The sequence below is a fragment of the Coffea arabica genome, chromosome 4c (assembly GCF_036785885.1).
Source record: "Coffea arabica cultivar ET-39 chromosome 4c, Coffea Arabica ET-39 HiFi, whole genome shotgun sequence".
Classification (NCBI taxonomy): Eukaryota; Viridiplantae; Streptophyta; class Magnoliopsida; order Gentianales; family Rubiaceae; genus Coffea; species Coffea arabica.
This window is the reverse complement of record NC_092316.1, coordinates 36,743,447-36,815,535: the sequence shown is the minus strand read 5'-3', so window position 1 is coordinate 36,815,535 and position 72,089 is coordinate 36,743,447. Positions and strand designations below refer to the sequence as shown.

General features: G+C 37.6%; 1 protein-coding gene across 1 annotated transcript; it reads left to right on the top strand.

Annotated features, from left to right (window-relative positions):
- The first annotated feature begins 41,327 nt into the window (after positions 1 to 41,327).
- LOC113739148 (B3 domain-containing protein At3g17010-like) lies at positions 41,328 to 53,615 on the top strand. The gene is made up of 5 exons (XM_027266392.2): positions 41,328 to 41,396; positions 50,905 to 51,220; positions 51,327 to 51,490; positions 52,998 to 53,265; positions 53,518 to 53,615. The coding sequence occupies exons 1-5, from the start codon at positions 41,328 to 41,330 to the stop codon at positions 53,613 to 53,615; spliced, it is 915 nt and encodes a 304-aa protein (XP_027122193.2).
- The last annotated feature ends 18,474 nt before the right edge of the window (positions 53,616 to 72,089 follow it).

Genomic DNA, 72,089 nt, shown 5'->3' with positions numbered 1-72,089 from the left:
TTCCAGGAATTCCATCCACCGTCGTTGCCTCATATTTAGTTCCTTCTGAGAGAAAAGGTACCTAAGACTTTTGTGATCCGAATACACTTCGAAGGTCACCCCATATAGGTAATGCCTCCACTTTTTCAGTGCAAAGACAACTGCGGCTAGTTCCAGATCGTGAGTCGGGTAGTTCTGCTCGTGAAGCTTCAATTTCCTAGAGGCGAAAGAAATCACATTCCGATTCTGCATCAATACGCACCCCAGGCCTTCTCACGACGCGTCGGCATACACCGCAAACCCGTCCACCCCATTTGGCAAAACTAGCACTGGAGCCATGGTCAATCTTCTCTTTAGTTCCTGAAAACTTGTTTCGCATCGGGCGTTCCAGATAAATTGACCATGCTTCTTCGTCAGGTCAGTTAAAGGTCCGGCTAATTTGGAGAAATCTTTAATGAACCTTCGGTAGTACCCAGCTAGCCCTAGAAAACTGCGAATTTCCGTGGTGTTTTCTGGCCTCTTCCAATTGGTCACGGCCTCTACCTTCGCCGGATCCACTGAAATGCCTTCGTGGGAGATCACATGCCCTAAGAATGCCACTTTCTCCAACCAGAACTCGCATTTACTAAACTTGGCGTACAACTTATGTTCCCTTACAGTCTGCAACACCACACTCAAATACTCCTCATGCTCCTCGCATGTCTTAGAGTAGACCAAAATGTCGTCAATGAACACAACGACAAATCGGTCCAGATAGGGTTTAAAAACCCTATGCATTAGGTCCATGAAGGCGGCGGGAGCATTAGTCAGTCCAAAGGGCATAACGGCGAACTCGTAATGCCCGTATCTTGAGTTGAAAGCAGTTTTCGGAATGTTCTCCTTCCTTATTAACAACTGATAATATCCTTGTCGGAGGTCCAACTTCGAGAAGACCACTGCTCCTTGCAGTTGGTCAAACAACTCATCGATGTGGGGCAGTGGATATTTATTCTTGATTGTAACATTGTTCAGCCCCCGGTAGTCAATACACATCCTCAAGGTTCCGTCTTTTTTCTTCACAAATAGGACAGGAGCTCCCCAAGGAGACCCACTCTCGTGAATGAATTCCCGCTCCAAAAGATCTTGCAATTGCAACTTAAGCTCCTTAAGTTCTGCAAGCGCCATTCGGTAAGGGGTTTTCGAGATAGGTGCGGTTCCAGGCAACAGGTCTATTCGAAATTCTATCGCTCTTTCCGGAGGTAAGGCTACTAACTCATCAGGGAATACATCCGGAAATTCCCTTACTATGGCCACATCTTCCACTTTTAACTTATCCATAGGGGTATTAATCAAAAAGGCCAAAAATCCTTGCGCCCCTCTACTTATCAGTTTCCTAGCTCGGATGCCCGAAATTAAAGCAGATGAGGCTAACCTACCCCTTATATCCAATCTTAAGGTTGCCTCGCCAGGAATGCGAAATTCTACTATTTTCATTTTACAATCCAGTTGGGCGTTATATTTTGCTAGCCAGTCCATACCCAGAATCACATCGTACCCCTTAATGGACAAGCTAATCAGGTCTCCTAAAAATCTCCTTTCACCTACCCATACATCACAATCCTTATAAAGCATACTAGTCACCAAACGTTGATTCCCCGTAGGTGTACTAACTTCTAGGTCATATGGTAAACTAGCAGGTTTTATATCGATGTCACACATGAAATCAGGGTTAACAAACGAATGAGTGGCACCAGGATCAATTAAAACTTTGACAAAGCGGTGGAAAATAGAGATCGTACCTTCCACCACCTCTGAAGACTCTGGGACCTGATGGGGCTCTAAGGAATACACCCTAGCTGGAACTTTAGGTTTAGACCCGTCTCCCTTTGCTGGTCCAGCATTGGTCCTCGGCAATGGTTGGTTCCCCTTGCCGTCTTGTTTCAGGACCGGGCAAGTAGCCAATTGGTGGTCCGCGCTTCCACATCGCAGACATTTACCCTGTTTCCTCCAGCAATTATCTTCGGTGTGGTTTGCTTTCCCACAGTGCCCACAGGGACCGCGAGGTGCTGAAGTCGAGCCACTCGGAGCATTTCCCCTTTGTCCTCGTCCAGCTTGACCACCCCTGAATGGAGTCCCTCTACCAGAACCAAAATGTCGACCACCACCCGTTCCTCGTCCAAATTTAGAGGGAGTACTCTTCTCACCCTGTCCGGAAGTACTCCCAGGAAAGCCACGCTTCTTCGCCTGGAAGTTCCGGACTTGCAACCGTGCACTTTCAACTCGCTGGGCCTTTTCCACAGCCTCGCTAAACGCAGTGATTTGAGCCGCCGCGAGGTCTTTCTGAATCTCAACATTCAAACCCTGAATAAAACGCCTAATCCGTCTTTGCTCAGTCATGATTAACTCAGGTGCAAACTTGGACAGGCGGGTGAATTGACTCTCATATTCCGCCACAGTTTGAACCCCTTGGCGGAGCCTAATAAACTCGTCCTCCTTCCTCTCCTGGACTAGAGGAGGGAAAAACTTCGCATTAAACTCTCTAATGAAGTTCACCCAAGTCCTGGGTGTCTGCTCCCTTTCCCATTTCTGTCTAATTACGTTCCACCAGGAACGGGCTGCCCCCTCAAGTTGAAATACGGCAAAAGTCACCTGCCGTTCATCAGGGTAGTGTAAGGCAGCGAATATGTCAACCATCTTTTCAAGCCATTTCTCAGCAACGTCAGGGTCGGGTCCCCCAACAAACTTTGACGGGGAAAACTTTTGAAAGCGTTCAAGAGCTCTATCTTCGATCTCGATGTGGTTACCAGGGTTCCCGAGGTTAGGGTTTGGGTTCTGGCCCTGTTGTTGCACTACTTGTGCTAGTAGGTTTGTCATTTGCTGCATAGCAGCAGCTATTTGCACATTGGGATCGGCTTGTGGTTCAAGATCGGGTCCAGTCGAGGTTTCCCCCGTACCCCTAACCGGTGTGGGTTGCCTAGATCCGCGCCCACGTCCCCGACCACTTCGTGTACCTTCCATAAGTTCTACTTGGTCTAGGCAAGAATACTAAACCAAAGTAGTAACAAGGCATGTAAGTAACACTTAAACTTTCACAATAACACATATTTGTACATTCCAAACATGAACACAAACATAGATATATACAAGCCAAACAAGATCAAGCCACATACATATATACAATCAGTCAAGTCAAGTACGGCCAAGGCACGTACTAACATAAACGATCCCCCTGAGGATTGGCCTATCAAAAGAGATTTACAAGTAGCTAACCCTACATCCAAAACGGTTAGCTAAGGCGCTATCCCTATCCCTATATACATACAAAACCACCAACTATCCCAAAAGAAACCTAGAAGTCAAGACCTAGTCAGTTGCCGGGGTCTAGGACCCAGGCGACGGGGTAGACTCCTCCCCCGCCTCATCCCCCGCATACGAAGCCTCATCGCTAGACTCCTCAAGACCATCGTCACACAGATTAAGGATCGCCTCAGCGCGACCCCTGACTTTGCGAGCTCGCGCTCTCGTGCCTCCCTCAGTTGGTCGCATAGGTCATCAACTCTGTCCTCGACCTCGAGCACGTCATATTCTAGTTCCTTGATACGTGCCGCCTGCTTCTCGTTGGTTGCCCTAACCTGAGTCAACTCAACTTCCAACGTAGCAACCACAGCTTCCAGCTTAGTGTTATCATCCGCTAGCTCCTTACGCTCCTTCGCCACCGCCAATACTAGTGCGTTCGGATAGGCATACTTCTCTTTACACGCGCACCGTCGGAGACGGTCAGACGGGCTCCAACGAATAACGGCCCCTCCTGGCCGTATCTGATATGGGATCACGGGGAGTGCTCTGCGAGGTCTCACTCCCGAAGGACTAGCACTAGGGTCACCCTGTCCGGCCATCCTACACCACAAGAACAATTAACCATAATTATTAGCTTACAGGCCATAAACAACAAATCCTCAAATCAAGCAGTCCTATAACACCCAGGCTAGTTCAAACCTAGGCTCTGATACCACCTGTGACAGCCCCACCTTCCCCTAAGGTGAACCAAAGGGGTTAGCGGACTGCCTGCCCAGCTCTCGCCAGGACTAACGGATCAGTTTACGTCGATCTAATACGGTCCAGAACATACCCACGCGCGCGATCAAGTCAAAATCACAAAATAAATAAAATGAAAACGCGCCGATAATGAACAATGCCGGACACACCAGAATCCGGAGTTCAACCATACATCAATCCAACATATACATACATTGAAATTCAACATTTACAACCAAATTGGCATGCCAGAACTAGTTATCATGGTTATACAATGTTCGATTTGCCAATCAAAAGATGAACCCAATACACATTAGGGTTTCATGCGAAGAGTTATTCAAAATAGACATATACATGGCTCAATTTGGCAACCATCAAGTATGATCTTCCAAAAATGATCATTTTCCTGCAAGGAAAACAAATGGAACGGAGTGAGCTAAAGCTCAGTGAGTTACTACCACAATAGCAACTAAGGTCACATAAGCATAACCATTCAGTTCAAGTATGCAAATAAGAAGTAAATCAAATCAGTGAAAGGATACGGACGGCTCTCAAGAGCCCATTTCCTTGCTTATTTCCTTGATCCAACCTCATTGACCCTCCGTCAATGTTAAAAGTACCAAACCGTAGACATCACTTTACTTGCATTCCTTCCACCCAACATACCCCAACCGGGCCCGCACTCCATTCAGTATCTTTTGGTAATACTCGAGTTTATCGGAATCGAGAGTCTCATTACTACAAGATTCCCCAGTACAGTCCACGTGGCACGTCAATTTTCACGACCAAACCCTCGCCGGCTCGATCCAATTGACCACCTAACGGGGTTGAACTCAGTGATATAGTAAGGCCGTTGGATATTCATCCAAACAACACCAAATCAGTTTTCCATGACAGTAATTCAATGTCTCATATAGCATGTGCAGTATTTCAGTAAAACAGTAAGCAGTCATGAATGAAATCACAAGGGGGTGAGGGCGGTCAAGTACACCCTCACCTCAATCACTTCCAATAGCCAAATAAGCCTTCAAGACATCAATTTCACATATAACAAAGCCACATTGTAACATTTAAGTGAGTAGTATACTCACCACTCAAGAAAGTGATATTTCATGCACCGTGATCAAAAGTGCGTCGTGAACCACCGTCACGCCCTAGAACACGTAAACAAATGCAATGAGACTCGATAACGAGTCATATAGCAATGCCAATCATAACCCCCAATAGGGTTTATATGCATAAATAAGCATCATTGGTAACCAGAAATTAAGAAATGGCTTTAGCTTAAGCCTTAACAAAGCAACCGTATTTGACCTCAATATGCGGTAATGGCACCAAATTCACTACGGTTATCGGATGGGGGTGTAAGACCCACCGTTTCGAAGCTAAGAAACAGGGCTACAACAATGTAGAAGGCTACTCAGTCCAAATCCTAGCACAACTAGGTCAAATATGCAAAATACAAAACCAGAATTACCAAAACAGGTTTGCAAATCACATAATGCTGTAATGAGTCCAACTCAGTCTATACAAGTCCAAATGCATTGATTCCAAAGGCATATGCTAGCTAAGACATCTCTCTATATTTCATCAGAAGACACCAACATCCAAATCCAAAGTAATTCCAGTCAAAATAGCCAAATACAAACGCAGTTCTGCCATCCTAATCAACCCATAACAGCCACAGTAAAATTGACATATCTCACTCTACACTAATCTAAATGACCTGAAATTTTACAGGCATCTCAAACACATCAATACCTACAACTTTCATGTTTTAAGCAAAGTCCAATTCAGCCTCTAACCCTATGATCCAAAACCGGACAGAATAAGGGATGATAAAACCCTAACTTTCCACAATTCAATCCAAACCCAAAATTGGTTGTAATTATCACTAATTCACACCTACTAGAGTCATTCCCCCTCATTATCAACCATCATAGATGACCACAACATCACATTCATATTAAACCAGAAAATTCCTCAAAAATATAAAAACTTCACCAAATCACTCCAAATCAAGAAATAAATCACAAATATCATCACTTTAGCCACTACTAAGCATAACTTAAGCATCATTAGGTGTAGGAGTATGTTCAATCATCACTTACCTAGTATACAAGAGAAGAGGAGTTGTAGACCACCTTAGCTCTTCCAAAAACTTCACCAAACTCACCACTAACACCAAATGGAAAGGTTGTATGGAGTAGAAACTAGTTTAGGCAATTGGTTTGGATGATTTGAGCTAGTTGAAAGCTTGAAGTTTGAAGAAGTTTTCTTCCTTCTTGGCAAGAGAGAGGGCCGGCTATGGAGGAGGTAAGAAATGGTAATTTTTGTGCAATTTTTAAGATATTTAACCATTTTGGTCAAAAGTCAAAAACATGAATAGTAAATCATAAAGTATAACCAATAAGAGAGTGACACTTGTCACCTCTTAAATGCATTCTTATCTTTCTTTTTGCTCTCCCATCAATCAAATCCCACTCTCTACTTATCTCTTAACACCCGATAAATTTCACACAGTATCCGAAACTTAACCTTATTGGCCGAATTTTTTCGAACTTTTCGCGCTTGTGGGTCCCACGTCCAATATATATTCTTAATTTTCTAAAAACTCTCCAATACTAGAAAAATTATCTAAAAACTATAATTATTCATAAAATCCACCAAAAAAATATTCCTAAGCCAGAAAATGCAGAAAACATGCAATTAAGGGGGAAAACCCTAGGAAAAATATTAGGGAAATACGGGTTCTGTGACGCCCCACATCTCCCTAAGGCGGACCAAAGGGTATCCGCGGACGCCTGCCCAGCTCACGCCAGGACTCAAGCAATTTCATTCAATTTAAAATCGAACTAAACACTTCGATGAGATCAACACGAATACAATAATGCGGAAGCGTTCAAGCTTAACAAGTCACTTAATGTATCACCAGTACATCGGGTAGTCATGAAACGACTTAAATTCAAAGTACACATCAGGGCCCAAACTTTTCAAGTTTACAATTTCCACGAGTACAACCCAAACCAGGGCCTAGTCAAAATATATAACAGGAGTCTTAACAAAATTACAACGGATGGTTTCTCCATATCTCTCCAAGAATCGGTCCTGTTAAGGAAAACAAAACTATAGGGTGAGCTAAACGCTCGTGAGGCCAAGAACACACATGCAAGCACTTAGTCAAATAACAATCCCAGATTTAATAAATAAAGCCATGTCTTTTCAATAATCAATCAATCAAACAGGAAAAGTAATCAGAAACAATTCAAGGATATAGTAGCTCTCAGGAGCTAAGTTCCACTCGATCTGCCGTTGTCATTCGTATACCTTCCCGCATTGACCCTCCTGTCAACCGGGTCGGTATTTCCATTTCCGTAGATCACCACTTACTTCCCTCCGTCCACCGTACACCCCAAGGGCCCACAATGGCCAATATTGGGCGATACTCAACGAGTATGCCAAGCAAGACCTCTTATTAGGTCGAGCTTATTTGTATCTCATGGCTCGTCCAAATCCCCGACCAAGCCCATTGCTGGTTCGAGTCTAAGGACGGCCTATGAGTTTGGGCGTCCCCCATTCATTTGAAAGTCGAGGAGGTTCACTCCAACGACATAAGCATTCATGACATAACATTGCATTTCATTCATTCATTCAATACATTTCATTCATTCATTTGAAATCAGAACGAGTGCGATAAAGTACGCACCCGCCCTTATTTTTAAAACTTTCCACAAATCCCACAATAAGCAAGTATCAAAATTCACACACTTGACACTCACCGAGCAATTCAATAAGAATTATTTTCCGGAAGTTCAAGTGTCCACGGTGAGATCCTCTTGAAGGTCTCCTTGCGCGCCTGGCAATTTAATAGTGGATAATCACACAATTAACCCACTTAACAAGAAAGATTGTACACTAGTACAATCTAAGAATTATTTTGCAAAAAGGAACCTCAATTACACGTAAATCGAGGTTCAACTTGCCTTTTATTAGGTACAATATTATTTGAGTTTTTATCTTGAAAATCGTAAGCAAAACGTTTAAGAATATCAAAAGAATAAAGAGTTCTTGAAAAACTCTATTTCTTTGAAGTTGGAAAATTTTTCAGTTTTACGATAAATCTTTGAAAAATCATAACTAGCTCGGCATAAGTCGAGAATTGGAAAACTTTATACCGTTGGAAACCTCTTAGAGAGTACTATAAGTTCCTAGAAGACACTTTTCCATGAATCAAAGTGAAAAGTGGTCAAAATTGAGCTTGAAGATGCTGGGTTGGTTCACAAGGCAGAATGAAGTTGGATTTTGGCCAACTTTGAAAATTCGGCACGATTCGCACGTTGCAAACCGGCCTCTGAAATTTTCAGCTCAATTAGTGTTGCAAGTGAAGTGTAGGAAAAAACAAGCGGATCAAAAATCGGAGTTTCGAGCACCGAGATACGGTAGCCCGAAGTTGAGCAAATTCAAGACTGGATGAGAATTTTCCAGATTTGAACCTCTAACTTTAGTAATTCAATTGGGTATCGAAACGAACTTGAATCGGCACCAAAATTGGCAGTGTTTCAATACTATATGGAAGGTATCTCTCTATCGAATTTCGGGGAAAAATACCTTCGGCAAGGTCGTTAATTAGCCAACCAAAGTTCAAGAAAAATCCTAAGGCAATCTGCCTTGGACTTTCATTTTCCAAATTTCCAACCGTTTAACTAAGAAAGTTATCTAACCATGGTTCGTTTGTGAAATAAGGGTCTAAGATATACCCATGATACCTTTGGTAAGTGTTTAATATCAAAAACATCAACTAACAAGTTCACTCCAAGATTTTGTTCCAAACCAGTCCAAACATTAGGGTTTTCCAAAACAGAGCAGTCCACTTGTTTCAGTCACAAATCAGTCAATATAGCTCGAAATCGAGCATGGCTTACGCCGTTGGAAAATTCATTCATAGGACTAAAATATCACAGAAGAAATCATTTCCAAATTCGGCACCCAACTGGTTCAAATTCGGGCATCAAGTTGCTGCCTGACCACTTCATTCCAGACGAACAGAGCAACAGGACAGCGAACTTAAAACTTTTGGTTCGGCCTTCTCACAAAGAATCAGAACGTGAATTTTACACCAAATTAAAGCTAGGAATGTCTAGTTTCAAACGCCACTGACGGCACATGATTTCGACATCCGAGGACAGAGTTATAGCCAAAGTACTACTGCTGGTCAGAGCATACGCGAATCAGTTTTCCAGATTTGCTGGTTTCTAAAAAAAATTCATTTGCCCATTCAAACCTCATTATTTTTCAATGAAATTTTTCACACATCTAATACATCCTACAAACATCCAATTCAAGCCATTAAACCATTAAAAATTGGCCTGGAAATGGCCGAACATGGCAGGGCAAAATCGGAAAGTTTAGCTTCTTACACCCAATGAAGTTCCTACTAATTACCCACCACTAATGCATCATTATAACCACTAAACCAACAATATAATCACCATCAATCATCAAATCAGCAACAACAACCCAAGTGTGGGAATTCCAAGAGCCCACAATCACATTTTTTTACACCATAATCAAGTAACAAGTGCATGCATGAGCTTAATCTTGTCATATAATCTCCAAAAGATAAGAATCCAAGGGTTGATCATTACCTACTCCTTTGGTTTGCAAGGTCAGAATTTTCGGCCCTCTTGAAGCTCCAAGAAACCGTGAAAGCTCCCCTCCTCCTTAGCTAGATATAGTCTCCAAGTGGTTTGCTAAGTGGTCTCCAAGTTTGGTGTGATTTGGATGAATTTTAGTGCATGAATTGAAGATGAAAAATGAAGAACAAAGGAGAGCTCTTCTCCTCTCTTGTTGCTCGGCCAAGTGAAGTGAGGAGAGAAGGGGTTTTGGTTCAATTGTGGCTTCCTAAGGAAGACTCATTGTGTGGTGCAAGATACCTCTCAAAGTCAACTTAAAATAGTGTAATTAGGATGCGTTTGGACTCGATTTTTCTCGCGCGTTTGGTTCACTAGTGCACTAAACCTCCAATGCATATATATTCATGTAAATATTATTCACTCTTAGTTGTCCCGAAATAAGGGTCTAAAGTCCCTCAAATGAAGTCGCGCGTGTGAAAACGCGTACCGTCAGTTTTACCGCTATAACGCGAAACTTTCGAAAAATTCTTATAACGATTGCACTACTAACTATCACTTGAATATTTATTCATAAAATTACCTATTTTAGGACCCTAGTACAAGTCTCCAATATTCCAAGCTTATTGTGCTACTACGCGGATAAAAATCTCCAAGTACTATTCACTATTTTTACTAAACGCGCTCTAGGAAATTAATTTTCGAAACGAATCATTCTAAAAATATAACGAAGATATACTACCACTTATTTAGGTCTAATAAGACTAGAAAATATTCCTTGGAATTAAAACCCAATTAAATAATTTATTAAGCCATAAATTAGGCATAAAATAATAGTTTTTGCGAGTCCTCACATCCTCTCCCCCTTAAGAAAATTTCGTCCTCGAAATTTACCTTGGTCGATGAACAAGTCTGGATACTTCTCCCTGATTGTCTCTTCAACTTCCCATGTTGCTTCCTCTACTCCATGGTTCTTCCATAAAACTTTTACTAGTGGTATCTGCTTGTTCCTCAATTCCTTCACCTTTCGATCCAGAAGTTTTACCGGTCTCTCCTCATAGGTCAGGGTTTCATCAATCTCAATATTCTCCGGTTGTAAAACATGAGAGGGGTCTGGATGATACTTCTTAAGCATGGACACATGAAACACGTTATGGATACGAGATAAACTCGGTGGTAATTCCAGCTTATAGGCTACATTCCCAACTCGCTGAATAATCTTATAAGGCCCTACAAACCTTGGTTGTAGTTTCTTCCCTTTTCCGGACATCAAACTTGCTTTTAAAGGCGTAATCTTGAGAAATACCATATCTCCAACAGTGAACTCCAAATCCTTCCTCCGATTGTCGGCATAACTTTTTTGTCTACTCTGAGCGGTTTGAATTCTTTGCCGTACCAATTTCACCTTTTCATTAGCCTCCTCAATCCAAGATACAGTAGTCGTGTCTAAGATTTTCCGTTCACCTACTTCATCCCAACAAATTGGGGATCTACACTTCCGACCATAAAGTGCCTCATACGGAGCCATTTGAATAGAAGAGTGGAAACTATTGTTATAGGCAAATTCCACTAAAGTCAAGAACTTACTCCAATTCTTTCCAAAGTCCAGTACACAAGTCCTCAACATGTCCTCAAGAGTTTGAATTGTTCTTTCAGATTGTCCATCAGTCTGGGGATGATAGGTGGTACTAAAGTTCAACTTAGTCCCCAACACTTCTTGCATCTTTTGCCAAAACCTCGAAACAAATCTTGGATCCCTATCTGACACAATACTCACAGGTATACCATGTAGTCTGATGATCTCATCCAAGTACAACTTGGCCAGCTTTTCTAACGGGTATTTCATGTTAATCGGTAGGAAATGAGCCGATTTAGTCAATCTATCTACTATCACCCAAATGGCATCATGGCCACTCTGTGTCCTTGGTAAGCCTGATACAAAATCCATGGTAATATTTTCCCATTTCCACTCAGGTATTTCTAGAGGTTGCAAAGGCCCAGATGGTTTCTGATGTTCGGCTTTAACCTGTTGACAAACCAAGCATGTCTGAACAAATTGGGCAATTTCCTTCTTCATATTTTTCCACCAATATAGACTTTTCAAGTCTTGGTACATTTTATTCCCTCCTGAGAAATTATATGCCCTAGGAAAATCGCTTCTTTTAGCCAGAATTCACATTTGCTAAACTTAGCATATAACTAATGTTCCCTCAAGATTTGTAAAACAATTCTTAAATGTTTCTCATGGTCATTCACATTCTTAGAATACACCAAAATATCATCAATGAAGATCACCACAAATTGGTCCAAGTAAGGCTTAAAAACCCTATGCATTAAATCCATGAAAGCGGCAGGTGCATTGGTTAACCCAAAAGGCATCACTGCAAACTCGAAGTGCCCATACCTCGAGTTAAAAGCAGTCTTAGGTATGTCCTTCTCCAAAATCCTCAATTGATAGTAACCTTACCTTAGATCCAACTTTGAAAATACTACCGCCCCTTGCAGTTGGTCAAACAGTTCATCAATGTGGGGTAGTGGGTATTTATTCTTAACCGTAACATCATTTAAACCTCGATAATCTATACATAACCTCAAACTCCCATCTTTCTTCTTTACAAACAAAACTGGGGCTCCCCACGGAGAATCACTCTCTCGTATAAAACCCCGTTCCAACAAATCCTGTAATTGTAACTTCAATTCCTTTAATTCAGCTGGAGCCATCCGATATGGTGTCCTTGAGATAGGTGCTGTTCCCGGAGCTAAATCAATTTTAAAAGCTATTTCCCGTTCCGGAGGTAGAGACTCCAATTCTTCAGGAAAAACATCAGAAAATTCTTTTACTACCGGTGTGTCCTCCAGATTCACCTTATCGTTAGGGGTATTAATAAGAAAAGCCAAATACCCTTGAGCTCCCTTATTTAACAATTTTCTAGCCCGAATTCCCGAAATAAGTGCAGACGAGGCTAACTTACCCCTTACATCCAGCAAAGCATGGCTTATTTAATAATCACTTATCAGGTTCAAGTACTACATATCACACCAATCCAACCTATCAAATAGTCATGGTCCAATAGGGAATTAATCGCGTAATCAGATAAAACAGGCAAAAGGCTTGAAGTCGGACGTAAAGTCCCAGACATTTGGAAGAAATTCAGGATATAGCGAAGCTTCAAATCGAAAGTTCATCCCTGGTGGTGCTGGACAACACAACAAGCAATGCCCCACCAGAGAGGTTCAGTTCAACTGCCACAGAAGAGTAGTAGCCGGTCTACAACCACACCAGTACGAATAAGTTCAAGAGTAGGGTCAAAGCAGAGCCAAATACTTCAGGTTCATGGTGTATGAGTACGAACAAAAGTATAAGTTCAAGTCCAAGTGCAAGTTCAAGTTCAAATTCAAGGGTCATGAGTACGAGTAAGAACACACTGGCCTAACCTCTGTCCAGCAATTCACATTCTTAAACAGTCACAAAATTCCAGTCCACATTCCATATATTCAGTCAAATTAGGTCCATTGAGGATACGCAAGAGCACACTAGCCTAAACAGGTTCAAGTCTCAAGTAAGCTCAGTCTAATCGGTTTCAGGCAGTTCGAGTTCTCTTACCAACCCACTGCAATACTTTCGGAGTTCAAACTTCCTAAGATTGAAATATTGGCACAGAACCAATCATAACATATGTTGCGCACAAGAAAATCTCACCAAGTTTCCGGTTAGGTTAATCCATTATACACTAGTAGATCGGATCTTCGGGTTTATGTTCGATTCATATTCAGTACTAGGGACCTATTAAATTATATGAAACTGTCTATCAATTTGTCTCACAAGTACAGGGTTGTCTAAGCCCTCGGTCACGGTCCCCTTTTCTCATTCCTGCTACCCTACTTAAGAAAAGTCTATAAGCACAGGAAAAGGCATAACTAAGCATAAAGAGCATAACGCGTATACAAGTTGCAAAAACATTTAAAATCAGGTCATGATTCATTACATGTATCAAAAGTTATAGCACGGTTAGAAGTTACAAAACAAGACCAATATGTCCAATATTGCACAAAGGCAATTAAGTGCCACAAAAATATAGAAGTACATACAAGCAGGATACAAAAGGCCTCACAGCGTGCACTACCCCTTTCTAAGTCCATAGTTAAACCAAAGGGGTCCAGACATCACTAATTTCAATCAGATCACACGCCTTTACGAAATTAGATCCAATAAAGCCATAACGCAAGCTAAAACCAAGATTATCCATTCGGAGTTCAAAATCTTTAATAACCAGCCACCAGTCGGAACACCATCATCTCCAAAAATAACCAGTCTTAGGGTTTTGTAATTAAAGTCTCAAGTTCCAAGTTCAAACCCAAGAATAAGTACAACTTGCTACGTTACGTGTCAAATGGAAACCAAATCAATTCACACTAACTTGTACTCTTGAATGCAATTGCTCTATATCTCAAAGTTGCCTCAGTCCGTACATTTAAAATTGGCTCACTCTTCTTGAAAGTCAAAAATTTTAAAACATAAGAAGAGTATTTCAAGTAATCAGAAATCTTATCAAGTTCAGGATTCACATTATTAAACATAAACTTGCCATTCTTTCGAAAACTCAGGATATATATATATATTTTTCTTCGTGTAAAGCATGGACAAATTTAAGTGTGAGATTACACCAATATACAATCAAGGGGGAAAACTTAGTTTAGAAAATGTAAATCTTGTATTAACCCATCATATACAAAGTTCAACAACTCATTAGTTATTCACAAATTTTCAAATTTGAAATTCAAGTAAAACTCACCTTTTTACCAAAATCGGAAAATTACCCATATTTAAAGCATATATATCTTATTTCCACTCATCGCTTACAAATAAAACTAGTACATCCTAGTTTTTCTTTAAATTTTCAAAGCAGAATTTCTTTAGAAGATATGTGGGCGGAAAATGCATTTTATTCCTTTGTACTTTTATCTTGGTTCAAAATCATCACACATGGAGTTTGACTATCAAATCTCGGTCTCTTATCCTCCATAGCCAGTACTAATAATTATCTCAATTCTTTCCACACTTACAAATATAATGATAATTCAAATTCATCCAATCTTTCACTTCAAATCTCTCATCCCATCTCTTCCTTCAATATAACATCACCTAATTCCTCAGTTTCTTCTGCAAGTCCCAAATAAGAACTCCCGAATAATCAATTTCTTTAACCCCTAAGATACAATAGATACTTGTTCACATAATATCCAAATTAATCCCACAGTCAAGCATCCTAAACTTTAAGCCTAGGATACGCTACAGAGATCTGAAGCCTAAGCTCTGATACCAACTGTGACGCCCCACATCTCCCTAAGGCGGACCAAAGGGTATCCGCGGACGCCTGCCCAGCTCACGCCAGGACTCAAGCAATTCCATTCAATTTAAAATCGAACTAAACACTTCGATGAGATCAACACGAATACAATAATGCGGAAGCGTTCAAGCTTAACAAGTCACTTAATGTATCACCAGTACATCGGGTAGTCATGAAACGACTTAAATTCAAAGTACACATCAGGGCCCAAACTTTTCAAGTTTACAATTTCCACGAGTACAACCCAAACCAGGGCCTAGTCAAAATATATAACAGGAGTCTTAACAAAATTACAACGGATGGTTTCTCCATATCTCTCCAAGAATCGATCCTGTTAAGGAAAACAAAACTATAGGGTGAGCTAAACGCTCGTGAGGCCAAGAACACACATGCAAGCACTTAGTCAAATAACAATCCCAGATTTAATAAATAAAGCCATGTCTTTTCAATAATCAATCAATCAAACAGGAAAAGTAATCAGAAACAATTCAAGGATATAGTAGCTCTCAGGAGCTAAGTTCCACTCGATCTGCCGTTGTCATTCGTATACCTTCCCGCATTGACCCTCCTGTCAACCGGGTCGGTATTTCCATTTCCGTAGATCACCACTTACTTCCCTCCGTCCACCGTACACCCCAAGGGCCCACAATGGCCAATATTGGGCGATACTCAACGAGTATGCCAAGCAAGACCTCTTATTAGGTCGAGCTTATTTGTATCTCATGGCTCGTCCAAATCCCCGACCAAGCCCATTGCTGGCTCGAGTCTAAGGACGGCCTATGAGTTTGGGCGTCCCCCATTCATTTGAAAGTCGAGGAGGTTCACTCCAACGACATAAGCATTCATGACATAACATTGCATTTCATTCATTCATTCAATACATTTCATTCATTCATTCAATACATTTCATTCATTCATTTGAAATCAGAACGAGTGCGATAAAGTACGCACCCGCCCTTATTTTTAAAACTTTCCACAAATCCCACAATAAGCAAGTATCAAAATTCACACACTTGACACTCACCGAGCAATTCAATAAGAATTATTTTCCGGAAGTTCAAGTGTCCACGGTGAGATCCTCTTGAAGGTCTCCTTGCGCGCCTGGCAATTTAATAGTGGATAATCACACAATTAACCCACTTAACAAGAAAGATTGTACACTAGTACAATCTAAGAATTATTTTGCAAAAAGGAACCTCAATTACACGTAAATCGAGGTTCAACTTGCCTTTTATTAGGTACAATATTATTTGAGTTTTTATCTTGAAAATCGTAAGCAAAACGTTTAAGAATATCAAAAGAATAAAGAGTTCTTGAAAAACTCTATTTCTTTGAAGTTGGAAAATTTTTCAGTTTTACGATAAATCTTTGAAAAATCATAACTAGCTCGGCATAAGTCGAGAATTGGAAAACTTTATACCGTTGGAAACCTCTTAGAGAGTACTATAAGTTCCTAGAAGACACTTTTCCATGAATCAAAGTGAAAAGTGGTCAAAATTGAGCTTGAAGATGCTGGGTTGGTTCACAAGGCAGAATGAAGTTGGATTTTGGCCAACTTTGAAAATTCGGCACGATTCGCACGTTGCAAACCGGCCTCTGAAATTTTCAGCTCAATTAGTGTTGCAAGTGAAGTGTAGGACAAAACAAGCGGATCAAAAATCGGAGTTTCGAGCACCGAGATACGGTAGCCCGAAGTTGAGCAAATTCAAGACTGGATGAGAATTTTCCAGATTAGAACCTCTAACTTTAGTAATTCAATTGGGTATCGAAACGAACTTGAATCGGCACCAAAATTGGCAGTGTTTCAATACTATATGGAAGGTATCTCTCTATCGAATTTCGGGGAAAAATACCTTCGGCAAGGTCGTTAATTAGCCAACCAAAGTTCAAGAAAAATCCTAAGGCAATCTGCCTTGGACTTTCATTTTCCAAATTTCCAACCGTTTAACCAAGAAAGTTATCTAACCATGGTTCGTTTGTGAAATAAGGGTCTAAGATATACCCATAATACCTTTGGTAAGTGTTTAATATCAAAAACATCAACTAACAAGTTCACTCCAAGATTTTGTTCCAAACCAGTCCAAACATTAGGGTTTTCCAAAACAGAGCAGTCCACTTGTTTCAGTCACAAATCAGTCAATATAGCTCGAAATCGAGCATGGCTTACGCCGTTGGAAAATTCATTCATAGGACTAAAATATCACAGAAGAAATCATTTCCAAATTCGGCACCCAACTGGTTCAAATTCGGGCATCAATTTGCTGCCTGACCACTTCATTCCAGACGAACAGAGCAACAGGACAGCGAACTTAAAACTTTTGGTTCGGCCTTCTCACAAAGAATCAGAACGTGCATTTTACACCAAATTAAAGCTAGGAATGTCTAGTTTCAAACGCCACCGACGGCATATGATTTCGACATCCGAGGACAGAGTTATAGCCAAAGTACTACTGCTGGTCAGAGCATACGCGAATCAGTTTTCCAGATTTGCTGGTTTCTAAAAAAAATTCATTTGCCCATTCAAACCTCATTATTTTTCAATGAAATTTTTCACACATCTAATACATCCTACAAACATCCAATTCAAGCCATTAAACCATTAAAAATTGGCCTGGAAATGGCCGAACATGGCAGGGCAAAATCGGAAAGTTTAGCTTCTTACACCCAATGAAGTTCCTACTAATTACCCACCACTAATGCATCATTATAACCACTAAACCAACAATATAATCACCATCAATCATCAAATCAGCAACAACAACCCAAGTGTGGGAATTCCAAGAGCCCACAATCACATTTTTTTACACCATAATCAAGTAACAAGTGCATGCATGAGCTTAATCTTGTCATATAATCTCCAAAAGATAAGAATCCAAGGGTTGATCATTACCTACTCCTTTGGTTTGCAAGGTCAGAATTTTCGGCCCTCTTGAAGCTCCAAGAAACCGTGAAAGCTCCCCTCCTCCTTAGCTAGATATAGTCTCCAAGTGGTTTGCTAAGTGGTCTCCAAGTTTGGTGTGATTTGGATGAATTTTAGTGCATGAATTGAAGATGAAAAATGAAGAACAAAGGAGAGCTCTTCTCCTCTCTTGTTGCTCGGCCAAGTGAAGTGAGGAGAGAAGGGGTTTTGGTTCAATTGTGGCTTCCTAAGGAAGACTCATTGTGTGGTGCAAGATACCTCTCAAAGTCAACTTAAAATAGTGTAATTAGGATGCGTTTGGACTCGATTTTTCTCGCGCGTTTGGTTCACTAGTGCACTAAACCTCCAATGCATATATATTCATGTAAATATTATTCACTCTTAGTTGTCCCGAAATAAGGGTCTAAAGTCCCTCAAATGAAGTCGCGCGTGTGAAAACGCGTACCGTCAGTTTTACCGCTATAACGCGAAACTTTCGAAAAATTCTTATAACGATTGCACTACTAACTATCACTTGAATATTTATTCATAAAATTACCTATTTTAGGACCCTAGTACAAGTCTCCAATATTCCAAGCTTATTGTGCTACTACGCGGATAAAAATCTCCAAGTACTATTCACTATTTTTACTAAACGCGCTCTAGGAAATTAATTTTCGAAACGAATCATTCTAAAAATATAACGAAGATATACTACCACTTATTTAGGTCTAATAAGACTAGAAAATATTCCTTGGAATTAAAACCCAATTAAATAATTTATTAAGCCATAAATTAGGCATAAAATAATAGTTTTTGCGAGTCCTCACATCCTCTCCCCCTTAAGAAAATTTCGTCCTCGAAATTTACCTTGGTCGATGAACAAGTCTGGATACTTCTCCCTGATTGTCTCTTCAACTTCCCATGTTGCTTCCTCTACTCCATGGTTCTTCCATAAAACTTTTACTAGTGGTATCTGCTTGTTCCTCAATTCCTTCACCTTTCGATCCAGAAGTTTTACCGGTCTCTCCTCATAGGTCAGGGTTTCATCAATCTCAATATTCTCCGGTTGTAAAACATGAGAGGGGTCTGGATGATACTTCTTAAGCATGGACACATGAAACACGTTATGGATACGAGATAAACTCGGTGGTAATTCCAGCTTATAGGCTACATTCCCAACTCGCTGAATAATCTTATAAGGCCCTACAAACCTTGGTTGTAGTTTCTTCCCTTTTCCGGACATCAAACTTGCTTTTAAAGGCGTAATCTTGAGAAATACCATATCTCCAACAGTGAACTCCAAATCCTTCCTCCGATTGTCGGCATAACTTTTTTGTCTACTCTGAGCGGTTTGAATTCTTTGCCGTACCAATTTCACCTTTTCATTAGCCTCCTCAATCCAAGATACAGTAGTCGTGTCTAAGATTTTCCGTTCACCTACTTCATCCCAACAAATTGGGGATCTACACTTCCGACCATAAAGTGCCTCATACGGAGCCATTTGAATAGAAGAGTGGAAACTATTGTTATAGGCAAATTCCACTAAAGTCAAGAACTTACTCCAATTCTTTCCAAAGTCCAGTACACAAGTCCTCAACATGTCCTCAAGAGTTTGAATTGTTCTTTCAGATTGTCCATCAGTCTGGGGATGATAGGTGGTACTAAAGTTCAACTTAGTCCCCAACACTTCTTGCATCTTTTGCCAAAACCTCGAAACAAATCTTGGATCCCTATCTGACACAATACTCACAGGTATACCATGTAGTCTGATGATCTCATCCAAGTACAACTTGGCCAGCTTTTCTAACGAGTATTTCATGTTAATCGGTAGGAAATGAGCCGATTTAGTCAATCTATCTACTATCACCCAAATGGCATCATGGCCACTCTGTGTCCTTGGTAAGCCTGATACAAAATCCATGGTAATATTTTCCCATTTCCACTCAGGTATTTCTAGAGGTTGCAAAGGCCCAGATGGTTTCTGATGTTCGGCTTTAACCTGTTGACAAACCAAGCATGTCTGAACAAATTGGGCAATTTCCTTCTTCATATTTTTCCACCAATATAGACTTTTCAAGTCTTGGTACATTTTATTCCCTCCTGAGAAATTATATGCCCTAGGAAAATCACTTCTTTTAGCCAGAATTCACATTTGCTAAACTTAGCATATAACTAATGTTCCCTCAAGATTTGTAAAACAATTCTTAAATGTTTCTCATGGTCATTCACATTCTTAGAATACACCAAAATATCATCAATGAAGATCACCACAAATTGGTCCAAGTAAGGCTTAAAAACCCTATGCATTAAATCCATGAAAGCGGCAGGTGCATTGGTTAACCCAAAAGGCATCACTGCAAACTCGAAGTGCCCATACCTCGAGTTAAAAGCAGTCTTAGGTATGTCCTTCTCCAAAATCCTCAATTGATAGTAACCTTACCTTAGATCCAACTTTGAAAATACTACCGCCCCTTGCAGTTGGTCAAACAGTTCATCAATGTGGGGTAGTGGGTATTTATTCTTAACCGTAACATCATTTAAACCTCGATAATCTATACATAACCTCAAACTCCCATCTTTCTTCTTTACAAACAAAACTGGGGCTCCCCACGGAGAATCACTCTCTCGTATAAAACCCCGTTCCAACAAATCCTGTAATTGTAACTTCAATTCCTTTAATTCAGCTGGAGCCATCCGATATGGTGTCCTTGAGATAGGTGCTGTTCCCGGAGCTAAATCAATTTTAAAAGCTATTTCCCGTTCCGGAGGTAGAGACTCCAATTCTTCAGGAAAAACATCAGAAAATTCTTTTACTACCGGTGTGTCCTCCAAATTCACCTTATCGTTAGGGGTATTAATAAGAAAAGCCAAATACCCTTGAGCTCCCTTATTTAACAATTTTCTAGCCCGAATTCCCGAAATAAGTGCAGACGAGGCTAACTTACCCCTTACATCCAGCAAAGCATGGCTTATTTAATAATCACTTATCAGGTTCAAGTACTACATATCACACCAATCCAACCTATCAAATAGTCATGGTCCAATAGGGAATTAATCGCGTAATCAGATAAAACAGGCAAAAGGCTTGAAGTCGGACGTAAAGTCCCAGACATTTGGAAGAAATTCAGGATATAGCGAAGCTTCAAATCGAAAGTTCATCCCTGGTGGTGCTGGACAACACAACAAGCAATGCCCCACCAGAGAGGTTCAGTTCAACTGCCACAGAAGAGTAGTAGCCGGTCTACAACCACACCAGTACGAATAAGTTCAAGAGTAGGGTCAAAGCAGAGCCAAATACTTCAGGTTCATGGTGTATGAGTACGAACAAAAGTATAAGTTCAAGTCCAAGTGCAAGTTCAAGTTCAAATTCAAGGGTCATGAGTACGAGTAAGAACACACTGGCCTAACCTCTGTCCAGCAATTCACATTCTTAAACAGTCACAAAATTCCAGTCCACATTCCATATATTCAGTCAAATTAGGTCCATTGAGGATACGCAAGAGCACACTAGCCTAAACAGGTTCAAGTCTCAAGTAAGCTCAGTCTAATCGGTTTCAGGCAGTTCGAGTTCTCTTACCAACCCACTGCAATACTTTCGGAGTTCAAACTTCCTAAGATTGAAATATTGGCACAGAACCAATCATAACATATGTTGCGCACAAGAAAATCTCACCAAGTTTCCGGTTAGGTTAATCCATTATACACTAGTAGATCGGATCTTCGGGTTTATGTTCGATTCATATTCAGTACTAGGGACCTATTAAATTATATGAAACTGTCTATCAATTTGTCTCACAAGTACAGGGTTGTCTAAGCCCTCGGTCACGGTCCCCTTTTCTCATTCCTGCTACCCTACTTAAGAAAAGTCTATAAGCACAGGAAAAGGCATAACTAAGCATAAAGAGCATAACGCGTATACAAGTTGCAAAAACATTTAAAATCAGGTCATGATTCATTACATGTATCAAAAGTTATAGCACGGTTAGAAGTTACAAAACAAGACCAATATGTCCAATATTGCACAAAGGCAATTAAGTGCCACAAAAATATAGAAGTACATACAAGCAGGATACAAAAGGCCTCACAGCGTGCACTACCCCTTTCTAAGTCCATAGTTAAACCAAAGGGGTCCAGACATCACTAATTTCAATCAGATCACACGCCTTTACGAAATTAGATCCAATAAAGCCATAACGCAAGCTAAAACCAAGATTATCCATTCGGAGTTCAAAATCTTTAATAACCAGCCACCAGTCGGAACACCATCATCTCCAAAAATAACCAGTCTTAGGGTTTTGTAATTAAAGTCTCAAGTTCCAAGTTCAAACCCAAGAATAAGTACAACTTGCTACGTTACGTGTCAAATGGAAACCAAATCAATTCACACTAACTTGTACTCTTGAATGCAATTGCTCTATATCTCAAAGTTGCCTCAGTCCGTACATTTAAAATTGGCTCACTCTTCTTGAAAGTCAAAAATTTTAAAACATAAGAAGAGTATTTCAAGTAATCAGAAATCTTATCAAGTTCAGGATTCACATTATTAAACATAAACTTGCCATTCTTTCGAAAACTCAGGATATATATATATATTTTTCTTCGTGTAAAGCATGGACAAATTTAAGTGTGAGATTACACCAATATACAATCAAGGGGGAAAACTTAGTTTAGAAAATGTAAATCTTGTATTAACCCATCATATACAAAGTTCAACAACTCATTAGTTATTCACAAATTTTCAAATTTGAAATTCAAGTAAAACTCACCTTTTTACCAAAATCGGAAAATTACCCATATTTAAAGCATATATATCTTATTTCCACTCATCGCTTACAAATAAAACTAGTACATCCTAGTTTTTCTTTAAATTTTCAAAGCAGAATTTCTTTAGAAGATATGTGGGCGGAAAATGCATTTTATTCCTTTGTACTTTTATCTTGGTTCAAAATCATCACACATGGAGTTTGACTATCAAATCTCGGTCTCTTATCCTCCATAGCCAGTACTAATAATTATCTCAATTCTTTCCACACTTACAAATATAATGATAATTCAAATTCATCCAATCTTTCACTTCAAATCTCTCATCCCATCTCTTCCTTCAATATAACATCACCTAATTCCTCAGTTTCTTCTGCAAGTCCCAAATAAGAACTCCCGAATAATCAATTTCTTTAACCCCTAAGATACAATAGATACTTGTTCACATAATATCCAAATTAATCCCACAGTCAAGCATCCTAAACTTTAAGCCTAGGATACGCTACAGAGATCTGAAGCCTAAGCTCTGATACCAACTGTGACGCCCCACATCTCCCTAAGGCGGACCAAAGGGTATCCGCGGACGCCTGCCCAGCTCACGCCAGGACTCAAGCAATTCCATTCAATTTAAAATCGAACTAAACACTTCGATGAGATCAACACGAATACAATAATGCGGAAGCGTTCAAGCTTAACAAGTCACTTAATGTATCACCAGTACATCGGGTAGTCATGAAACGACTTAAATTCAAAGTACACATCAGGGCCCAAACTTTTCAAGTTTACAATTTCCACGAGTACAACCCAAACCAGGGCCTAGTCAAAATATATAACAGGAGTCTTAACAAAATTACAACGGATGGTTTCTCCATATCTCTCCAAGAATCGATCCTGTTAAGGAAAACAAAACTATAGGGTGAGCTAAACGCTCGTGAGGCCAAGAACACACATGCAAGCACTTAGTCAAATAACAATCCCAGATTTAATAAATAAAGCCATGTCTTTTCAATAATCAATCAATCAAACAGGAAAAGTAATCAGAAACAATTCAAGGATATAGTAGCTCTCAGGAGCTAAGTTCCACTCGATCTGCCGTTGTCATTCGTATACCTTCCCGCATTGACCCTCCTGTCAACCGGGTCGGTATTTCCATTTCCGTAGATCACCACTTACTTCCCTCCGTCCACCGTACACCCCAAGGGCCCACAATGGCCAATATTGGGCGATACTCAACGAGTATGCCAAGCAAGACCTCTTATTAGGTCGAGCTTATTTGTATCTCATGGCTCGTCCAAATCCCCGACCAAGCCCATTGCTGGCTCGAGTCTAAGGACGGCCTATGAGTTTGGGCGTCCCCCATTCATTTGAAAGTCGAGGAGGTTCACTCCAACGACATAAGCATTCATGACATAACATTGCATTTCATTCATTCATTCAATACATTTCATTCATTCATTTGAAATCAGAACGAGTGCGATAAAGTACGCACCCGCCCTTATTTTTAAAACTTTCCACAAATCCCACAATAAGCAAGTATCAAAATTCACACACTTGACACTCACCGAGCAATTCAATAAGAATTATTTTCCGGAAGTTCAAGTGTCCACGGTGAGATCCTCTTGAAGGTCTCCTTGCGCGCCTGGCAATTTAATAGTGGATAATCACACAATTAACCCACTTAACAAGAAAGATTGTACACTAGTACAATCTAAGAATTATTTTGCAAAAAGGAACCTCAATTACACGTAAATCGAGGTTCAACTTGCCTTTTATTAGGTACAATATTATTTGAGTTTTTATCTTGAAAATCGTAAGCAAAACGTTTAAGAATATCAAAAGAATAAAGAGTTCTTGAAAAACTCTATTTCTTTGAAGTTGGAAAATTTTTCAGTTTTACGATAAATCTTTGAAAAATCATAACTAGCTCGGCATAAGTCGAGAATTGGAAAACTTTATACCGTTGGAAACCTCTTAGAGAGTACTATAAGTTCCTAGAAGACACTTTTCCATGAATCAAAGTGAAAAGTGGTCAAAATTGAGCTTGAAGATGCTGGGTTGGTTCACAAGGCAGAATGAAGTTGGATTTTGGCCAACTTTGAAAATTCGGCACGATTCGCACGTTGCAAACTGGCCTCTGAAATTTTCAGCTCAATTAGTGTTGCAAGTGAAGTGTAGGACAAAACAAGCGGATCAAAAATCGGAGTTTCGAGCACCGAGATACGGTAGCCCGAAGTTGAGCAAATTCAAGACTGGATGAGAATTTTCCAGATTTGAACCTCTAACTTTAGTAATTCAATTGGGTATCGAAACGAACTTGAATCGGCACCAAAATTGGTAGTGTTTCAATACTATATGGAAGGTATCTCTCTATCGAATTTCGGGGAAAAATACCTTCGGCAAGGTCGTTAATTAGCCAACCAAAGTTCAAGAAAAATCCTATGGCAATCTGCCTTGGACTTTCATTTTCCAAATTTCCAACCGTTTAACCAAGAAAGTTATCTAACCATGGTTCGTTTGTGAAATAAGGGTCTAAGATATACCCATGATACCTTTGGTAAGTGTTTAATATCAAAAACATCAACTAACAAGTTCACTCCAAGATTTTGTTCCAAACCAGTCCAAACATTAGGGTTTTCCAAAACAGAGCAGTCCACTTGTTTCAGTCACAAATCAGTCAATATAGCTCGAAATCGAGCATGGCTTACGCCGTTGGAAAATTCATTCATAGGACTAAAATATCACAGAAGAAATCATTTCCAAATTCGGCACCCAACTGGTTCAAATTCGGGCATCAAGTTGCTGCCTGACCACTTCATTCCAGACGAACAGAGCAACAGGACAGCGAACTTAAAACTTTTGGTTCGGCCTTCTCACAAAGAATCAGAACGTGAATTTTACACCAAATTAAAGCTAGGAATGTCTAGTTTCAATCGCCACCGACGGCACATGATTTCGACATCCGAGGACAGAGTTATAGCCAAAGTACTACTGCTGGTCAGAGCATACGCGAATCAGTTTTCCAGATTTGCTGGTTTCTAAAAAAAATTCATTTGCCCATTCAAACCTCATTATTTTTCAATGAAATTTTTCACACATCTAATACATCCTACAAACATCCAATTCAAGCCATTAAACCATTAAAAATTGGCCTGGAAATGGCCGAACATGGCAGGGCAAAATCGGAAAGTTTAGCTTCTTACACCCAATGAAGTTCCTACTAATTACCCACCACTAATGCATCATTATAACCACTAAACCAACAATATAATCACCATCAATCATCAAATCAGCAACAACAACCCAAGTGTGGGAATTCCAAGAGCCCACAATCACATTTTTTTACACCATAATCAAGTAACAAGTGCATGCATGAGCTTAATCTTGTCATATAATCTCCAAAAGATAAGAATCCAAGGGTTGATCATTACCTACTCCTTTGGTTTGCAAGGTCAGAATTTTCAGCCCTCTTGAAGCTCCAAGAAACCGTGAAAGCTCCCCTCCTCCTTAGCTAGATATAGTCTCCAAGTGGTTTGCTAAGTGGTCTCCAAGTTTGGTGTGATTTGGATGAATTTTAGTGCATGAATTGAAGATGAAAAATGAAGAACAAAGGAGAGCTCTTCTCCTCTCTTGTTGCTCGGCCAAGTGAAGTGAGGAGAGAAGGGGTTTTGGTTCAATTGTGGCTTCCTAAGGAAGACTCATTGTGTGGTGCAAGATACCTCTCAAAGTCAACTTAAAATAGTGTAATTAGGATGCGTTTGGACTCGATTTTTCTCGCGCGTTTGGTTCACTAGTGCACTAAACCTCCAATGCATATATATTCATGTAAATATTATTCACTCTTAGTTGTCCCGAAATAAGGGTCTAAAGTCCCTCAAATGAAGTCGCGCGTGTGAAAACGCGTACCGTCAGTTTTACCGCTATAACGCGAAACTTTCGAAAAATTCTTATAACGATTGCACTACTAACTATCACTTGAATATTTATTCATAAAATTACCTATTTTAGGACCCTAGTACAAGTCTCCAATATTCCAAGCTTATTGTGCTACTACGCGGATAAAAATCTCCAAGTACTATTCACTATTTTTACTAAACGCGCTCTAGGAAATTAATTTTCGAAACGAATCATTCTAAAAATATAACGAAGATATACTACCACTTATTTAGGTCTAATAAGACTAGAAAATATTCCTTGGAATTAAAACCCAATTAAATAATTTATTAAGCCATAAATTAGGCATAAAATAATAGTTTTTGCGAGTCCTCACAGGTTCTCACAGTATTGATAATGAGGATTGATAAATGAATGTTTAACGTATATTTTGTATGGTTTGGCATGAACTTTTGGTATGTTTTGAGAGGATTATAGCCATATTTGAATTCTTTTTGGTAAAAATTGCTTAAGTGTTGTTTGAATAATGGAAAGCTGAAAAAAGAATGGATTAATGCATAAACTTGTGATATTTTGAAGGTTATCGATGCATGAACATCACACATATGATTAAGAAGAGGCAAGTATTAGTGATGAAAAATGAGCAAAGGAAACAAGGAACGAAGATGGAGAAAAAAGAAGATGATGAAAACAAAGTGCAATGGATTCGTGCTCGGATCCATTCACACCAAAGAAAGATCCGAACCCTCATCTAAACTTCTGGAGCAATGGATCCGAGGTCAATTGATCCGAGCTCGGACCACTTTGAGGAAGTCCTCGGATCAGCTATGATTCGAGCTCGGATCGGACTATACCCCTGGGATCCAAGGCCTCGGATTTTCCTCTCTCCTCTACAAGTGGCTCAACCGTTTTTTCTTTCTTTTCACACTACTTTCCAGCTATATTTGGTAAGAAAATTCAGTTGCACATGCTTCTGATGCAACAAGGAGGAGAATATGATTCATTGTCAAGTCAAAAACATTGCTTTTGACTTTCTTAAAAAATTGAGAATCATTAGAATGGTGGAAAGAAACTTTTCACCAGCTTTTATGCAGACAACAAAGGAGAGGCTAGGAACATACGGAAGCTAGCAATTTCTTGTAGACATTCTCTCTATCTAGCAGAATTTGAAAAAGCACTTGGAGACGTCATCTTTGTTATCATCTAGTGCAAGCCATAGCAGATTTTGAGGGCTTCACCATTAACTTGGTTAAGCTTTCTTTCTCATTCTTGTACTTGTAACTTATGCGGTTTTCCATTAATGAAGTTATGAATTTGATTGCTATATCATTTATGAGTAGTTAAATTCCTATATCTAAGCAGTAGATGAAACTTATGGCCAAGTGATATGACTTGAGTATGATTTATACTTGTTACATCTTGTATTAACTTGTCTACTTGTGCATGTTTAATTACTTGTTGTTGTTTCATTACTAATAGCAGGTTTTTAATTGTTATTACTCAATGGGAATTGGTAATAATAATGGAATAACATGAGTAGAGCTTGAGTTGTAGGTTCATGAGAATAGAAATACACTCAAATGGATTAAATTTGCATTTCATGAATGAAGTAAGAGCAATTTTAGTTTTTACCAAGAGATTAGGGAAAATTAGGCTATTCTAGACCATATTATCATGAGAATGAAATTTTGGCAATTTTGGAAATGAATCCTTGGTTGAACAAGAGGAGTAACAAGTGTTAAATTCATTCATTTGGATCTTTTGTGCCATAAATGGAATCTACATCCCTAGATTCAAGTCTTTAGTGAATTTTCTCCATTTGTAACTTGCATTGATCTAATCAGATTGTAGACAGTTGCATTTATAATATTTCTGCTCTAATTTATTTTTAGTTTAAATAATAGAGTAAATAAGGACCTAGTACTTGATTATCTTGCTCCTCATGGGATCGACCCGATACATGCCCTATACTACTTAATTCACATGTATACTTGCAGACAAACGGATATAAAAATCGGAATTAAACTTGCACTTACATCAAAAACCCATCAAGTTTTTGGCGCCGTTGCCAGGGAGCGGCAATATTAGGGTTTAATAATCTCTATTAATTTAGACAGCTTTATTTTTATTATTTAAGCTGTTTATAGTTAATTTTTGCATTTTAATTAGTTTTTGACAATTGAAGCTGCATAATCTCTCTTACTTCTGTTTGTAGTGTATGCACTGGACATCTCGGGAAGTTGCACCTTTCGATCTAGAAATTGAGAGGACACTACGTAAACAAAGGAGGCATACACCGCAGCAAGAGGAACAAGAGGTTTGGCAACTGATAGAGGAAATCTTAATAGAGCTACCGTTTGAAGAAGAGATGGCAAAAAACAAAGCAAATAGGCGAGATTTACGAGATTTTGCTCTACTGGGGACACAAGGATCTCAAACAAGCATAGCAAGACCTACGGTAAATGCTAACAATTTTGAATTAAACCATCACTTATCCAAATGGTTCAACAATCTCAATTTTGGAGGTAATGCAGTAGAAGATCCTAATTCACACTTAGCTACATTTTTGGAAATATGTGACACTATTAAAATGAATGGAGTTAGTGATGATGCTATAGGGCTAAGGTTGTTCCCATTTTCATTGAGAGATAAGGCTAAAATTTGGCTACACTCTCATGCTCCTAACACTTTTACAACATGGGATGATTTATCAAGAGCATTTTTGAATAAATATATTCTACCTGGTAAGACTGCTAAGTTAACAATGGATATCACTAAATTTAGCCAATTAGAAGGAGAATTGTGACGCCCCCGCTTCTCCCAAGGGCGAACCCTAGGGTATTGGCGGGATGCCTGCCTAACTCGCGCTAGGACTCAAAATTTCAAAACAATAAAATTAGATAAACCCAAAAGCGTACTATTCACAATATATCCAACGCCAAAAGAGTTCTATTTACATTCCCAAAAGCAGCTATTCAAACCACCATATTACATTATAATAACAACTAGCAGAAAGTGGACCCTAAGGTGGGTTCTTATACAAACCACCAAAACAAAAAGGAACATCTTGGTTGACCAACTATTATAAACTAAGCCTCGCTATACTAGTGCTAGTGCCAAAAGTTTCCCCGTGTCGGCCCCTGTTAAGGAAAACAAAGGAAAGGGGTAAGCTAGAAACTTAGTAAGTAAACAGGGGTAAACACGTAAATTTTCACGTTAAAATAAACGATTATGTCACAAAATGTCGAATCAACAGATATAAGTAACAACACAAGTAAGGATACAGGTTGGCTCCAAAGCCAAGTCGTTCGCCAGGCGTGACCTCCTGCTGACACTCCGTCGACCATATATAAGGGTCCGTAGAACTCCACTTGTACTCCCACCTAACACCTTATCACTCTCACTGGCCAGTCACCTCACAAACTTGCTCGAGCGCATGAAATCACAAACTTGAGCTTGAGTCATAAGCTCGAGTCACAAACTTGGTTCACAACTGGAACCTACAAACTTGGTGACCTCAAGACTAGATTGGATTAGTTTCGACCAAGCCCCGGCCGGCTCGAATAGTACGTCTAGGTCTTGAGATCGGACCCACAACTTCATCGTATTTCACAAATTCACAAAAGTCATCCCGAGCTCCAAGCTCAAGGGGTTCAGCACCAAAATAATTCATGTATACACATCTCATGAGGAAACATAGGTACAAACTAGGATTTAGGTCGAATGTGATAAAGTACACTCTCGCCTAAGTCTCCATTTTATTCAAATCAAAATACATAAGCAGTTTATACACATAAACGGCCTGAATACTTACTCCAAAGGTACGTATAGCAAAATGCAAGGATCACGTCACGTATACAGCTAGTAAGCCCCACTGGCACCGTCTAGCCCGTCACCGTCTGAAATAGAAGATTGCATCACAATATATCACAAACGGATACTAACATGCATAACTCAAGTAAAACGGCAAAATTGGCACATGCAAGTGCGGAAATGGCACACGGAAATGGAGACGGACAAGGAAACGGAAACGGCCAGATTTGCCATTCCAAACCGTTTTGATCAAAAGTTAGGCTAGGAATGTCGGATCAAGGTGGGTGAGACACCATTTTGAAGCTACGAGGAAGGGCTACAACTTTTATTTAGACATCTCAACCCAGATCTGAATAAAAGCAGGTCGAAATCATGGAAAACAGTACCAGAAGTTTGCATTTTAGGATGACAGACAGGGTCTGTTTGCTGGACCATAACTCCCAGCTCACAAATCTAAATCAAGAAATTCTAAAGACGTTAGAAAGCTATGTCATGAGGGTAAAACTTTTATGTTTTGGACAAAACCTGAATCAATACAGAGAAGGGGAAAAAGTCAAAGTTCCTGTCAGAACTGTCCAAATTCGAAGGCAGTTTTGACAACCGATCTTGTTTTGGTCATAACTGAAGCTACGGAACTCGTATTTGGATGCACTTTATACCGTTTCGAAGCTGAGACCAAGATCTACATTTCTTATCAAGGGGTCAACACCCAGTTCACATGTTATCAAAACGGACAGAGTATGGTCAGAAGCAAAATTCAAAAACGTAACACAATCCAGTGTTCAAAACAGGTGCAAGTGTTTTGGCTATAACTCGGGTTACACTGATCCGTTTGACCTGAAATGTTGCAAGAATATTCAGGACTTAAGAGGCTACAACATTCATGTTTTAAGAAACTTCTGAATCAATACGTAGTATCAAGAAAAATGGAGCTCAAGTTCAGGTGCTGGGCTGCCCTGTTTACCCGTTTTGCCGGTTTCAAATGTCGCAAACGCATGGTTCATTTCACTGGTTCTTATGCAAGGTTTCCAACCAAATTCATACCAAATAAGCACACATATACTAACTTCTAAATGGCCTACAAATGGGCCGAGTCTTCCCCTCAAAGTCACTACAAAATTACCCAAAACTAACCATAATCCCTAACCTAACTTTATATGCATCACTAAACTTAATCTATCAATCTACTAACCAAACCCTAACTCACTAAACATTAGCCAGGCTAAACTAACCTAAGGAAGCCTAGGGTTTCTTAACCCAAATCAGTTTTTACCATTCACTAACCAACCCAATGAAACCAATCATCAAACACAACCACTACAAGTTCAATAACACAAGATTAAGGCTAACCAACATGTCTAGCATAAAACCCTAATTAGGGGTCATATGGCCGAACCTCAAGGCCTCATTTTTCACCAAATTAATCCATAAAATCAAGTGATAAACATAAGAGACACCATAATCAATCACAACTAACAACCATTATCATCATTTCCACTATCCCAAGCATCATAAACCACACTTAGCTTTGCATAGGAACTTTCTTACCTCAAGATGAAGGTTATATGATGACTAATGAACTCAACCCAACTCCAATATGGATTCTTTATGCTTCAAGATGAAGATCTATCACAGAAATTTGGTTGAACTTTGCAAACATCCCTTGGTTTTTTCTCTTCCTTCTCCACGGCTCCACCTCTCTCTTGCTCTCCTTGTTTTGCTTTGTTTTGTCTTACTAATAAATTGGTTATGTCTCTTGTGACTAATATGTGGTGTAAGACCACTTAGGAAAGATATTTCTTATGGCTAACCAATCACATAAAAGTACCTTATTTGCTTCTTAAACCTTGCACTTCAACTTAGCTTTTGTTCTACTCTTGCCCTTAAACATTTGATAATCTTTAAATTAACTCCATAGGTTATAACTTAATCTAATCTAAAACACTTAACCACACTTAATTACTTCACTAATCACCCTCCTATATTAATCACCTATACTTAAACATACTTTATCCCACATAAAAGCAATTAAACAATAACCTTTTGTCAAGGGCAAAATTAGGGTTTAAACCCAACTTAAAACTTCTAATAAATCATAACACTAGAGGTTTTACTCATTTAGGGTTTCTAACCTTCTTAAACTTATTTAACCTATATAAATTAGATCAAATCCTATACTTACCTGTACTAAAACACACACTAGCATAACTAACTTTAATCACCACTTGAACTTATGAGTAATATAAAAACTAGGGTTTTAATACTAACCCCAACTTAGGATTTTCGAATTAGTCCCAAAACCTAATGTTACCGCACAAATAATAAATATAATCTAATATCAAACTTAAGAACTGACCGGGGTCTCACAAGAATCATTATACAAGGCATGAGAAAGATTTAGAGATTTGTTTCGGAAATGTCCACATCATGGACTGCCCGATTGACTAATCATACAAATCTTCTATAATAGTTTATTTTTTTCTACTAAAACTATGATTGATGCAGCTGCAGGTGGAGCTTTAATGGGTAAATCACCCCAAGAAGGTCAAAATCTGATAAAAGAGATGGTCGCAAATAACTACCAATGGACCGATGAGAGAAGTAATACGAGACATCACGCAAGTATGATAGAAATAGACACTCTCAATATGTTGAGTGTTCAAATGAATAATGTGATGAAATTGCTAAGTAGACAAAGTGGAGTTGGTCCAAGTTCATCTAATGCACATGTAGCTTGTTGCTCTATATGTGGAGGTGAACATGATACTAACGAATGTGATGATTCTGAGCAGGTACAATTTGTCAATAATTACAATCGTAATACTCAAAATAACTCCTACTTGAACACTTATAATTCGGGGTGAAGAAATCATCCAAACTTTGGATGGAAAGATCAAAGCAATCAACCAAGGCAGCCAATTCGTCGGGATTTCAACCGAGGCAACCACAAGCTGAAACTAAACCTGGTTAGAAGATTGCATTGGAAAAACTAGCTAAAATGACTTCGGATAGATTTGAACGAGTAGAAGGAAGATTGGACCAACTTACTACAATGTATAGGAATGTAGAGGTTCAAATTGGCCAAATTGCTAGTTATTTGAACAATCGAAATCAAGAAGAATTACCTAACAAAATGGAGGTTAATCCTAAGGAGCATGTCAAAGCCATTACTCTTCGTAATGGTAAACAATTAGAGGATCCTCCAGTGGGTGAAGGTGAGAAAGATGAGAGTGAAAAACATGCAGAAAGGAGAAGGAACCAAGAGGCGATTGTGGAGGAAAATAGTCAGGAGAATCCACGAGAAAATCAACCATCATCTTTCGATACCTCCTGCGGTTTCATTTCCACAAAGACTCAAGCAGAATAAGTTTGATAAAGATTTTGAAAAATTTATTAAAATCTTCAAACAATTGCACATTAACATTCCTTTTGCCGATGCTATTTTGCACATTCCTTCATATGCGAAATTTCTCAAGGAAATCATGACTAGAAAGAGGAAATTGGAAGACTGCGAAACAATAGCATTAACAGAGGAGTGCAGTGCCATCATACAAAATAAGCTACTACCGAAATTGAAAGATCCGAGGAGTTTTTCTATACCTTGCACCATAGGTAACATTGATTTTTCTAAAGTATTGTGTGATATTGGTGCTAGTGTATCATTAATTCCTTTAACGGTGGCTAGAAAATTAGGTTTGCATGAGCTTAAATGCACTAATATTACTCTGCAACTAGCAGATAGGTCTATTAGATATCCATTGGGAGTATTGGAGAATGTATTGATAAAAGTTCAAAAATTTATTATTCCAGTAGATTTTGTGGTTTTAGATATGGAAGAAGATATATCTATGCCAATTATTCTTGGTAGACCATTTCTAGCTACGGCAGGTACTATTGTTGATATCAAAAATGGGCAAGCTTAAGTTTCAAGTAGGTGAAGAAGAGATAGAATTTAATTTGAATGAAATGGAAAAAAACCCTTCTTTTACTATTGTTGATAAACTAACCCAAAAGATGAGCCAAGTCAATTTTGACTTCAATCCTCTGGAGTATTGTTTAATGAGTTTAAGTATGCAAGAAGGTGATTATTATGAAGAGATTGAAGAATTGGCCAAGTATTTGGATTTTCAAACACCCTATAAAATGGGTAATGTCTATGAAAGTCTTGCCCAAGGAAAAGGGCTTCCATTGCTTTCGAAAATTGAACCTCCAAATTTAGAGTTCAAACCACTTCCAACTCATCTAAGGTATGAATTTCTTGGAGAAAATAGCACTTTACCGGTAATCGTTAGTGCTGACCTTGATGATAAGCAGTGTGCAAAGTTGTTAAGAGTTCTAAAAAGGCATAAGAAGGCAATTGGATGGACAATTTCAGACATTAAGGGTATAAGTTCTTCTATGTGCATGCACTGTATTTTATTGGAGGACAATTGTAAACCAGTGGTGGAAACACAAAGAAAACTCAATCCAAACATGAAAGAGGTGGTAAAAAATGAAATTCTTAAGTGGTTTGACACATGTATAATTTTTTCTATCTCCGATAGCGTTTAGATTAGTCCAATTCATGTTGTACCAAAGAAAGGTGGAATAACTACAATTATGGGTAAAAATGATGAGATGATTCCATCTAAACTTGTGGTTGGGTGGAGAGTGTGTATCGATTATCGCAAATTAAATGCGGTAACAAGAAAAGATCATTTCCTTTACTATTTCTTGATCAATTATTGGAGCGAATAACCGGATATGAATTTTACTATTTTTTTGATGATTTTTCAGGATATAACCAAATAGTTATAGCTCCAAAGGATCAAGAGAAGTCTACATTCACTTGTCTTTATGGCACTTTTGCCTTTAGAAGGATGCCATTTGAATTATACAATGCTCCTGCGACTTTTCAACATTGCATGATGGCTATATTTTCAGATTATATTGAGAAAATTATTGAGATATTTATGGATGATTTTTCTGTGTATGGTTCATCTTTTGATCATTGTCTTCATATTTTGGATTTGATTTTGTAGAGATGTGAGGAGACAAATCTTGTACTAAATTGGGAGAAATGTCATTTTATGGTAAAAGAAAGAATTGTTTTAGGACACAAGATTTCCTCTAAGGAAACTAAGGTGGATGAGGCAAAAGTTGAAGTCATCGATAAATTGCCACCTCCAAGCAATGTTAAGGGGATAAGGAGTTTTTTAAGACATGCCGGCTTTTATAAACACTTTATTAAGGATTTTTCTAAAATAGTAAAGCCGTTGTGTGATTTATTATGTAAAGATACCCCTTTTCAATTTAATGATAATTATCTGGTTGCTTTTGAAAGGTTGAAGAGGGAATTGATTTCTGCTCCAATTATAATTTTGCCCGATTGGTCACCACCATTTGAATTGATGTGCGATACAAGTGACTATACAGTTGGAGCAGTTTTGGGGCAAAAGAAAGAAGGAAGGTTGTATGTGATTTATTATGCTAGCAAGTTGTTAAATGAGGCGCAACTCAATTATGCAACAACAGAAAAGGAGCTATTGGCAGTGATATTTGCTTTAGATAAATTTAGATCTTATTTAGTAGGATCTAAAGTTATCATATATACGGACCATTCGGCTCTTAAATATTTGCTACATAAAAAAGATTTAAAATCTAGACTAATTACGTGGATTCTTTTATTGCAGGAATTTGATGTGGAGATAAAAGACAAAAAGGGAACGGAGAATCTCGTGGCTGATCATCTATCATGCTTGGAATATATTCCAGCCAACGACCGAGTTCCTATTCAAGAGAATTTTCAAGATGAATTTGTTCTAGTAATTATCAATTCTCCATGGTATGCAGATTTTGCTAATTATTTGGTAAGTGGAGAAATTCTTAAGGGATTTAATTATCATCAAAAGAAGAAATTCTTGCATGATGTAAAAAGTTACTTTTGGGAGGAACCATTGCTGTATAGACATTGTGCCGATGGTATGGTGCGCAGATGTATTCCCAAAGATGAGATACATAATGTTTTATATCACTGTCATAACCTTGAAACAGGTGGTCATTTTAGCACTTCCAAGACTATAGCAAAGGTATGGCAATCAAGGTTTTATTGGCCAACTATGTACCGAGATGTTAGGGAATATATTCAAAGTTGTGATGCATGCCAAAGAACTGGATATATATCTCGAAAAAATGAAATGCCCCTAACTACTTTCTTAGAAATTAAGTTATTTGATGTGTGGGATATAGATTTTATGGGACCATTCCCCAGTTCTGTTAATAATAAGTACATATTAGTAGCAGTGGATTATGTTTCTAAATGGGTAGAGACAATCATTTCACCTATTAATGACTCTAAGGTTGTACTCCAATTCCTTAAAAGGAACATTTTTTGCAGATTTGGCTTACCTAAGGCCATAGTAAGTGATGAAGGAAAACATTTTTGTAACAAACAACTTGATTCCTTATTGTTTAAATATGGCTGTAGGCACAAGACATCACTCTCGTACCATCCTCAAGCCAACGGACAAGCGGAGTTAGCTAATTGAGAGATAAAGCTCATCTTGGAGAAAATCGTGAATAAATCACGCAAAGATTGGGCTACAAAGCTAGATGATGCACTATGGGCTTACCGAACGACATTTAAGACACCCTTAGGGATGTCGCCGTATCGCTTAGTCTATAGAAAAGCTTGTCACTTACCTGTAGAGATTGAATATAAAGCTTATTGGGCTATTAAAACAATTAATATGGATTTTAATCTTGCAGGTGGAAGGAGGTTACTTGAATTAAGTGAATTGGAGGAACACCGGCTACATGCTTATGAAAATGCTAAAATTTATAAAAAAAAAAGGGTTAAATATTAGCATGATAAGCATATTATCCCTAAATAATTCCAGGTGGGGCAAAAAGTGCTCTTATTCAACTCACGCCTGAGGTTATTTCCGGGAAAACTTAAGTCAAGGTGGTCGAGACCGTTTGAAGTTACTCAAGTATTCCCTTATGGAGCCGTTGAAGTGGCAAATTTAAGAAATGAAAGGTTTAAGATCAATGGATAACGATTAAAACCCTACTTAGCGGGTGAAATCGTTCCCGAGGGACGTATATGTCACTTGGGTGACTCTTTTTCAATTTGAGTCGAGCCAACGACTATAAATAAAAGCGCTAATTGGGAGGCAATCCAATGATTTCTTTTGTTTTAATGTGTTTTAAATTGTATGTTTTATTAGTTGGTGTGATTTTAATGTTAAATTGGCTTTGTAGGGTCTTGCCGGTCCAAAGGAGTATCTTTAAGGATCATAAGAGTGTTCAAACCGAGAAAAAGGGAAGTTTAATATTGGAATTTGTTTTAAGGGTTAAAATTATTTTTTTAGTTCTAATATGAGTTATGCATGTTTGTGATATTCAAGTGAGTTTTGGTGATAACATGTTTGTATATGCTCATTGACTCATTTGATGAGCATTTCATGCCTAAAGGTGCCATTTTAAGGTAAAAATGCCAAAATGATCAAAGAATATCAACCCTCAATTGGCAATATAGATGTGTTTGATGTATTTAGAGAGGTTGGATTTAATGTTTAAGGTATCTTACACTTGCGTGGGGGGTTGAAAGTGCTATGTTTTATTAGTTGGTGTGATTTTAATGTTAAATTGGCTTTGTAGGGTCTTGCCGGTCCAAAGGAGTATCTTTAAGGATCATAAGAGTGTTCAAACCGAGAAAAAGGGAAGTTTAATATTGGAATTTGTTTTAAGGGTTAAAATTACTTTTTTAGTTCTAATATGAGTTATGCATGTTTGTGATATTCAAGTGAGTTTTGGTGATAACATGTTTGTATATGCTCATTGACTCATTTGATGAGCATTTCATGCCTAAAGGTGCCATTTTAAGGTAAAAATGCCAAAATGATCAAAGAATATCAACCCTCGATTGGCAATATAGATGTGTTTGATGTATTTAGAGAGGTTGGATTTAATGTTTAAGGTATCTTACACTTGCGTGGGGGGTTGAAAGTGCTAAAAAGTTCGTCCAAAGTGTAATTTGGAATTGGCCGAAAAAGGGAGAGAAAATTCAAAAATTATAGTTTCTGCAATTAATGCAGAAAACAGATGATCCGAGCTCGGATCTGAGGAGGTTCTCTTAGATCCGAGGGCTCGTCTGATCATCTAGCAAGACGGATCCAAGCCCATCGGATCCGAGGGCTGTTGGAACCGATCCGAGCTCGGACCGGTTCGTGATAAGAGGAGAACCAAGGGTTCGGTTCCTCATTTTTCATAGCCTTTCTCCTTCTTCCTCATCAAAACCCTAACTTTTTTCTCTAATCTCCCATTTCAGCCATTAATCTTCCAATATTTCACTATAAAAACATCCCCTCAACTCTTGTGATCATTACCCTCAATAATTTCTCATCAAAACAACATTAAAAAGGGATTTTAATCACCTTCAAGAAAAATTGGGGCTGACTGAATTTCTTCAATTTAAGGACGAATTTGGACTGTTTCTTCCTAATTTTGGCAACCTTATCATCCTCTAGCATCACTCTACACATTTGATGTAAGAATTTTCAACTTTTTTTGAAATTCTACATTTCCTAATTCTTAATTTTTTCTATTTTTTCTATATATTTGGGAAATGCATATATGCTGAAATTTTTTACTATAATTGTGTTACATTGTGCTAATATATGTCATTAGAACTATTTGTATGCTTAGAATTGAGGAAATTGTGAATATGGTGATATTTTTGTATAATTTTTCTCATTTATTAGGCTAAAGCACTTTGTACTTTTTGCTTGCAATTTCTTGCCTCTTTGGATAAGTTGGACTTGTTTTTATGAAGTAGAGATTATCTCTAGGCCAATTAAAGGATTTCATTTCATAATTGGAACGAATTGGTATGTATTTATTGGGTGCAATTGCTAGATATTGAGAATTACTAAAATTGAGGATGTGTTTTTTCTTGATTATGGTTTTAATTCTCCAGTGATTGGATTTATCTTGCACTTAATGAGATCCTAATTGGAAATGTGCATTCTAGATGTTAAAATTGGATTTGAGAAAGGTTAAGTGGATTATTTGTTTGAATTTGGTGTTCTTGGTAGGAGGTTTAGTCCTTTTCAAGGGGAAACTCTGCCGAAATTTTCTCAAATTACTTTCCAACATTTTTTGAAATGTATTTTCAAGGGGTTTAGATTGCTTCTAATGTGTATTGATCTTGTTCTTGATATAAGCACCATGGTTCGCACAAGAAGGGCTATTATTCGCACACATTTGCTGTCTTCGAGTGAGGAACACACTCCTTTATTGCCTGAGGAGTCCCTCTCACCAGTGGAGGAATCTCCCTCACCTGAGTCGCCGTCTTGCTCACGACAAAAGAGAGCATCCACTAGCCACGAGGAGCCACCTCCGGAGTATGATACCACGAGCTTTACATCATTAGAAAACCAACAGTGGTATGAAGCCGGTTTAGCCAAAGAAATTATCATTGAGAAGCACTTGGCACCGGAGGTGGATGACCATTATAAGATCTCCATAGCATTTGGGCGACTTGGATGGGCGAATATACTCAATTTGCCAAAGCATTACTATCCCAATTTGGTGCGGGAATTTTGTGCCAATGTGAAAGAAAAGCATGGCAACAGTGGTAATCTAATTGTCTCCTGGGTTAGAGGAAAACGGATTGCCATCCATCGCGGGACAATTGAGAGATATTTCCAAATCAAGGATTCGGGGGAGGATGTTAAATTGACCAAAGAATTTAAGGCACATGATCCATGGCATGTAGGAGAAGCTGTATCACGTCTTAAGGGTCAATACCGTGAGAGAGGAAGTTCGAAGAAGCAAATAGTATATGCAGATTCATTAGAGTCTAGGTACCATCTTATTTTCTATCTCTTTGCTTTTAATGTGGTACCTAAGAAGAGCGGCAAAAGGGAATTACGCAATAGTGACCTATAATTTTTGGACAAAATGATGCATGGCATAGGTCGACAGTTGACGAGCATTCCTTTAACCAGCATTATCATTAGCTATATGCGTACCACAGCTTGTATGAGAGCGGGTGAGACTTGCTTTGGATTTCCTCATTTCCTTTCTCTCTTATTTGAGAAGCTTGAGGTTGCATTGGGTGCAGAAAGAGCCCTCAAGACCAAAGCAGTTGATGAGGTAAATGTTTCTTTATTAAAGTCCTTGGGTATCCCTACGGACTTTGGAGCCTCTTTGGTACAAGATGTCGTTATTGTGGAGGCTTCGACTTCTACTCAGCCTCCACCTCACCCTCAGCCAGAACCAAGTAATTAGGATCCAGGATTGGAACATGCTGGAGCATCGACCTCAATTCCAGTTTCACGACCACCACTACCTCCGAGATCTAAATGGCAAAAGGTACTCAATGCTATCTATTTTATGGAAACACGGGTCATGGAGCGGATTGATTAGCATGAGCGACGGATGATGGAATGACTCAAGAGGCATGATCGACGTCTTCGAGCATTGAAGGACCACTTTCGCCTTCATCGTTCGCCTACTCCGACTCCTAACCCTGAGAAGGGCCACATTGGTACATCCAATGGGCCACAAGGTGCCGATGAGAGCATTGATCCTTATTCTGCGCAGCCTTGAAGACCTCTTTGATGACTGGAGATTCTATAGTCTTTTGTTTATTTTAGTTTGAACCTCTGAAATCTTCATTCCCTTTGTTAAACTTGTGCTACTTATGTTTCACTGTATCTTTTGTTTCAGTTTGAGCAGAATTTGGATGTTCGTGATGTTCGTGGTCTAAAAAATTGCATCAACACTTCTTTATATGGGAGTACTAGTTTCTTTTCCCTTCTTTCATAATGAGGACATTGTGATTTTAAGTGTGGGGGAGGGATTATTTTGTGTTTTGATTACGTTATGGCTTTTTTTTTATTTGGCTAACCCCGTACACGGGGAGGGACGCCACCCCCTTGTTTTATTAGAAACCAACAACATAAATACAAAGGAGTTTATTTGCGAACAGCCCTAACACGAATGGCAGGAATTCCTGCTTTATCTAGTCTCAATGCCCCTCTAGCAAGCCTTGGTAACTCCGATTGTGAGGTATAAATAACAGTACCTGACTCACTTGCCCCTACCTTAGCCAACACATCTGCCACCTAGTTTGCCTCTCGATAATAATGTCCCACTGTCCAATCCAGCTCACAAGTTGCCTGGATTGTGTTAATTTCCGACCTTATGAGCCACGGACACTTCGACTTGCCTCGAAGGATGTTAGCTAATAGGAGTGAATCCACCTGCACCTGTACCCTAGAGAAGCCCTGCAACACGCATTGCTACACGCCATAGATTAACGACTTGGCCTCCGCTTGCAAACTTGTTAACTCCCTAAGGGGGATGGAGAACCCAAATACCATATCACCAGATGAATCCCTAAGTACACCATCCCCACCATTCTTCCCCGGATTGCCCAGTGAGCAGCCATCCGTGTTTAACTTGCACATCCCCTGACCTGGCAATTCCCAACATACCACCCTAAGGGAGTGTCGAGGGCACCATCCAGAAATGTTTTCATTTGATTGTAGCTTAGAAATATTGGATTATATTTGGAAGGTTTAATCCTCATTTGACTTGGAAATGGTTATTATACAATTAGGATTTTTGTATTTTAGAAAGTATATTCGGTAAAGTGAGGAAAATAATGCCTATAATTTTAAATGTTTAATAAGATTTCTCCTCTTTACTTAATTTTATAAGTAAGTGATTGATATAGTCAATAAGAAGCCATACTCTTCCTTTAATTATTCTTATTTTCAATGAGGGAATATCTAGTTATTGTCTTATTTAAAAAATAATAATAATAATAACAATTGTTCTACTCCAATAATTCTCGTACCAAGTAATCGGGGGTTGGCATCTACAAATGCCGATATTCGCGTAAAAAAGTACTTGAATTAAGAGTATGCATAGCAACTTAAATAAGTGAAATGTTGAGTAACCGGGCATTTTCACCTAAAAGTGTCGATCTTCGCGTAAAAAAGCATTTTCATTATTTAAGTAAAAACAATGTGAATAAGTCCCTCTTAGTTGTAAAATTTCGAGAAAAAGATGATTATAGGCGGAGGAAGGCTATAAATTGACTATGTGATTTGCTTATTTGTAAAATTAGGTTAGGATGAGAGATTAAGTTTAATTTGTTAAATTAGGGTATAATTATCTTTCCTTTATGTGATATTATGAGTATTTAGTGCAATTTGAACAATGGCATAATGATTGGTTTCTAAGTCATGAGGAATTAAATTTGAAAAAGCATATATATTATTTCACCTCTTGAATCATTGAAACTAATTATGTGCAAATTGCTTGAGGAGAAGTGATGATTCAAGTGTGGGGGAATTTGATAAATGAATATTTAATGTATATTTTGTATGGTTTGGCATGAACTTTTGGTATGTTTTGAGAGGATTATAGCCATATTTGAATTCTTTTTGGTACAAATTGCTTAAGTGTTGTTTGAATAATGGAAACCTGAAAAAAGAATGGATTAATGCATAAACTTGTGACATTTTGAAGGTTATCGATGCATGAACATCACACATATGATTAAGAAGAGGCAAATATTAGTGATGAAAAATGAGCAAAGGAAACAAGGAACGAAGATGGAGAAAAAAGAGAAGATGAAAACAAAGTGCAATGGCTCCGAGCTCGGATCCATTCACACCAAAGAAAGATCCGAGCCCTCGACTGAACTTCTGGAGCAACGAATCCGAGGTCAGTTGATCCGAGCTCGGATACCCCTTGGATCCAAGGCCTCGGATTTTCCTCTCTCCTCTGCAAGTGGCTCAGCCATTTTTTCTTTCTTTTCACATTACTTTCCAGCTATATTTGGTAAAAGAATTCGGTTGCACATACTTCTGATGCAAAAAGGAGGACAATATGATTAATTGTCAAGCCAAAAACATTGCTTTTGACTTTCTTAAAAAATTGAGAATCATTAGAATGGTGGAAAGGAACTTTTCACCAGCTTTTATGTAGAACAACAAAGGAGAGGCCAGAAACATACGGAAGCTAGCAATTTCTTGTAGACATTCTCTCTATCTAGCAGAATTTGCAAAAGCACTTGGAGACTTCATCTTTGTAATCATCTAGTGCCAGTCATAGCAGATTTTGAGGGCTTCACCATTAACTTGGCTAAGCTTTCTTTCTCATTCTTGTACTTGTAACTTATGAGGTTTTCCATTAATGAAGTTATGAGTTTAATTGCTATATCATTTATGAGCAACTAAATTCCTATATCTAGGGAGTAGATGAAACAAATGGCCAAGTGATATGAATTGAGTGTGATTTATACTTGTTATATTTTGTATTAACTTGTTTACTTGTGCATGTTTAATTACTTCTTGTTGTTTCATCACCAATAGTAGGTTTTTAATTGTTATTACTCAATGAGAATTGGTAATAATAATGGAATAACATCAGTAGAGCTTGAGTTGTAAGTTCATGAGAATAGAAATACACTCAAGTGGATTAAATTTGCATTTCATGAATGAAATAAGAGCAGTTTTAGTTTTTCACCAAGAGATTAGGGAAAATTAGGCTGTTCTAGACCATATTATCATGAGAATGAAATTTTGGCAATTTTGAAAATGAATCCCTGGTTGAACAAGAGGAGTAACAAGTGTTAAATTCATTCATTTGGATTTTTTGCGCCATAAGTGGAATCTACATCCTTAGATTCAAGTCTTTTGTGAATTTTCTCCATTTGTAACTTGCATTGATCTAATCAGATTGTAGGCAATTGCATTTATAATATTTTTGCTCTAATTTATTTTTAGTCTAAATAATAGAGTAAATAAGGACCTAGTACTTGATTATTTTGCTCTTCGTGGGATCGACCCGATACATGCCCTATACTACTTAATTGACCTGTATACTTGCAGACAAATGGGTATAAAAATCGGAATTAAACTTGCACTTACCTCAAAAACCCGTCATGGATATTTGAATTGATAGTTATTACTTGATTTTAGGTTAGAAAGGATATCATTTTAGGGTTAGCTAGGCAGCGAAACGAGTCATGTTTGACACCTTAGAGTTGGTAGAGCTCTTTTTTAGTTTAACTTGATTAGGGTACGGAAATTTGATATAGCTAAAACTTTCGTAGGATAAAGGGCTGTTTTGGTGTTGCCAATTTTCTTTCTTTCTTTGTTTTTTTTTTTTTTGAAGACTGCCTTTGTCTGCGATCTTGTTTTCTTGTTTAATGGGTGCGGTTATTGATTGGTACCTGGAATATTTTGCGTTTTCACCACTTCTAAGTACTATTTCATGGGTAGGGAATGAGGTGACCTAAGCAAGAGGAAATCATATTTACTGGCCAACAAGCAATTCTTGACAAGAAGAAATTGTAAGGGGTATATTTTAGCACCAATTTTGATAACTTGCTGATTTTTTTGGTTTACGTTCCTGCTTTTCTTTTGTGCTTGATCGAATTTGTATGGATGGCAAATAGATATGTGTGATTGTGACTTTTAACGCATTCAAATTTTATTAAAGTCGGAGGGTTTTCTTACATCCGCTTTATAATGATAATTGAATTACGTAATAGTTAAGGTTGAGATTCCAGAGTACAGAGACTCTAGGTTCTAAACTCCCTATCCCCTCTCCATTGCTTAATTTTCACTGCTTCCTTGGTATAAAAAAGTGTTTAAAAGATAATTGAATTGTGGGTTTTGACAAATAATGGTAAGTGAAGTCCTTGACCAAGATTCAGCTAAAATATATTTGTCTATTGAGAATTTCGTTACCGCTTGTGTAGATTACAACTGCCAATCGAACTTGCTGCTGCAAAAGGAATTTTGGATCTGTTAGTATCCATGACGAACCTTTGAAAATCAAATTTGAAGAGAACAAGTAAGCACAATTACCAACGGTGAAACGAGTTAACATGAATGTAAAGGCTACATAAAAATTCTGATAGTGAAATTTTCCCTTCAAAATCTAAATGGAAGTCCTTTCCAGTTTCCTCTTGGAGTAAGCCAAATACTTGAGGTGGATTTTATCATTCTTTATCTGTTCAGGCCATTCCCAAGTTTAAATATTTGACAGTATTTTTTTATAACTAACAATTCTAGTTATTATAATGTTTTAAAAAATTATTATCCTTTTTCTATCAAACAAAATTTTAAAATACTACTTTTAAAACTTTTGTGCAAATGTGTTTCCATTAGGATTTCATATAGATAATGCAAACGGAATAAAGAAAAGCACAAACTTTTGACTTCGTGTAACTTATTCTTTTACTATGCTAATTTTATTGCTAATGGATACAAAGGATTAAATATGAAATTCCATTGTTGAATTAGTTAAACATGACAGTGAATTACTTCAATGAAAATATTAATTATTGTTTAATAAAATGTCAAATTTTCTCCTAGTTACACGAATAGCATAGCACCAACATGCGACCAGTAAAAACATTATAGTATAATATGATCCACCACAATTAATTCAAACTTGTGCATACCACATATTTTATTCTTTTCGGATGTCTAAATAAATATTAATTAAGCCCAACATTTAGAAAAGTAATACACATTTTGTTAATACTAATAGAAAAGGCGCATTTTATGTCTATGCAAATTCTAAAAAAAAAAAATCATAAAATTAGCTGTGTATCGTCGACCTTTAATTATTGCTTTACCTATATTTTTATTCTTTTTCTTTTTTCCCCTTTCTTTATTTCTGTCCTTTTCTCCTAATTAGTTTAGCCTTTATCTTTTAACAATTTGTCTCTGTCTTTGTTTTTGTCTCTGTCTTTTTCCTTTTTCCTTTTTTAAATTCTTTAGATCGTCTCCTGTATCTTGCTATAATCAAGGGAAAAGGGTGACCTACGAAAAAGACAGCAGAAACTTGTAAGTGGAGTTTTTATCTGATTTAACTGTTTCATTCTTTCCTTTTTATATTTCTTTGAACTCTGGATGTCTTCGAAGCTTCTGATGATTTCTTTTTTTGTTTTTAATTTTGAACACCAAAAGGCTTATCCACAGGTAAAAAAGCAAGCAAACCTCCATACGTTGAAATTAAATTCTTTTATCTCCATAACATATTATATATCTCACTTTATGCACTCATGTAAAAAAAAAAAAAATTTATTTTCTTTCACATTTTCTTTGTTCCTCACAAATAGCTAAAAGTAAAAGAATAATAGGGTTGGTAGTCACTGGTTGTTGTACCTAAGACTTGAATGTTTGATTACATTTCCGAACTGAAAAGTGCTGAGTCGCCTTTTCTTTTGAGGGGCCGAGAGTGCAAGAGTGGAAACAACTTAAGCAGATTCTTACTAGAAGTCTGGAACCTAAAAGATGTTTTTTTTTTTTTTTGGCTAACCCAGCAAAGGGGAGGGACGCCACCCCCACTTTTATTCATAATAAATAGAGATACAACGGGCACAAAGTTGAACAATTTCTGTTACTAGAATTAGGATGATTTCACGATCCTAATAGAAGGCATTCCAATAAAGTCTAGTCGAATTCTCTCACGAGCCAGTCGTGGCCATTCATTCCAATGCTCATACAATTTGATATCCAGGTGAGAATGAGCTACTCCAACATTTGCCAGAGTATCCGCCACCTTGTAAAGGATGAGCTACCTAAAGGATGTAAAATAGCCTTCCATATTTTTCTCGATAAAGAAGTGAGGGAATGCCACAAAACTTGGAAAACAGCTTCTCCTGAACCAAAGATGCTCTAAATTTGATGTAAGAGGGTATATAGTTAGTTCTGTTGCAGCTAAGTCTTTGGGTCAAATCTGAGATAGAAGTAACTTTATTGTACTATCATGTGAACTATAAAATATATTGTCAATTCTGGGCCAGCAGATAATAGTATCATTGTTCGTGGCGTTGAATGTCTATTTGTGATAGTCTAGGAAATGTTAATGGTTTAAGCAATGCTTAGCATTGACCAACTTTACTATACTATCATGTCAACTATAAAACCTGAAATTTCAATATGAGGGATCATTTTTTTTTATTTTTTTTTTGTAAACCAGCCACTGTGAGAAATGGTATGTTTCTGTTGTTTTTTTTTTTTTTTTTGGATTAATCACATTTTATCCCCTTAAAGAATACCACATTTTTCAGTTTACTCCATAATCTTTAATTTTGCTCACTTAACCCCCTTTAGAACAAAATTGTCCTAACATTATTTTGACTTTTCATTTACCATGTTTTCCTTTCTTTTATTTCTTTTTTCTTTCTTCTTTATTTAATTCTCTCTCTTTCCCACAAAATCTTCACCTTAATGATTGAAATTAAAAAAGAGGAATTGCAGATATCTAACTTCTCCTTAAATGATTAAAAAAATATTCAAATTACTTTCTTAAAATACAATTTTTTTAGTCTTTCAATTTTTTTAATTTTGGGTTTTCCTCTTTCCTTTCTAGTTTCTCATTTTATTCTCAAGAAAATATCATAAGATAAAATTGTTTTCCTTTTTTTTTATTTCTTTTTCTCTTTCTTCTCTCTTTCATCCTTCCCAATAGAAATTTCATTTCAACGAAAATTTTTGTTTTGAGTTTGTAATTGGATATTTCTGGGTGAAGGTTTAAAAAGTATCAAAACTAATTTTGATTTTTTGTGTGATGCCACGTGTCACAAATTTCAATTGATGATTATTAATCAAGTCACAATTTCATCTTAAGATATTTTCTTGGGAATAAAATGAGAAACTAGAAAGGAAAGAGGAAAACCCAAAATTAAAAGAATTGAAAGGCTAAAAAATTGTATTTTAGGAAAGTAATTTGAATATTTTTTTAATCATTTAAGGAGAAGATAGGTCTCTGCAATTCCTCTTTTTTAATTTCAATCATTAAGGTGAAGATTTTTGTGAGAAAGAGGAAGAATTAAATAAAGAAGAAAGAGAAAAAAAATAAAAGAAAGGAAAATAAGCTAAATGAAAAGTCAAAATAATGCAAGGGCAACATTGTGCTAAAGGGGGTTAAGTGAGCGAAATTAAAGGTTTGGTGGTAAAATGAGAAATGGGGTATTCTTTAAGGGGATAAAATGTGATTAACCCTTTTTTTAAAATTATTTTGAAACTTTCATTTAGTTTATTTTATTTTTCTGGTTAAAGTCTCTCCAGCTCTTAGTGTCCGTTGCTCTTGTTATGTAAGAGTTCCTTCTTGATCTTACTAGATAAACTTGCGTCATTTTTAGGTTCCCCTTGGGATAATTTTCTTTTATAGGATCAAGGATATACGAACAGTCTTCCCTTATATGATATACCATTGCTTTACCTATTGAGAACATGTGCATTAATATGCAATAGATGACTTTATTCTATCCATTATCCTTTTTGGTTGTAAAAGTTACCTTATTGGTTTGCTAGTTCCAGAATTGGCTGTCTTTCTTGATTTCTTTTACAAGCTGTCCTAAATCTAAAATCACACTCCGAAAACGCAAGAAATGATTTTTGTAATTTCTATGGCTTGAAATGTTGCAGGAAAAAAATGGTTTCTTTAATTTCTCTATTGATTACACTTTCTTTTCCTTTTTTTTTTTTGTCGAAGTAGGTTTCGTTGGAAATGAATATTTATAGTCCAATTATATTTACAGATTCTTTTTTCCAACTGCCTTATTGACAGGTATATCCAACTGATTATACAAGGTTTCAAGAAACGATCTTTAATTTTGTAAGGTATGCTATTTTGTTTACATCAAACTTTAAATCGACGTAGCAGTAGAGTTTAATTCTCATTTGTTCCATGCTCTGTTGAGAATGTTGAAGCCACAAGAATGATGCATGTTTTTCAATTCTAGCTTTGGAGGATATAATTCAACACATTGGCGCACAAAATATTACTTTGAACTTGTAAGTAAAACTTTTTACCGATTCATCCCTTTTGATTATTTTCAGTGTAGTCTTAATGGCTATTTTGTCACTTTTGATGCTGAGTAAAACACATCTGCTTTGAGTTTCTTCACAAGTGGGAAGAAAAAAATGACCATAACTCCTCTATTTTTGTAGCTGGTGTGCCACAAGTTTTACAATTTTTTGAACCATCAATTAGGTATATGCTTAAGGACTTGCATAAATTATTGTCACGTTGTGTGACTGTGTAATTAGTGACGTATTTTGTTTTTGAGGTAGAATATAAAAAACTGAGAAATCCCACTTTTTTGCTAAGTGGATCACTCGCGAAGTCCCACTTTTTGGCTTACCAATGGGAAAAAGAGATCTAGAGAAAGAGAGAAGGCCTACTTTTTTTCCCTGCATGATCATGATTGGAATACTCTGTTTTGGCATCGTCCAGGGATTCAAGATTGGAGTAATTTCAATGTCTGTTGTTTGTATGTGGATATATAGAGAAAATCAATTTGCTTTGTTTGTGGATCTAGACAATATGTATCCTTTGCATTTTAAATGGTGGACATTTTTTGTTCCAGTATATCCTATAGCATAGTGTATATGGGCCAGTTATGTAGCTCCTAATTTCATCCTGTTATGGTCAGTTGTATTTTGAATCACACTGCATTGCAACTTTCACTAAACTCTTTTAATCAACAATGTTTTCGCTAATTATATGCCTCCTAATTTTACTGTCCTGAATAATTCAACATCACAAAAATTTACAATTTTGCAAAGCATAATTGGGTAAGAGGCATATTTTCTCCAAGTCAAAATCTAAAAATGAACGGCCTCATAGGTATATGCGGGTACATACATAAAAAGAAGGAATTCTCCTGTTTGTAATTAAGCAGATCCCATTGTTTGTTATTTCTGTCAGTGTTGATGGTCTTCGCCTCTTCGGTCATGGACTTCTGTAATTGAAGCTGGAGAAGAAAACACCTTTTGCTTGTATGCTTGAATGCTTCTTGTCTGATGTGGCTCTTATAACTTTTGCTAATGTGCTTTGCGTCTGATTTTGTTGCTGCTACTAAAGTTTGTAGCTATTCAGCCACTGTGTACTTTCTATAGCTAATTGCCCCTTTGTTTCCAAGTCTATAGTTGAAGGAAACACCAAATAAATGGAACAAAATAGCAAAGTTCTTTACTCTGATGACATCCCTGAGTTCTTCAAAGTGTATAGAGATCAACTATGCTCTTAACAATTGGTAAGATCCCTCCTTGAACATACCAAGTTAAATTTTCCCTTCTAATCCTCACTTGCATTTTGTTATATAACCATATATATTGATTTATATAACTAGATTTAAATGCTAATAATCATATAAATCAGTGATGTGTCCCCTTTGACTACTACCAGATTTATTTTGTGGTTTTCTTAGTCAAGGTGAGATTAGTTGTATCCTTGTATTATTACATTCTTGGTCATTTTTGAAAATACGCACTTGTGTACAGATTTACGTCTAGTAATAAAACCAAGTCGTGTTTGTACTAGAAAAAAATACCCTCTTTTTGGTTGACACGGATACAGGGTATGAGCGCTCAATTCAACATAATAATTCCCGTTTCCTAAGTTAATGACAAAGCAGCTTTCAGGGTGTTGTATAATCAAGCATCCAAGAAGAAAGTAGGTTGCTTTTTGGTTGTATGTGCCCTACAGTTCTCTAGCAATTTACTGACTGACAATTGGAGTCTTGTTGTTTTAGAAAATTCCGCCAGACTTTGTCAAGAAATTCGATAAAGATGTACCTCAGACATTCATACTTGAGGGTCCCCAGGGAAGATCTTGGCTGATTTTAGTCGTCAAAGTTGGAGAATGTTTCTATTTTCAGGAGGGTTGGCAAAATTTTGTGGAAGATAACTCCTTGGAGAATGACGATTTTCTAACTTTCTGCTACAGTGGTTGTTCAACATTTTACGTTGAAATATTTGGCAAACACGGCTGTAGAAAGAAAGTTGCTTGCACAACTTGGAAAGACAATGCAATGCATAGGAATGACAATGCAGTGGAACAGCTCCATGGTGGCTATTGAACAGTCTATTCTTGATCAGTTTTTCTGAAATCAAGTAATCCTATTTTAAGAAAAATTTTTACCACAACTTAATTCGTGTGGTGAAAATTATGCAGGCAAATCGAACAATAGTCCTAAGCAAATGGGAAGATCATTACGTTCCGGGACAAGGGGTTCATGTTCAGAGATTAGTCAAGCTGGCAAAGTGCAGGACAACTCGAGACACAATTCTGATCCTTTTAAAGTTCAACTGACAAAAACTTATGCTAACAAATATGTGGTAAGTATATTGAACCCATGTGCTCAACATCAGTGACGGAGTCAGGATTTTTTTTTTAGGGGGGGCCAAAATTTTTTTCTAATAAAATTATCTTAATATATTATGTTCAAAATAATTGTCTTCTATTTAAATATATGACATCTAAAAATATCAAATATTAAATTTAATTATAAAGGTATGTCTATTCATAAATATGCGGTACAGTCATAACAAAAACTAACAAAAAAAATAACTTTTGATTAAATATTTTATAACATCACAAACCATCCAATTTGCACATTATGAGAAGATGCTCTCCAATATGTCACCTGTGCAATATATATATATATATATATATATATATAACCATGTAATATAAATGTAACTATTTTCAATTGAAAAAAGATAAAAGTTATGTTAACATACTTTGAAATTTCAACATCTTTTCTTAGAAGTAAATTGAGCTCTACGCTCTTTCATAGAACTAAATTCATCTATGATTGAATCACTGCTAAATTTTTCAGCTACTTCCTTTTCTATATACACAGTTAGACAATCATTCAAGAAATTATCTTCCATCTTGTTTCGAAGCTTTGTCTTGATTATTTTCATAATTGAAAATGTCCGCTCTGTAGTTACAGTTGATATAGGAAGAGTAAGAACAAGTCTAATTAATCTGTCAATAAGAGGATATATCACTGACTTTCTTATTTTCACCAAACCTTGACATAACTCATGAATACCAGATAATTCTTGCAATTCAGGATGATTTGGAATGCCGAGCTCAAAATGTTGAAGTTCTATTCTTAGATGTACTAGTTCTTGGTCCATAAAATCATTCGGATAAAACTTCTTTGCAAGTTTACAAATATAATCAATCTTGAATAGCATAAATCCATTTCTAGGATCTAAAGCAGTGCTCAAAACAAGCAATTCCACGGTATGATCATTAAACCTGCTATGTAACTCTTGCAATTGATAATCAATTGTTGCAAGAAATATATCCACTCGATGACTAATTCATATATATATATATATATCAACTCTCATAATATAAACTAAAATTGTAAAAATTTAGGGGGGGCCAATTTTATTTTACACACATATTTACATATTATGAATTAAAATTTTCAAAACTTAGGGGGGGCCATGGCCCCCCTGTGCCCCTCTTGGCTCCATCATTGCTCAACATAATTATAGCATATGGAAAACGATTGGAGGTGAAGGTGCTTAGGTTCCTTTTCATTGACTAGTTTAAGAAAAAGCCAATTGTATAATCAGATGACTTTTCTCAGAAATTTCTGCAACAACAGAGATGTCAGTCGACAATCACCTGATCACTTGAAGTTTCACTTTCTTAACTCTTAGTAAATGAATTTTTGTCAATCTTGTTTGCCTGAGGAGCATAGTTGATATCAAAGCCCAATAGGTACTCGTTTTAACTTTCCTGTTACTGTTCAATAGGGTCACTTGTTATAATCAAACAATATTCAGATATGTCATGGTTATATGTCTGATCATGGTACAGAAGTTTCCACGAGATTTTGAAAATGTTGAAAACCATTGGAGGAATGGAAAAAGCGCTTTCTTGCGGGTTCAGGGAAGAGAATGGAAGGTGAACATAGCGAAAAGTGGGAAATATTTTTTTCTTTCTACAGGTTGGTCCACTTTTGCGAAAGAGAATTCTCTGAAAGAAGGAGATGAGTGCAATTTTGAGCTGATAGATAACAACGCTGATGGTATAGTGCTCAAAGTTAATACATCGAAGTTCCCAGATAAGAGCAGTTCATTAGAAGGTATTCTTTCTTGGGAGCAATAGCAATTGCAGACAGAGCTTCTGTGCCCTTTCTTGGGATTAATAGCAATGTATTGGCCTTTTGCATTCTGTATTTTAAGTTCTCCAGAAGGAAATGGTTTCCTTTTTTCTTTTTTTTTGGATAATGAAGGATTAAAGAAAGCCAAATCTTCAAGTAACTGCTGGAATTATTTTATTGCATATGTTAGTGTTGTATATTGACTTACCCTTTTGTTCATTAGTGAACTTGCAGTGGCATCCTTAGTTAAAAGCTACAAGTCAGGAGATTGTGTTGTGGTTATCAGAATTGGTAAAGATGGTGTTTCATATGCCATTTGTGGCTACCTTTAGAGCATCTCCTAGTATCCTCATTGATGTTGGCTTTTAACTTTGCATGGTGGAGAGTGCAGGCCTGTTTCTTTTTCGTTTCTTCAAATTCAATTGAACCATTCTAATTTGCTTTTAACTAGTTTTTCAAATTTTCAAGACAGTCTATTAAGTTTTTTATCTTGCAGTTGTAATTAAGAATACATTTTTGATCATGTTGAAGCAGTTGAGTCCCAAGAGAGCATCATAACATATACATCTAGTTAATGAGTAACAAAAATTTCTAGCCTCTCTGAGCCACAGAGATGTGCAAATGCCTTCTGTGTAGCTTGTACGAAAAGAACTTGAGAATCAACTTTTAACTTAGTTTATCTGTAAGCTTGTATGTATTAACCTGAATGGATGTGGATTCATGATGATAGGAGACCCTCAATTTTTTAATCCAATTATATTTATTATTATTTTTTTTTGGCAAAACCCCGTACACAGGTAGGGATGCCAGCCCCTTATTTATTTATGTAAGTCCCAAAGACAACCAAGAGGGGGGTGAATTGGGTTGATTAAAATCTTAACCAAATTTATTCAATTTTTCTTTAATAAAAATTGACCTTCTTTTCAAGTAATGATCAACCAAGTAGATTAGAAGATATGAGCAATATTGATCAGAAAAACAAGTATAAATAAGCAATGAGAATTTTAATTAAACAGAAAAGTAAAATAGGGAAACAAACCAAGTGTCTACCAAGCTATACCCAAACTTGAAGACCAAACACTAGGAAGAGCAACTTCTCTTTGATGAACGAAGATCAACTAGATGTACAATGGAGGGAGCACTTCCTCCTTGCCCTAAGCCTCACTTAGTCAAGTTAGGAAGTTTTACAAACACTCAGAAAACCCTCAACAAAGCTACACTAAAGATCCTTTCAACCACAAAAGAAATGCTCAACAGAAATTCACACCACTTTAAAACAAATCTGCTTTGGAGACTATTTTCTAGCTAAAATATCTCTTGAGAGCTTGTAAACAAAGTGTGCAAAAGTCCCTTCTTGGTTCAGACCAGTTTGATTTTAAAGGGATCCAGAAATGGGCTTCATCAATGCTTCCAACGGATAGAAGGCAGCTGAAGAGTCAACTAGCCGTTGGGGCTGTCGGACGTCCGACGATCGAATCATCGTCCGAACCAATCGTCCGATGATAGCCAAGTTGAGGTTCGGACGTCCGATGAGTTTTTTGTCGTCCGACAGCACAACGTCCGACCTTGGGCCGAGAGCTAGCAAGTTATCTTGAAATTTTTCGGACGTCCGATGCGGTTGATGAGCGTCCGATGGCAAGCGTCCGATCCTTCCGGACGTCCGATGCTTCCATGTGAGCGTCCGACGGTGCTTCCTTCCTGATGTTCTTTATCTTTTCGGACGTCCGACAGTTTCCTTTCGGCCGTCCGACCTGATTGTCCTGTTTTCGCTTCTCATTTTGGTTGTTTTACATTTCATGACATATTTGAACCTGATTCTTGGATAGACAAAAACACTTGTATTTGAAGAAGGTTAGACAAATATTTCAAAGTACCAAGAATGACAAACTAGACATACTTAAAAGACAATATCTTTGATTGAAACAAAACAATGACTAAATTCATTCATATTATTTCAATCTTGTTTACCACATCCAAAGCAACGTAGTCAGGAGATAAACGAACATATGCTTTCTTTGTTCCAACAGACTGATCAAAGTGTTCACTTTCTTGGTCTGTATAAACAAACTTTTGTGATCATCAAAATCAAGAATAACATTCTCCCCCTTTTTGATGATGACAAAACAAAAGTTTGAAATGAATTTTGATTGATTGCAATGAAAACTCCCCCTTTCTAAATAGACTAGAACTCCCCCTTTCTTAGTGAATCATAAAAAATTTGAAAACCCCCCCTCACTAGGCTGCCCAACCGAGTTCCAAAAACATGACAATTAAGCAACTCACAACCAACATATTACCAATTCAATCCATCATCAAAATCCAAATTTAATTAAACCATCAATCAATTCAACATATCCAACATCATCAAATCCAACATATCAATCATCAATCAGATCTCTCCCCCTTTTTGTCATCACAAAAGGGCAAACCAAAAACATCCATCTTATACACAAATACATCTTATCCACAAATGCAAACCAAAAACAATTCATTCCATTCACACAAACAGAATAGACAAACATCACCAGTACTTAAACATCACCGGACTTAAACATAAACAAGAATATCCATTATATTACACCACAGTACTTAGAACATCCATCAAAACACACCAAAAGAAACTTAGAATATCCATTACATAACATATTCATTGTTGAATTCCACAAACACCTAAAAGAGACAAACAAAATGCAAATGTCCTAAATGATGATCTAAGTGGATCCAGGTGTCCTCCGAGAAAGCTGATATTGGTCGAGATCCTCCTCTTCAGTTTCTTCATCATCTTCAGCAGCTTCTACAACTGGTGCCTTGCCTTTGTCTGATGTGGAAGGGCCATGAGGAGTCACAGGAGTTGATGGATTCAGATCTGGAACAGATGAACCTGGATCAGTGGTTCGAGGTTCTTTGTCATGTGAAACTTCCTCAACCACAGGTGAGGGAAAAAGAAGATTCTTTTTGTCAAGAAAGGCAGTTTGTTGCTCAGAAGACATGGTGAGCATTAGGCCATGTTCTAGAAGAAGAACATGCTGTTTGAGTTCATGAAGAAGCTCAATTACTTCATTGCTTGAAGAGGAAGATGCTTTAGTGGCAGACTTCCTAGGGTGAATGGGAGTGAGTGAAATGGGTGAAGAATCATGTATAGTCTTTGACCTCTGTTCACTAGATGATGCCCCCTTATATGCCCACAGATTATCTTTAAAAACAATATTTTTCCTTTCAAAATATGCTCTGGTAAAAGCATAAGAAGATGCTTCTTTGGGACAAACACCTAAAATTGGAACTTTGTAAAATTCAAAAATCTTTTGAAGAAACTTTCCATAGGATAGTTTTCTTCGAGAGTCAGTAGCATAGCGAAGTAAAAACTTGCACATGACAAAACCAAAATCAATCCGGATTTTTTCTCGAAAACAATAAAAGAGATACAACTCCATTTTGTTTGCATCAGTTCTGTGGCCATCAGTGGGCACAAGCAGGTTTGAAATGATAGAAAAGGCAATTAAATTCACAGGGGCCAGATCATTCAACTTAGCATCAGCAGGTGAGGAAAAACTTCTTTTGAAATAAGTTAACATTTTTGTCCCATCAAAATGATTTGCAGCAGTAGGGAGCTCTTCATAGGAAAAGAAATTAGCAACCTTATCTTTGCATAAACGTTCAATGGTAGTTTTTAAAATGGAATTCACAGTATCAAAATCAAAGATGAGGTCTACCCCATTTACCCTAGACATGATCTCAGTTTGGTCAGTTCCTTTCCTAAGGTTGGCAAAAAATTGATGCAGCATATCAGGATAGTAGACATTGGGCATGGAAATGAGATGTGACCATTTCTGGAAAGCAAATAGATTCAGAATGGATTCTAAACCTATGGAGCTAAATTCAGAGGGGTTTACAGTTCTTTGAGGGATGACACCCTTCTGGGATATCTAGGCGTATCTGTCTTTCGCAGCATCATCAAAGAATGGAGGGAGAGGGACTGATTTAGGAGGCGGTTGAGAAGAGGTCCCCTGTCCAGATTCTGGTTGAGAAGTGGGTTGTGGAGTAGGTCGTGACATCTGACCCTTGATAGCTCCCCTTTTGAAGCGCTTGGATGTCCGTTTGACAGTAGGAAGATCCTCATCCTCATCCCTGAGTGGATACTTGCGTCCGGCAGTAACTTTTCCTCCCCTTAGATTCACCATTTTTCTAAATGTGTGGAATGGAGGATGCAAATGATGCACACAGCAGTAGGGAAGTGAATCGCACAGAAATTTTGGGACAAAAACACCTTGAACGAGATTTGACAGAGCGGTTATGCAAGAGTAGGGTTGTGAGGAAAATTTGGGGATTTGCGAAATGTTATTCAGTTTGGTGAAATGATCAGGAGAAATGAACCGCAAACGATGGGGAAATGTTTTGGTTGAGTCAATTTGGGAATGGTAGCTACAAAATGGTACGAATTTGAGAGTGAGGGAAGAGAGAGTTTTCGTCCGAGAGGAAATAGGATGGGAAGAGTCTGAAGCAAATGCGGAAGAAAGTTGTTTTAAAAAATGAGCCGTTGCACTGTCGGACGGCCGAACGAAGTTGTGCGTCCGACAGTTGCGTCCGAACAGGCGCAATCTGGAAAATGGCTGAAGAACATCATCGGACGTCCGTTCATCCTCTTTCGGACGTCCGAAGGCAATGAAAAATTTATGATGATTTTTCGAACATTCCTAATTTTGATCTTAGATGAATGAATTGATCTAATGGCAAAGCTTTTGTAAAAATATCAGCAAATTGATCTTTAGAACAAACATAATTTACACAAATTTCACCTTTTTGAACAAGATCACGAATAAAGTGGTGCTTTATTTCAATATGCTTTGTCCTAGAATGCTGAATAGGATTTTTGGTCAAATTTATAGGACTAGTATTATCACAGAATACAGGCATGCAGTCATACAACAATCCATAGTCATTCAGGGTATGCTTCATCCATAAAAGTTGAGCACAACATGCACTAGCGGCAATATATTCCGCTTCGGTTGTAGACAATGAGATTGCATTTTGTTTCTTGCTAAACCAAGAGACTAAACAATTTCCAAGAAAGTGACAAGATCCACTAGTACTCTTTCTATCTACACGACACCCTCCAAAATCAGCATCCGAATAACCATATAGTGCAAACTCACTGGATTTAGCATACCAAAGACCATAGTCTAATGTACCTTTCAAATACCTAAAAATTCTTTTTACAACATTCAAATGTGATTCTTTTGGACACGATTGAAATCTAGCACACAAGCAAACAGCAAACATGATATCAGGTCTACTTGCAGTTAAATAGAGTAAGCTTCCGATCATACCTCTATAATGCTTTTCATCCACATGATTACCTTCTTCATCTTTGTCAAGCTTTGTAGAAGTGCACATTGGAGTTCCAACTTGTTTTGAGTCCTCCATGCCAAACCTTTTCAGCAGTTCCTTGGTATATTTTGCTTGATTTATAAAAATTCCCTCAAGAGCTTGATGTATTTGAAGTCCAAGGAAGAAATTTAATTCTCCCATCATACTCATTTCAAATTCATTTTGCATAGTAGTGGAAAAATCCTTGCATAGATACTCATTAGTAGCACCAAAAATAATATCATCTACATATATTTGCACAATGAGAAGGTCATTCAACACTTGCTTAGTAAAAAGTGTGGTGTCCACAACACCTCTTTTGAAACCTTTTTCAATCAAGAACCCACTTAATCTTTCATACCAAGCTCTTGGAGCCTGTTTTAAACCATATAAAGTTTTAGAAAGTTTAAACACATGACTTGGAAATTTTGTATTTTCAAAACCGGGGGGTTGATCCACATACACTTCTTGATCAATAAAACCATTTAAAAAGGCATTTTAACATCCATTTGAAACAATTTGAAACCTTTGAAGCAAGCAAAAGCAAGAAGCATTCTAATAGATTCTAATCTTGCTACGGGAGCAAAAGTTTCATCAAAATCAATTCCTTCTTCTTGTGCATATCCTTTAGCAACTAATCTGGCTTTATTTCTTACAACAACACCTTTATCATCCAACTTATTTCTAAAAATCCACTTTGTGCCAATGATAGGTTGATTTTGAGGTCTATCAACAAGTGTCCAAACTTCATTTCTCTCAAATTGATTAAGTTCCTCTTGCATAGCCAAAATCCAGTTTTCATCCTTTAAAGCATCATTGATATTTTTGGGTTCAACAAGAGAAACTAAAGCAAAATTATCAATCAATTTTCTAGATGAGGAACGAGTGTTTACCTTCTCGGATGGATCACCAATTATAAGCTCTTTTGGATGATTTTGGCTGAATTTCCAAGCCTTGGGAAGATCTTTGAGTGGATCATCATTTTTGTCTTCATCTTCCTCTTCTTGATCATTATGAACTTCATTTTCCATTTCAGTTGCTGCTGGTTTAGAACTTCCTTCATTTCCAATTGATAGCTTTTCCATTCCTTCTCGAACACCTACATCATCATCCTCACACAAACTTTTGGAATTGTCATCATTGGCTTCATCAAATGTTATATGTATAGCTTCTTCAATCACAAGTGTCCTTCTATTAAAAACTCTATATCCTCTTTTATTCTCACAATACCCCAAAAATATTCCTTCATCAGATTTTTTGTCAAACTTACCAAGATGTTCCTTTAGATTCAAAATAAAACATTTACAACCAAATACTTTGAAATAACCAACGGTAGGTTTCTTATCAAAAAACAGCTCATAAGGAGTTTTCTTTAAAATAGGTCTCAAGAGTATTCTATTCATCACATAACATGCAGTGTTTACCGCTTCAGCCCACAGATATTTAGGCAACCTACATTCATTCAACATAGTTCTAGCAGCCTCTTGGAGAGTCCTGTTTTTCCTTTCTACAACACCATTTTGCTGTGGAGTCCTTGCAATAGAAAACTCATGTGTTATACCATTATGATCACAAAATTCTGGAAAACCACAATACTTGAATTCCGTCCCATTATCACTTCTAATCCTAACAATTTTTAACCCAAGCAGATTTTGCACTTTAGCAAACATTGAAGTAAAATTTTTGAAGGCATCATCTTTATGAGCAAGAAATATCACCCAAGTGTATCTAGAATAATCATCAACAATTACAAAACAATATTTCTTACCTCCCAAGCTAGTGATTTGAATGGGACCAAATAAATCAAGATGCAAGAGTTCCAAAGGTTTTGAAGTAGATACACACATTTTTGGTTTAAAAGAAATTTTTGTTTGCTTCCCAAATTGACATGCATCACATATTTTGTCCTTATCAAAACTGATTTTTGGCAAGCCTCTAACCAACTCCTTTTTCGAAATTTTCTTTAGTAAATCCATGTTAAAATGACAAAGTCTTCTATGCCATAACCAAGGACTTCATTTGAAGCTTTAAGACATTTTAAGTTAGAAGAATCAACTTTATCAAGAATCACAATATATATGTCATTAAACCTCTTCCCTTTGAACACAACATTATATTTGGAATCAAGTACAATGCATTCATGCTTTTTAAACAACACATACAAGTCTTTATCACACAATTGACTAACACTAAGCAAGTTATAACCTAAGTTATCAACCAAGAGCACATTATGAACAAAAGTTTCACCATCCTTACCAACATCACCTATTCCAATTGTCTTAGCTTTCACATCATCACCAAATGTTACCTTTCCACTTGATTTTGATTTCAGCTTTATGAACAAGGAAGGATCACCGGTCATGTGCCTTGAGCAACCGCTATCAATGAACCATTTGGACTTGTTTGAGCATTTTTCCTGAAAAGAAAAGGTGTTTGGTACCCTTTTTAATTTTTGGATCCATAATAGTTAGCATTGTATCTAACTAACCACATGCACTTCATCCCTTTGTTCAGATTTCTTTTCACATAGCAATTACCTTTCAAATGCCCTCTTTGACAACAAAAACCACACATAATGGAAGAGTCCTTAACATGTACTGGTTTGATATATCTCAATCCACCTCTTCTATATGTTGTGAAACCATGTGCAATTTTGTTGTGTGCAAATGTTCTTTGAAAAGTACTAGGATGGGTAAATAACATGTTCATTTTGCTAAACTCCTACTTTCTTGCTTTCAAAGTCTCATCCAAGTTGTCCATTCTTTTTTTCAAATCACCATGTCTTTCCTTCAGCATTTCACAAATATTTGTCTTTCTATCAAGCTCATCTTGAACATTACATCCGGCTCTTACTAGACTTTCATTGTCGGTCTTTAGTTGTTTATTTTGTTGAAAAAGACTTGCATTTTCTTGAATGAGAAAAGCCATTTTCTGTTTTAACTGCTTGTTTTTATCATAAGATTCCTTCAAGACATTATGCAGTTTTTCAACAAAAGATTCAAGATCATCATCTTCATCATTATCACTTTCAGATTGAGAGTGTGTGGAAGTTACCTCATTATTTCCAATAGCCATGAAGGCCATTTGAGCAGATTCTTCTTCTTCTTCAACTTCCCCTTCGGAGTTGCATTCATTCCAAATAATCTGAAAATTGTTGAATCTTGGCTTTCGATCAGCTTTTCCATCTTTCATCTTCTTCATGGGGCATTCGTTTGCATAATGTCCAATCTGTCCACATTCGAAGCATTTGTCCAACTGTTTCTTGTTGAAATCTTGTTTACCTTTATACTTTGCAATAGATGGTTGATTCTGGAATTGATTGCTAGGTCCTCCCCTTCTAAACTTTCTTTTATTCAAGATTCTTTTGAAGCCTCTGGTGATGAGAGCAAGATCATTATCATCACCATCCGAGTCTTCATCATCCAGGTGAGCAGTATCATCTTCACCTTGAGTAGTCTTTAGAGCAATGTTTCTCTTTGCTCTAGCATCCTCTTCCTCCTGCACTTTAGATTTCAGTTTCAACTCATAAGAAGTTAGTGAGTTAATGATAGATTCAATAGGCACTGAACTTAAATCCTTGGCCTCCTCTATTGCAGTCACTTTATTTTCCCATTCTTTGCCCAACGCATTGAGAATTTTCCTGTTCTTCTCTCCCAAGGTGTACTCTTTGCCCAACGCCTCGAGATCTTTGATCAAGTCAGTGAACCTGCAATACATTTTGTCAATATCCTCAAGAGGTTCAATTTTAAATGATTCATATTTGGTGACCAAGATAGCCTTTTTCTGTTCTTTCACGTTGTCACCACCCTCATGAATTTCTCTTAGCTTATCCCACATTTCTTTGGCAGATTTGCAGCCTTTTACTCTAATTGATTCATTTGAATCTAGAGCACTATAAATAACATTCATGGCCTTGGCATTCAATGTGAGGTTAGTCCTATCTTGAGCATTCATTTCAGCTCTTGTTTTTGGCCGAAGCAACCCTGTATCTGCATCAAGAAAGTTAGCTTCATGCGGTCCTTCACTTACAATAAACCATAGTTCAATATCAATAGATTGCAAAAACATAATCATCCGTTCTTTCCAGCTAACATAGTTAGAGCCACTGAACATGGGAGGCCTAGTAACAGATTGCCCCTCAACAAACATAGCATGACTGGTTGTCATCTTTACTCCAAGCCGTTAGAGCTTAATCTCAAGGAGACCAAGCTCTGATACCAATTGTAAGTCCCAAAGACAACCAAGAGGGGGGGTGAATTGGGTTGATTAAAATCTTAACCAAATTTATTCAATTTTTCTTTAATAAAAATTGACCTTCTTTTCAAGTAATGATCAACCAAGTAGATTAGAAGATAGGAGCAATATTGATCAGAAAAACAAGTATAAATAAGCAATGAGAATTTTAATTAAACAGAAAAGTAAAATAGGGAAACAAACCAAGTGTCTACCAAGCTCTACCCAAACTTGAAGACCAAACACTAGGAAGAGCAACTTCTCTTTGATGAACGAAGATCAACTAGATGTACAATGGAGGGAGCACTTCCTCCTTGCCCTAAGCCTCACTTAGTCAAGTTAGGAAGTTTTACAAACACTCAGAAAACCCTCAACAAAGCTACACTAAAGATCCTTTCAACTACAAAAGAAATGCTCAACAGAAATTCACACCACTTTAAAACGAATCTGCTTTGGAGACTATTTTCTAGCTAAAATATCTCTTGAGAACTTGTAAACAAAGTGTGCAAAAGTCCCTTCTTGGTTCAGACCAGTTTGATTTTAAAGGGATCCAGAAATGGGCTTCATCAATGCTTCCAACGGATAGAAGGCAGCTGAAGAGTCAACTAGCCATTGGGGCTGTCGGACGTCCGACGATCGAATCATCGTCCGAACCAATCGTCCGATGATAGCCAAGTTGAGGTTCGGACGTCCGATGAGTTTTTTGTCGTCCGACAGCACAGCGTCCGACCTTGGGCCGAGAGCTAACAAGTTATCTTGAAATTTTTCGGACGTCCGATGCGGTTGATGAGCGTCCGATGGCAAGCGTCCGATCCTTCCGGACATCCGATGCTTCCATGTGAGCGTCCGACGGTGCTTCCTTTCTGATGTTCTTTATCTTTTCGGACGTCCGACAGTTTCCTTTCGGCCGTCCGACCTGATTGTCCTGTTTTCGCTTCTCATTTTGATTGTTTTGCATTTCATGACATATTTGAACCTGATTCTTGGATAGACAAAAACACTTGTATTTGAAGAAGGTTAGACAAATATTTCAAAGTACCAAGAATGACAAACTAGACATACTTAAAAGACAATATCTTTGATTGAAACAAAACAATGACTAAATTCATTCATATTATTCCAATCTTGTTTACCACATCCAATGCAACGTAGTCAGGAGATAAACGAACATATGCTTTCTTTGTTCCAACAGACCTGATCAAAGTGTTCACTTTCTTGGTCTGTATAAACAAACTTTTGTGATCATCAAAACCAAGAATAACAATTTAAAACCCAGAAAACATACAAAAACAAAGAGCGAAGCGCTACTGCAGAGTGCCCAAACGAACATCTCCTATCTAAAATTAAAAAAGATCTAACTATCGAAGGGAGTTGCTGAAAAGAGGAGAAAATAGTGTCCTGTTGAAGTCGTAATCCTGCCACCTTGTCTGCCATACTATTTGATTCCTTATACACATGCACCACTATAGAAGCGGAATCCGATAGTAAGCATCGAATCCTTCGAAGAATGTTGCACAGAGGCCCTTTGGCTACCACCCCGAGCCGAAGTAGACGAACTAGATTTTCTGAATCCATCTCCACCAATAAGTGATGAAACTCTCGTTTACCACATAATACAAAGGCCATGCAATAACGACAAGGTTTCAACCATTAACACATCAGTCTCTCCAAACTCCTTGTAGAAAGCAAAGATCAAATTTCCATTTTGATCACAGAGGAGTCCTAGGGGTGGGCAAAATTATCCGCTAACTTGAAAACCCGTCATATCCGATCCGATCCAAAAATTAGGATATCCGATTTTTATTATTTGATCGGGTCAAAAGAAGGTCGGGTACCCCGCTAAGATGCGGGGCGGGTTAGGATCACATTATTAAAAATCTGCGGGTACCCGATCCGCCCCGCATATATATATTTTTTATTTTATTTTTATTTTTATACATACACTATAAAATAATAAGAATTAAATAAGTAATTTTATTGAACAAATTGCATTACAAATATGAGAGACTATAGTTTATTTATAAGATTCATTTGTAGAGGTCATGATCTTATATTTTATAGAAAAAAGTTTAATTAATGTGGAACATATATATTAAAAATTGTGCTACTTATTTCAAATTTTTATTGATTTCGAATTTTTTAAATTTTTTTCCTTTATCTTATATTTTCTTCACATGTTTGTTTCTTGGTGGAAAACCTTTTTTTAGGAAAAAAATATTTCTTAAATCTTAGATGAATGTGTAAAATATAAAATTAAATTGGTATAAATCATTTTTTTAAAAATTAAATGATAAATGGGGCGGAGCGGGTACCCGTTGACCCGACCCTATCTCAGTGGGTACCCGCTGATATGCGAGGCGGGCAAGGGTCAAAAAATGGCTGATCCGCAAGGTGCGGATCGAGTCAACAAAATGATGAATGGGGCGGGTACCCGATCCGTGCCCACCCCCCGAAGCACACTGGTATACCTGGCAATTGAACGGGTTAGGCGTGTTTTGGGCGGGTTAATATTGGATTTTCACTTAAATGGGTTATACCAACCCGCCCAACTTTAGATTGGGTTGATTTTAGATTGGGTCATATTGGATTATTTCAAACCCATGATCCAAATATAACCCAACATATTAATTAATACATTTTAATACATAAACTTTTTTCACATATATTTTAACATACAAAAAAAGATTTTTTTCACACATATAAACACATTTACACATACATAAATGTATTTTCACACACACGCACTTCTTAAGTTCCTTAAAAACACATCATAAATAGAATAATATTTTATATTACTTGTATTGTGAATTTTAGATAATAAATGATAGGGGTTGGGTTCTGTAGCAGGTTGTGTGATGAAGTCGTAGATGATGTTGGGAGTACTGGGGAAAGGATGGATGATGATGATGGAGGTGATGAGGAGGTGGCTCCGCTATTTTACACACAGAGTGTCGCGCCCCATTTTTTGATAAATAAAATAAATGGTTTAAAATGAATGTATTTTTGTGATTAAAAAATGAATTTTGATTTAAAAGAAAAGTGGGTCTAAATGGGGGTTTGAGAATGCGACGATTTGACCCAAAATTATAGTTTAAAAAGGGTTTTTTGAAAAATACGGAGTCGCCACTTGGTAATGAGTTAAGGTGTACCAAGTCACCTAAAAATGAATTTTTTAAAGAAAAATGGGAAAGAGTAGTAAGAAACCCCTTTTAAACGACTCCTAGTCCACGTAAACCAACGAAAAAGGTTCGGGAGTCACATTTGACGAAGGGGAAGGCAAGGATAAAAATCCAAGGCACCCCTTCGACCTAGCCAAGGCTAGTTGCGTGATTTAATCAAAGTTTTTCTTATTTTAACCAAAGAATTTATTACATTTGGATGCACTACATGAATGCAAACCCTAGACCTAGGGGTATTGGGGGAAATTTCTCTTCGAAGGTTGAGTGGTGCCAATCACATTAATTGTGAAGCCCAATAACGATCTTTTGAAGAAGTCACGAATAATGCGAGTGGGATGCAAATGAATGGAATGCATGTATGCAATGTGAAAACGTGAGTTTGTGTGAAGTAAGAGAAAAAATAATAAAAATGATAGGATGTAAGTGGAGGTGTGCAAATGTATTTACAAGTGTTCGTGTGCAAGTGAAGGGATAAAAAAAAAGTGTACGTGTGCAAATGGGAGTGAAAGTGAAAGTGTAATGATAGAGTGGATTTAGAATGCATGAGCCTAGGGGATGCATGCATATTGGGCACGGGGAGACCTAAATCGTGACTCAATTTGCCCTTTTATAGAGGGAATACAAGCGTGCTAAGGCTTAGAAAAAGCCACACTCGTCTATATCCCATATTTAAGGGGACTTTCAAGCAAATGAACCCTATAACTAGCATGAAATGCAAAAATCCTAAAATGGAGGGAAAAGGGGTTCGAGGGGCATGCAAAATGATAAAACTAAAAAAATGCATGACATGTAATGAACATGCAAACATGTACTAACGAGGGGAAATCCCTAAGGGTCTAGCATTGGACTAGCCCATTCTATGAATTCCGACTAGCGTTGGACTAGTGGAAACGTACATTCATCCATCACATTCATTCATGGCTATGGAAAGCGAGTAGACATGTCAAACACCCATAAACACATAGCACATAACATTTAGCATGCTCGACTAGATGCAAGGCCCTAACAAAGCAAATTAACACGTAGCAACTAAGCATGCAAGACACATAAGACAATTAAAGCCCTAACTATTACATTTGCTAGCTAGGCACACGTCTTCGATATGTCTTCATTGAATGCTCTCCAAGCCCTATCTATTACAAGCCAAGAGGTGTACACATACCCCATAAAGAAGAACTTAAATAAAAGCAAAAGTAAATGAAATGAAAGAACTAAAGAAAGGCAATGAAAGCAAATAGTCATGTAATTTCCACGTAACACGTTGGATCACATAGGAGAGACAAAAAAAAAGGATAAAAGAAAATATACCGCCCCCTTTGAATGGTGTCCAAATGAAAGAAAAATGGCTTCAAAATAATAAAAAGGTCAAGGTACCTCAAATAGTAAAGTATAACAAAGTCACCAAATCTCTCCTAATTGCAATTTAAATGAAATCAAATAATGCATAATTCTCAAGCAAAAGTGCACCTTTGATCAGATTCCTAAAGAATAGCAAAATGACTAAAAACCCAATTGCAATTATTAATAAAGCACTTAAGTCCAATCAATCATTTTGAGAGCTTCGGAGGTCTAAGAGCAACGAAAAGGCCAAGTAATGATTGAAATTGCAAATATTTTAGGACCTAATCGCAAGATACTTGAACATGCTTGGGCTTTTGGGGAACAAAGGGAAACTTTGAGGGATCAAATTGATTAAGTGTTCCAATTATTTGGGCCATAGTGCAACCAAAGGAGACTTGGGGGGCCAAAGTGCAAATCTTAAAAGCCATTTGCATGCATCTACGTATGAAAAGACTTTGTTCTAATTTCTGCAACATGAACTACCCGACTATCCCTTTTCCATTTTATATTTGTGAACTTCCTCAAGCTTTAGGACCAAATCAAATGCAGTTCGCACCCAACAACAAACCACTACCTGATCTACTCACTTTACAATGCAACAAAAGAAACAATCAAGCCAAAGGAGCCTGCTAAACAACGAAGGAAATTTTCTGCTGCAACATTCATCCAGAATTTTTCCAACTTTAAGCTTTCAAATGCATGTTTCATAGAAGATTTCAAACAAAAACCAGCAAAAATCATCACTCAATCACCATTTAACAACTAAACACTTTGATTAGCACAATCCAATCGTGAACATCAAAGCATTAAAGATCCAGTGAGGAAACAGAAAGACAACAGATGCGGCAAAAAACCAGCTTTCTAAATTTCTTAAAGGGAACTTCATCATCAAAAACAATTATCGATCCCTAAAGGAACTCATCACAGCACTTAGCCATAAAATGCAGCAAAGATAGAAAGCAACTTGCGTCAATTTTCCAGCCATGGCTCTAGGCAAAACTACTGCAACAAGCAGTTTCATTTCTTTCTTAACCTTGTTCAGAAAAATTCATGCAAAATAACACAGGTCTAGATATGTTTAGCTTAGACATTACCGCAACATGTAACGAAACAACACAACGAAACACCATGAATGCTTGCTGCAATTTCAAAATCCAGCTTTTCAAGACATCCGACCCAACCATAACAAACAAACAAATGAGCACCGAATGATCCAACTTCCCAAACCTATCACCAAGATATAATACTAATCTCTGAAGAGAGAAAAATCTAGCAGAGGAGAAGTTGGCCAGACCCTATATTCGTTCATTAGCTTCAAGTTACTGGGTTTTCATCAACAAAGATACAACTGACAAGCACTCACAATTCTAATCAAATGGAAACAAATTATGCAGCTTGGAATTTAACCAAGATTCACCATTTGATCATCATATCAAACACATACGGCGACGAACATACACATGAGATACCGTGAAGCAAACAACAAGAGCCCAGGAGATAGTTTAAGCCATTCTGGAAATCTTTTACTCAAACCAAAAGATTGATTTTTCCCAGAAATTTCTATAACTAAAACAGAATTTCGGAAAAAACTGTTGCTGCAGACATTCAAACACAAATATAACCAAAACCTGGCTCAAATAAACCTCATGGGTTTGTCAAGAAAAACTATAGAAAGACTCCCTACCACCTTATCAGGATTCAACACTAAGTATGCAAACAAAAGGCAAATCTAAATGGGAAGAAAAGCTAGCAACAAAAACAGATTTGTTCATGCCACCTTTACAAATTTCTGACCTCCAAATTTGTGGCATATCAGACCCAACCGACAACTTGGAGCAACAATTTTCACTAAAAAACCTTAACCATCAGATTTATTTCCTCAAAGCAAGATTAAACAAACAGATTTGCAACAAAACTCAAACCCTTCGGCTGCCATAAGAAACAAAATAGCAAAACATGTTCATAACCAAACATAACCAGATCTTTGGCATATTTAGAGCTCAACCTAAACTTGTATGAGAAGTAGAGAGCAAAAAGAGATTACCTCTTGACGCCTTGCAGGGTCAGCTGGACAGAGAATCGGTTAACAAGATTACGCCTGGATGCAGATTTCAGAGTGGTGGATTTTCTGGTGAAGATTGTCCAAGAGCTCTTCTAGCCGCCGCCCTCCTGTTTTCTTGTTGCCCTCCTTTGATTTTTCTGGTTTTTCCTTTGCCGTTGCTTTTGCTTGCTATCCGTCACTCTCTCCTCGTAAAAAAAAATCTCCCCTTTCTCTCCTTCTGAAATTCTCTCTTCCCTAGCCACCGAACTCTCCCCGTTTTCCTTTCTGTTTTTCTTTTTTTCGTCCCAGAACAGCCGCCTCTCTCCCTGCCTCTCTCTCTGCCTCTCTCTCCCCAACTCTCAACCAATACCTAGCTAATCCTTCTAGATGCATCTTCCCCTCCAGGTGTCCTAGACACCTGGCCTCTTCAGCCAAAAATTTCCCCTAGGACCTCCCGCAACTTCCATTTGCAAGTTGCGGCAAAAACGCAGCTTTTGGGTTTTTTTTTTTTTTAAATAATCTAACAAAAATGATAATAATAATAATAATAATAATAAAATTAAGAAGAAAAAACAACAAATTAATTAACATTGGCTAAAAAACTAAACTAAAATGATAAACAACAAAAATTGCAATTTTCCATTTTCCCCCTTTTCATTTTTCATCATTTTTCCTTTTCTTCTTCTTTTTTTTTTTTAAGAAAATAGTGAATTTAAATCAAAACAAACAACTAAAGCATATTTTTGAGTGCCTTTTTCTTTTCCCAAAATTTTATGCTAAAATTCTTATAAAAATAAAAATGAAACAAAACTAAAATGAAATAAATTACACTAGAAAATACCCAAAACAAAAAAAAAAATTTATGAACCTAATAGATATGATTATCACAAAAATAAAAATAAAATAAAAATTAAATAAAAGTAGAAATAAAATGGTTCAAAATTTTGGTGTCTACAGTTTGCCCCTCTTTGTCTGAGTTTTGGAAAAACTTGAGACAAAGAAGTAGACACCAAATACCTACCTGCTTTATTTGGTGGCGAACGTCACAAACGGTGGACGTTTTAGAAACGGGGACTGACCCCTTTTGACAAAGCTTAAAATGGAATTGACTCAGACAGGAAATTTAAAACGGGACTGACCCGAACAGGAATTTAAAAACGGGACTGACCCGAACAGGATTTGAAATCATGGGACTGACGCGAACAAAATGTAAAATCATGGGATAGACCCACGGGATAGAAATGGGATAGAAATGTAAAATCATGGACAGAAATTTAAATGGGATAGACCCACGGGATAGACCCGGACTGAAATTCAAATGGGATAGACCCGGACAGAAAAATTAAAATTGGGACTGACTAGAGAAGAAAATTCAAATCATGGGACTGGCCTGAACAAGTTTTAATCGCGGGACTGATCCGAATAAGCTTTGAATCGCGGGACTGACCCGAACAGGCTTTGAATTGTGGGACTGACCCGCATAAGCTTTGAATCGTGGGACTGACCCGAATAAGCTTTGAATCGCGGGACTGACCCGAACAGGCTTTGAATCGCGGGACTGACCCGAATAAGCTTTGAATCGTGGGACTGACCCGAATAAGATTTTAATCGCGGGACTGACCCGAATAAACTTTGAATCGTGGGACTGACCCGAATAAGATTTTAATCGCGGGACTGACCCGAACAGGCTTTGAATCGCGGGACTGACCCGAATAAGTTTTGAATCGTGGGACTGACCCGAATAAGATTTTAATCGCGGGACTGACCCGAACAGGCTTTGAATTGTGGGACTGACCCGAATAAGTTTTGAATCGTGGGGACTGACCCGAATAAGATTTTAATCGCAGGACTGACCCGAACAGGCTTTGAATCGTGGGACTGACCCGAATAAGATTTTAATCGCGGGACTGACCCGAACAGGCTTTGAATCGCGGGACTGACCCGAATAAGTTTTGAATTGTGGGACTGATCCGAAAAAGATTTTAATCGCGGGACTGACCCGAACAGGCTTTGAATTGTGGGACTGACCCGAATAAGTTTTGAATCGTGGGGACTGACCCGAATAAGATTTTAATCGCAGGACTGACCCGAACAGGCTTTGAATTGTGGGACTGACCCGCATAAGTTTTGAATCGTGGGACTGACCCGAATAAACTTTTAATCGCGGGACTGACCCGAACAGGCTTTGAATCGCGGGACTGACCCGAATAAGTTTTGAATTGTGGGACTAACCCGCATAAACTTTGAATCGTGGGACTGACCCGAACAAGCTTCGAATCATGGGACTGACCCGAAAATGCTTTTGATCGTGGGACTGACCTAAATAAGCTTTTGATCATGGGACTGACCTGAAAATGCTTTTGATCATGGGACTGACCCGAATAAGCTCTTGATCGTGGGATTGACCCGAAAATGCTTTTGATCATGGGACTGACCCGAAAATGCTTTTGATCATGGGACTGACCCGGATAAGCTCTTGATCGTGGGACTGACCCGAAAATGCTTTTGATCATGGGACTGACCCAAAAATGCTTTTGATCGTGGGACTGACCCGAAAATGCTTTTGATCATGGGACTGACCCGTATAAGCTCTTGATCATGGGACTGACCCGAAAATGCTTTTGATCGTGGGACTGACCCGAAAATGC

Bases quoted from the DNA above. Each gene is read 5' to 3' on its own strand.
- LOC113739148 (XM_027266392.2), top strand. From the start codon at position 41,328: ATGGCAGGAATTCCTGCTTTATCTAGTCTCAATGCCCCTCTAGCAAGC. The intron at 41,397-50,904 runs GTATAAATAACA...TTGTTGTTTTAG, and splicing joins TTGGTAACTCCGATTGTGAG to AAAATTCCGCCAGACTTTGT. The intron at 51,221-51,326 runs GTGGCTATTGAA...AAAATTATGCAG, and splicing joins TGCAGTGGAACAGCTCCATG to GCAAATCGAACAATAGTCCT.